The 70,932-nt window shown below is 46.6% G+C and overlaps 2 protein-coding genes and 1 long non-coding RNA gene across 6 annotated transcripts; 2 read left to right on the top strand and 1 right to left on the bottom strand.

The window, feature by feature from the left end:
• Positions 1 to 33,425: 33,425 nt before the first annotated feature.
• Positions 33,426 to 51,006, bottom strand: COPZ1 (COPI coat complex subunit zeta 1). Of its 3 annotated transcripts, none has more exons than XM_083427999.1 (9): positions 50,659 to 51,006; positions 42,565 to 42,633; positions 40,307 to 40,388; positions 38,645 to 38,736; positions 37,972 to 38,027; positions 36,128 to 36,205; positions 35,888 to 35,939; positions 34,799 to 34,837; positions 33,426 to 33,580 (listed from the first exon to the last, which is right to left on the bottom strand). In XM_083427999.1, exons 1-9 carry the CDS (start codon positions 50,989 to 50,991, stop codon positions 33,533 to 33,535), a joined length of 849 nt encoding a protein of 282 aa, XP_083284125.1. In that variant the 5' UTR covers positions 50,992 to 51,006; the 3' UTR covers positions 33,426 to 33,532. The 3 variants fall into 3 exon arrangements, with proteins under 3 accessions (XP_083284125.1, XP_083284127.1, XP_083284126.1); XM_083428001.1 differs by having other exon boundaries at positions 50,607 to 50,738; XM_083428000.1 differs by lacking the exon at positions 50,659 to 51,006 and adding an exon at positions 50,425 to 50,563.
• A 430-nt stretch (positions 51,007 to 51,436) lies between these two features.
• On the top strand, positions 51,437 to 56,641 carry LOC310671723. Its single transcript, XR_014508112.1, has 3 exons — positions 51,437 to 52,496; positions 53,637 to 53,856; positions 56,436 to 56,641. It is a non-coding gene; the product is annotated as an uncharacterized lncRNA (long non-coding RNA).
• A 660-nt stretch (positions 56,642 to 57,301) lies between these two features.
• On the top strand, positions 57,302 to 68,144 carry LOC310671514 (protein mono-ADP-ribosyltransferase TIPARP-like). 2 transcript variants are annotated; one of them, XM_083427703.1, is made up of 6 exons: positions 58,796 to 58,940; positions 59,039 to 59,453; positions 61,410 to 61,581; positions 63,569 to 63,756; positions 66,015 to 66,269; positions 67,620 to 68,144. In XM_083427703.1, exons 2-6 carry the CDS (start codon positions 59,119 to 59,121, stop codon positions 68,047 to 68,049), a joined length of 1,380 nt encoding a protein of 459 aa, XP_083283829.1. In that variant the 5' UTR covers positions 58,796 to 58,940; positions 59,039 to 59,118; the 3' UTR covers positions 68,050 to 68,144. The 2 variants fall into 2 exon arrangements, with proteins under 2 accessions (XP_083283828.1, XP_083283829.1); XM_083427702.1 differs by having other exon boundaries at positions 57,302 to 59,453.
• Positions 68,145 to 70,932: the final 2,788 nt, after the last annotated feature.

Here is a 70,932-nt window from a genome sequence, read left to right as displayed (position 1 = left end):
GTACAATGAAAGCACTTATGTTTGAAGTCTGGAATTTGCCAGCCTCTCTGCTGTTTTTGTCTGATTTGTGGGAATCAACAAATCATTTACCGGTATTCATCGTCTATATATTATAAGTGGCCAGAAGTGCTTTTTACCACCTTCAGGTGATTTGCTAACTAGTCCTATCTGAAGAGTGCATATCTCACCTCAGGGACCCTAAAGACTTTTTTCATTCTTGTCCGCTTTCAGATGATTTTATGGTTGTTATATTAAATGACTTCTTTGCTACTGCTATTTTAATGTTGTTAATCATTATCTCTCAGCATTAGGTATCATACAGTGGTGTAGCGTGGGGGGTGCAGGGGGGGGCGGCCGCACCGGGCGCAACATCTGAGGGGGCCCGCTCGCACTCGCAGCTCTCTGCCCCTACCTGGCTCACTCACTCTCTCTCACTGCAGTGCTGGCTGTGCAAATCCGATCCGAGCCGCCGGGTCGCCGCCCACTGTGGAGGGGGGGTGTGTGTGCCAGGCATGCGGTGCGGAGAGTGAGGGACTATCTGGGGGAGGGACAGTGCAGCGGGGGGCGCAAATTACTTGCCTTGCCCCGGGTTAGGGGGCGCAAATTACTTGCCTTGCCCCGGGTGCTAACAACCCACGCAACGCCACTGGTATCATAGCTTAACTAATTATTACCATGACTAGAATTGTTCTTTCTAACTTGGGGTCTTGTGGGTGACAATGCTGAATTTCTTAAGATTTCAAGAGACAATTTTAGGGGAAGGATTATAATATCTCAAGAAATGTGTATACGAATACTGATCTCTCAAGAGTGGGAGAGGGAGCTCTTAGCAAACTTGGAGTAACAGATGACTGTTGAGGAGAGAAAAACTGAAAACCAGGTGGGAGGGAGAATGAAATGAGTCGGAAAAGGAGGACAGATATAAAAAGGATAGAGAGAACCAGCTCATTGTCTGGATAGGTCGTTTCCAAGCTCACACTGAGGAGATATTTTTAAATGTCACCAGGGGTGGAAGTGAGAACTGGCCAGAGAAGTTTCCAAGGTTTTGATGCAGCTGGGATTGGACATCAGTGTGTCAGCTCTACCTCATTCAAAACAGTGTAGAAAACTGACTGAATGCTAGCAGGGAGGTGGGGAAACAGAATGGAATTCTAAACAGGATTATTCCACGCTGCAACATTTTGTTACAGCACCCTACATGTAAAAATGCATAATGCTAACTGATTGCAAAACAGTGCTGAGCTTGGGAGTTGTCTGCTACAGGTTATCTACTTAAGGTAAAAAAGGTAAAGGACCCCTGGATGGTTAAGTCCAGTCAAAGGCGACTCTGGGGTTGTGGCGCTCATCTCGCTTTCAGGCTGAGGGAGCAGGCGTTTGTCCACAGACAGCTTTCCGGGTCATGTGGCCAGCAGGACTAAACCGCTTCTGGCGCAACGGAACACCGTGATGGAAGCCAGAGCGCATGGAAACGCCGTTTACCTTTACGGGGATTCGAACCGCTGACCTTCTGATTGGTAAGCCCAAGTTGCTCAGTGGTTTAGACCACGGCGCCATCTACTTAACGACCACCTAAAACAAGCAAATGAACTGAAATGGTTCCTTGTAAAGCAACACTGATCCGTTCAGCCAGTACTGTGTTAACATTTTCCCTTCTGGGTCCCCCTCCCCTTTTCTTTTAAATCAGAGGAAAATTTACAACATCAGCGCTTAATTCCACCTACAGTGTGCCTGTGAATGATTGTGATCAGTTCCATGCATGCAAATATACCATCTCATATGATGCGGATAAATCAAGAGTGGAAACTGTGCATCCACATCTTGAAACGGGCTATGACTGCTATGGAACCGATGAAATGAATGAAGCACCATAGAACTGCAGAGCTGGAAGGGACCCCCAGAACCATCTAGTCAAACCCCTTGCAATGCAGGAATCTTTTCCCCAATGTGGGTTTTGAATCCGCAACCCTGAAATTAAGAGTCTCACGCTCTACCCACTGAGTTAAAGCTCTGTTGAACAAATGGGGGGCAGGTGCCCCCAAAGACTCTTCTAGCCCAGGGCAGAAACTGATTTAGGGCAAACGGCAGAAACATGCCCAGGAATTGCTAAGCAAAGACCGGAAATTCCAGCCAAGCAATCTAGAGCAAAACAGCAGTCAGTAGACTTAGATCCTTTATTGTTGCACAACAATTTGTCAGAATGGACCCAATAATAATAGAAAATATGCTTTTAAAATAATAATAATAATAATAATAATAATAATAATAATAATAATAATAATAATAATAAATTTTATTTATATCCCACCCTCCCCAGCCAAAGCCGGGCTCAGGGCGGCTAACAACACCAAAACAGTGCAACATTATAAAACATTATAAAATTAATTAAAATCAAAATTGATGGCAACCAGCAAGCAAGACCCTGTGCAGATTGCCAGAGGAGGGGGTCAGGCTGCGCCCTGACCAAAGGCCTGGTGGAACAGCTCTGTCTTGCAGGCCCTGCGGAAAGATGTCAAGTCCCGCAGGGCCCTGGTCTCTTGTGACAGAGTGCTCCACCAGATCGGAGCCACGGCCAAAAAAGCCCTGGCTCTAGTTGAGGCCAGCCTAACTTCTCTGTGGCCTGGGACCTTCAAGATGTTTTTATTTGAGGACCATAAGTTCCTCTGTGGGGCATACCAGGAGATTTGAATGCCAGCTCATTCATTCCACGCACATTTTTGAAAGGGGGGTTGGTGGGTGGAAAGAGTGACTTCATCACCAGGGGGCTTCCAAGTCCTGGCAATTCACTCCTTGCATTTATTTAATATTTGAAGATGCCTTCTTTCTTCAACTTTGGGTTTTTATTATTTTTTTTATACAAGATAAAAACACAAATAAATAAATAAATAAATAAATAAATAATTTAGTTAGACCCCGCCCATCTGTCTGGGTTTCCCCCTCTTTTAATTCTATTAGAGCATTAGAGTTCTGATATAAAAGAGGGAAGATAAGTTGCAGCTAAGGCTGGAAAAGAAAAAAAACATCCTAGGAAGTGGGATGGGAAGCAGATAATAGAAAAGGGGGGGGGGTACCGCTCCGGCCGGACAGTAAATGGCGTTTCTGTGTGCTGCTCTGGTTTTGCCAGAAGCGGCTTAGTCTTGCTGGCCACATGACCCGGAAAAACTGTCTGCGGACCAACGTCAGCTCCCTCGGCCAGTAAAGCCAGATGAGTGGCACAACCCCAGAGTTGTTCGCGAATGGACTTAACTGTCAGGGGTCTTTTAGCTTTTTAAAAGCACTGCACCCTGCCGTGCAATGTGAAAGTGCTTCATCTTATCAATGGTCACAACTCCTGGGATGAATGGATGGCTCCAATGCTCCATTTGCTGCCTTCCTTCAAACATTAACATTTGTATATGTTCTAAGATGTTTAAAATAGTCAAAAAGATGACAGCTTTTAATTCCTCTGAATTTGATATCTATATTTTTAAAGGCTGGCTCCCAAAGTTATTTCAGGTGAAATAGATGGATTTACGCCCATTGCTTGGCCGAATGTTAATCACACACACACACACACACACACACACACACTTCAGTGGAAACTGCATGCAGCTGAGCAGCTCCCATTCGGAGCATCAACACAGAAAGGAACGGAAAGAAAACAACTCAAATATTTTGACTGAAGTGTCTTAGGAAAGCGATTTTAAATCATGGGCACCTAGGTTCTCAAAATGGTATTGCCTGGATTGGTGTGAGTGATGGGGTCCCATGGCACAAATTTCATGTGGTCCCAGTGCAAAGGAAAAGAGCTAAGATTTTCTCCCTTACTATAATGTCCAAACAAGATGGGATGGGGAAGAAGAATGATAGGTTTGTAAGGAGTCTTCAATAATTTTGCCAAGGCAATTCTTATGCCTTATGTTATTAGCCTTTCTTGTACATGGAGATCCTTTATGAAAGGCATTCAGGCCCATCAAACAAATCTGTACTGAGATACACATACACATACCATTTTTACTGCTGGAACTGCTCTGAATCTGACTTCAGGAAGAACGTGTTTTAACTGCACAGTGTCCTGGAATAGACACTCTGCATTGGGAAAGAAGGGAACTGAGTTCCCTCCCATTTTCCACTTTCCTGATGTTCCAAATGACCAGTACCCTGGATTTGTGTTGTTGTCAGGATTCTAACTGGCCTGTAACTGACATAAGACTTCTGCAGAGCAGTTGCTGCTGTGGCTGGCCGGCTGCTCAGGCGAACATCAGCTCAGTGGCCAACAGCTCAGTCTTCTTGAGGCTCAGGAACACCTAGCAAATACCTGCTCTGTTCCTGGCACGCTAGACTCTAGCTGAGGAAGGCATTTCACGTAAGTTTATGGATTAAGCATTCCTCACTATGCCATCAGGTGTGTTTATACTCAGTGGAAAAGGATAGCTGCAGTAAAGGTAAAGGTAAAGGTTAAGGGACCCCTGACCATTAGGTCCAGTTGTGACCGACTCTGGGGTTGTGGCACTCATCTTGCTTTATTGGCCGAGGGAGCTGGCATACAGCTTCCGGGTCATGTGGCCAGCATGACTAAGCCGCTTCTGGCGAACCAAAGCAGTGCACAGAAACACCATTTACCTTCTCGCCGGAGCAGTACCTATTTCTCTACTTGCACTTTGATGTGCTTTCGAACTGCTAGATGGGCAGGAGCAGGGACCGAGCAACGGGAGCTCAGCCACGTTGCAGGGATTCGAACCGCCAACCTTCTGATCGTCAAGTCCTAGGCTCTGTGGTTTAACCCACAAAACAGCGAAATCATGAGCAGCTTCCCATCCACAACAGGTTGCTGAGGTTCTGGCCATTTTCACAGGAAGAATGCAACAGTATATTAAATCAGTACCAGTGTGCTGGAAGAAAGTATGTGTGTCCACTTCTCTGGATCAGATGTCTCTACCTAACCAGGGGGTGGGAGAGAGCAGGGGACCTTTCTTTTGCTGCTTCTTTCTGTGCATGGAAGGAAGAATGCAGGAGGGAGGATGTCCTTCAATGACTAGACATGCTTGTTATTCCCTCTCTCACTCCATCTTGTCTTCTCTTTTGTTTCCAGGATGTCTGCCAAGGTCTCCCCTGCTCCCCTCCTCTCCAAACCCCCCATGCGGGTGAAAGAAGGCTCCCTGGTGGTCAGGTGGCTAAGTTTAGTTTCCCGTCTCCAGTTGTGTGCATTCCTGGTGGATATTTTGGCCTTGCTGATGTGCATTGCATCAACGGTCAGTGTCAACTGGAGAGTGTGGTGTGTGGAAAACATCAAGGGGATTGGCTCTGGAAACATCTAGATTGGAATCTGGGATGTCTGCTTTTGGAAAGACCCTTCTAACAACGGCTGGCATTGTGAAGATCTCAATGAGCAGCATCCCACCCTCCCAAGGGAAATTTTTATTGCTCAGGACTTAATGCCATTAGCTTCCATTATGAATTCAGTGGCCCTAGTATTACTATCATTTGCCCTGTACAATGTTTTCAAGCCCAGAAAACATCATAATTTTGTTTTAACCTTTTTTAGCCTTGGAGCTCTGCTGAACTTAGTTGCAGGGATACTCGTCCTGATTTCTGTAATATGGAACATGTCTGCTGTCTTGCAAAATGGGGAAGCTTTTGAATTGCCTCAAATTCCCAGCGAGCAGCATATTGGACCTTCTATATATCTAGGCTATATCGCTGCAGGTTTCCAGCTGCTGAGTGCAGCATTGGTTGGGATTGAGAGATGTTGCATCAGGACCACCGCAAGATACATCTCTAATAGAAACTGTAGTGGTGATTACCCCAGGAAGTGCAGTGAATAGCGAGAGTCTAACTACTTGTTCAAAGTGTGGTTCTCTGCTGGACCTGGTAATTCAAGAGAAATCCTCTGCAGTGGAGATGGAGGAAAGCCATACACCCCAAAGCTTGACTTCCAGCCAAGAGAGGACAAAGGGACTATCTTCTTATGAGATAGTTTCTAGGTATATGTTACTTTTCTAAGCTAAGTCTGTCTTCTGGGATCCAATTGTGAACAGAATGTGAGTAAACTCTTTTTATACTTTTATAGAAGACTGTGTCGTGTCTTATCTTTTATGAGGGAATAAGGGGGAAATACCAGAACAGTTATTATAGAGGCTTTAGCAAGCCTGAGCAAACGCATCCGCTGAGTTTAAAAAGGGGAATGTCACTCTGCTAAAATTGTGAACTTGTTAACACAAGTTGGAAAGGCTATAATCAGACAATATATCCTCTCCCGCATCCCTGAACATTCCCACAAGATTAGCATAGAAAGATATGTCAGGGCAACACCCAAGTATAAGATTAGCATAGGCAAACAAGTACCCACCACCCAAAGTACAACAGAACTTCCTTTGCATGCCTGGATCCTGAGGCAAGTCTGGTGATGAGATTTGGCTTCCCTTGGCTAACTATGAGCCCAGCAATTGTCACCTCTGGGCATTTCCTGGGGCAGGAGGTGTGTACACATGTCTTCAAGCTTGGGGAGGTGGAAGGGGAAAGAGTCCTTTTCCCAAGGGCAAAATAGAGCAGTACCTATTGATCTACTTGCACTGTGACGTGCTTTCGAACTGCTAGGTTGGCAGAAGCAGGGACCGAGCAACAGGAGCTCACCCCGTCACAGGGATTCGAACCGCCGACCTTCTGATCAGCAAGTCCTAGGCTCTGTGGTTTAACCCACAGCACCACCCGCGTCCCCTAAAAGCACACATTATGCTCATGTAAAAACACCAGGTAGGCCCCACAAATAACCCAGAGATGCATTTTAGAGAAAAGGACACATTCTACTCATGTAAAAACACGCTGATTCCCGGACTGTCCGTGGGACAGATTTAGAAGGTGATTGGGCCAGATCCGGCCCCCGGGCCTTAGTTTGCCTACCCATGTTCTAGAGCAGGCATCTACAAACTCAGCCCTCCAGATGTTTTGGGACTACAACTCCCATCATCCCTAGCTAACAGGACCAGTGGTCAGGGATGATGGGAATTGTAGTCCCAAAACATCTGGAGGGCCAAGTTTGGGGGTGCCTGTTCTAGAGAGAGCAGGCCCCACTATTAGGCAGACGGAAGCAGGCACCTTAGGCGGCAAATGCTAAGGCGTGTTGTGTGCCATGTGAACCCTAAACTGGGCTCCTGCCCTCAGGTGTGCTGTAGGAGCCTGTTCTTCAACATGTCAAGGACCGACCCAGGTTCTGGGCAACCCAGAATCTCCTCCTATCTCACCTCCCTGTGCCTTATTTCTTGAATCATTACTACAAGAGCAAGGACGTGGCTTTATTGCACGTAGCCAAAGGCCTTAGCATCCTCTCCGTACATACGCTACATAAATAAGCTATCAAGCATTACAGTGCACGTTAACGATATTCATAAAATCGACCGTGATTAAAACCAAAGTTAAAACCTCATAATTAAACGCCCGTTATCAGGTCATAATTGCTGTGTGCATGAATCTTATTCAGCTCAATCAATAGCAGAATTTGTTTGCCCTTGTTGCTTTTAAATGAGCACACCATTTCTGGGCTGCTGTGGCAAAGAATGCTGCTGTAATGTAGGTAATATGAAGCTGGCTGCCCATTAGTAGCTCAGTCACAACATCTTGTACAGTGGTACCTCGGGTTACATACACTTCAGGTTAAATACGCTTCAGGTTACAGACTCCGCTAACCCAGAAATAGTGCTTCAGGTTAAGAACTTTGCTTCAGGATGAGAACAGAAATTGTGCTCTGGCGGTGCAGCAGCAGCGGGAGGCCCCATTAGCTAAAGTGGTGCTTCAAGTTAAGAACAGTTTCAGGTTAAGTACGGACCTCCGGAACGAATTAAGTACTTAACCTGAGGTACCACTGTATTTATATGTCGCTTTTCACTCAAAGCGGCTTACATGCAATAAAATGATACTATTGCAGAACATCACAGTTGCGACAGAAATTATATAAAACAAATAAAAAATCATCGTTAAAACAACCACCTTCTATAAAGCGCTATTAACAAAACAACTTAAAAATAGATTAAACAGCACAACCACACGAAACGTCATATTATAAAATTCAGAAAGCCTTACAGCACTCATAATCCACAAAATAGTCTTAACAACACTCACAACCCAAACCAAACAAAGCACTGCTGAATTCACACACACTCTCCCCAACCCCATGACTCATAGTCTTCTACTCAGTTCATTTAAAATAATAATACTAATTCACATAATGGTCGTGGAAGCAACTTCCTTCTGAACAGTGGCGTAGCGTGGGGGGTGCAGGGGGGGCCGGCCGCACCGGGCGCAACATCTGGGGGGGGGCGCTCGCACTCGCAACGCTCTGCCCCTACCTGGCTCACTCACTCTCTCTCACTGCAGTGCTGGCTGTGCGAATCCGATCCGAGCCGCCGGGTCGCCGCCCACTGTGGAGGGGAGGGTGCCAGGCGTGCGGTGCGATGCGGAGAGAGAGCGAGGGACTATCTGGGGGAGGGACAGTGCAGCGGGGGGGGGGGGCGCAAATTACTTGCCTTGCCCCGGGTGCTGACAACCTACGCTACGCCACTGCTTCTGAAAGCTCTGAGGGCTTCAAGGTTTGGAGGGTGGGTCAAGGCAGGTGGGAAAAGCCATTGCCTGGTCATCAGAGCTCCTCCCTCTCTTGCCCTGTTCTGTAACTGCAGATTCACATTGTTCATTGTGCCATTAAGGAAAAGGTGGTTAGTTTAAGAAGGGTACTGCTTCTGAGAATGTGCAGAGTGCCCCCTCATCACAGCCCACCCAGATTCATGGCTTCCTGGTAAGACAGTGTGAGAAATGTATATGTTGTCTTTTCAGTTTGCTCCCACAGAAGAGGAAAATGCTTTTATTAATCATAAAAATCATAAGGTTATAAGAAAATTGCAGCTGGGGTGTGTAAGGCTATAGGAATATTGCAGCCAGGAATATTCTTTAAAAGACATCTGAAGGCAGCCCTGTACAGTGGTACCTCAGGTTAAGAGCTTAATTCGTTCTGGAGGTCCGTTCTTAACCTGAGGTACCACTTTAGCTAATGGGGCCTCCCGCTGCCACCGCGCCACCACCACACGATTTCTGTTCTCATCCTGAAGCGAAGTTCTTAACCCGAGGTACTATTTCTGGGTTAGCGGAGACTGTAACCTGAAGCATCTGTAACCTGAGGTACCAATGTATAGGGAAGTTTTTAATGTTTTATTATGTTTTTATATATGTTGGCAGCTGCCCAGAGTGGCTGTGGCAACCAAGTCAGATGGGTGGGGTATTAATAGTAGTAGTAGTAGTAATAATAATAATATAATAATAACAATAACAATAACAATAACAATAACAACAACAACAACAACAATAATAATAATAATAATAGAATAATGGTAAAGGTACCCCTGACCGCTAGATTCAGTTGTGGACGACTCTGGGGTTGCGCTCTCATCTCGCTCTATAGGCCGAGGGAGCCAGCGTTTGTCCGCAGACAGCTTCCGGATCGTGGCCAGCATGACTAAGCCGCTTCTGGCGAACCAGAGCAGCGCACGGAAATGCCATTTACCTTCCCGCCAGAGCGGTACCTATTCATCTACTTGCACTTTTACGTGCTTTTGAACTGCTAGGTGGGCAGGAGCAGGCACCAAGCAACGGGAGCTCACCCCGTCGCGGGGATTCGAACCACTGACCTTCCGATTGGCAAGCCCTAGGCTCTGTGGTTTAGACCACAGCGCCACCCGCGTCCCAATAATAGAAGAGGACTTCTCTATTTTCATCAGAGAAATGTTGGAGGGTATAAAGGTAAAGGGACCCCTGACCATTAGGTCTAGTCGTGGCCGACTGGGGTTGCGGCGCTCATCTCACTTTATTGGCCGAGGGAGCCAGCGTACAGCTTCCAGGTCATGTGGCCAGCATGACTAAGCCGCTTCTGGTGAACCAGAGCAGCGCACGGAAACACCGTTTACCTTCCCGCTGGAGTGGTACCTATTTATCTACTTGCACTTTGATGTGCTTTTGAACTGCTAGGTTGGCAGGAGCAGGGACCAAGCAACGGGAGTTCACCCCGTCGCGGGGATTCGAACCGCCGACCTTCTGATCGGCAAGTCCTAGGCTCTGTGGTTTAGACCACAGCGCCACCCACATGCTATGCAAAGAAGTGCTTCCTTTTGACCCTCTTCCAACCTCCAGTCTGGCATTATCAGCACTTCTCTTTTTTGGAAGCGAGCTGCTGGCTGTGGGAGCCTGGCAGTGGGACGTGTGTTTCATGCCCACATCCCACAGCCCCTGATGCTATCTGATGGGCCCCATAACCTCCCTGGCCTCTGGCAAAACAGCTGCTGCATGGCAAAGGCAGTCATCTTTCCCCGATTCCTGTCCAGGTATTGGCACATCTTCCTGTGCTCAGCCGCAATAAAGCATCTCTGACGGCTCTGAATGGTTGCCGAGCGGCAAGGAACAAAGCACTGGGAACCCACCTGGTACCTGTCACAGCCCTGCAGGCGGGCCCAGCTGCACGGCAGTAAAGGTTGCAGACATGCCACTGGCAGCATCTCTACCCAATGAGGTGCAGGCAAGTTACCCCGGAATCCGGGTGGTGAGTGGGGGAGAAAGATAACAATGGGCAGGCTTGGTGTGGAAGAACAAAGGACCAGCCCTGCTGGGTAGATGGGCCCATATAGACTGCTTCCTGCAGCAGCTTCCAGATGCTCCTGGAAAACTAATGAACACAGTAGAGGCAGCAATCTCTCTCTGTTGCACACACCTCTCCTCCTGCTACTGGATTGAATCCCTTTTCAAAACCCTCCAGCACACTCTGTGACAGAAAAGTCCGTAGGTTAATTGCGGCTTGTCATAAACAGGCACTTTCTTTCATTTTCCTGCAGTGCTCATGCACTGCCAGGCAGGAATTCACCGATGTAGCTTTCCTAGAGTGGGGAGTGGCAACTCTTCCTGTTGAATTACTGCCTGATCCTGCTAGGTATTGCACAAGAAACTGCGAAAGGTTCTCCTTCTCTCTCTTCTACCTTCGCCCCTTTATCACTGAGCGATTAGGGTTGCCATATTTCTGACACCTGCAAAGTGGGTGGGAACAAACTCCACACCCCAATGCCATTTTTGCACCCGAAAGGGCGTTCAGAGGGTAGATGCTCTACCACTGAAATTTGCAGGCAAATATTTTCCAACCAGGATGTGGGTGGCGCTGTGGGTTAAACCACAGAGCCTAGAACTTGCCGATCAGAAGGTTGGCGGTTCGAATCCCCGCGACGGGGTGAGCTCCCGTTGCTCAGTCCCTGCTCCTGCCAACCTAGCAGTTCAAAAGCACATAAAAGTGCAAGTAGATAAATAGGTACCGCTCCGGCGGGAAGGTAAACGGCGTTTCCGTGTGCTGCTCTGGTTCGCCAGAAGTGGCTTAGTCATGCTGGCCACATCACCCGGAAGCTGTACGCCGGCTCCCTCAGCCAATAGAGCGAGATGAGCACCGCAACCCCAGAGTCGGCCACGACTGGACCTGATGGTCAGAGGTCCCTTTACCTTTACCTATTTTCCAACCAGGGGAAGCAATGATCAGGAAGCTGTCCCTGTTGAATTTCTGCCTGTTGTACAGGAGCCCTGCTGCCGGGATGAGCTAGTAATCCATGAAAACTGACCTGCCTCTTTCCTTTCTTACTCTTTTCAGGAGTAGTGAAAGCTACACTTGAAAGCCTGACATATTTTTTGCTTGCCCTCTGCTGATAGAAACGAATACTCTCCTTATCTCTGGGTAGCCTGTTGACACCTTATGGAACCCTTACAGCTCTGATCTGAGAGCCAGTGTGGTGTAGTGGTTAAGAGCGGTAGTCTCGTAATCTGGGGAACCGGGTTCGTGTCTCCGCTCCTCCACATGCAACTGCTGGGTGACCTTGGGCCAGTCACACTTCTTTGAAGTCTCTCAGCCTCACTCACCTCACAGAGTGTTTGTTGTGGGGGAGGAAGGGAAAGGAGAATGTTAGCCGCTTTGAGACTCCTTAAAGGGAGTGTAAGGCGGGATATCAAATCCAAACTCTTCTTCTTCTTCTTCTGATCTGATGTGCTTTTGGGACTAAGTCTGAAAGGAGCATAGAAACTCGACAATACAGGGAGTCCCAGGGAGCATTTATATCAAAGGGCTGGGGATTTCAGCAGGAAAAGGGGATCTATTCCATATGATAAGTTCAGGCTGCCCAGTACTGTACCTGTTTTGGGATATTAGGCTGCCATCTCCTGGTGAAAGGCAGAGTAGCAACCAGCTTGCAGAAAGAAGGGCATCTCTGTGTGTTTAGTTTGTTAACAGGATACAGCTGTGGACCACACAGTGATAGCTGGTGCTGTAACCCTATGCAATTTCCTTGGAAAATGAGTCTCCGTGAATTAAGTTGGCCTTACTGCAGGAGTTCACAAATTCAGTCCCTGGAATCTCCAGGTATGACCGGGGATGTTCCCCATTTGAAACTCTGGTCCGAGACACATTTCTCTATACCTGTAAGGACTAGATGGACCCCCCCCCATAGGTTAAAGGTAAAGGACCCCTGGACGGTTAAGTTCAGTCAAAGGTGACTATGGGGTTACGGCACTCATCTCACTTTCATGCCGAGGGAGCCGGTGTTTGTCCACAGACAGCTTTCTGGGTCATGTGGCCAGCATGACTAAACCGTTTTTGGTGCGACGGGGCAACAGGGTAACGTGAGCGCACAGAAACACCGCTTATCTTCCTGCCACAGTGGTACCTATTTATCTACTTGCACTAGTGTGCTTTCAGACTGCTAGGTTGGCAGGAGCCGGGACAGAACAACAGGAGCTCACTCCGTCACGCAGATTCAAACTGCCAACCTTCTGATTGGCAAGCCCAAGACGCTCAGTGGTTTAGACCACAGCGCTACCCGCAGCCCTTGGTCTGATCCCACAGAGCTGCTCTTATGGCACCTGTCAAGGATTATCCCCTGTGGATTGTTGTGACCCACTGTCCCTCAAAGTAACTGCTTCCCTTATTTAACAGCATATACCATGACGTTTTTGCTCCTAATGTGCAGCTGAAGTCTGCCCTCCTGTCACTTAAAGACCATTGATGGGGGCATAATCTGCATATGGGTTTTTAAAATAGCACATGGCTATTAGCAATGGTGTGTGCATGTTTTGACATTGGATTAAATCAGGGGAGGACAGGCTGGCATTTTGATGCCAGCAGCATTGTGTGGACACTGTTTCTTTTCAATAATAATAATAATAATAATAATAATTGCATAAGGAATATCTATCCCACAACTGACACCCACCTGGAAGCACCCAAGATTTAATCCTGTTCTATGGGGCAAAGAAGAGTTTCCCTTCTTTTGTGTGACCACCCTATGACTATTTTATTACAGAATTGTAGAGTTGGGATGGGACACCCAGGGGTCATCTAGTCCAACCCCCTGCAGTGCAGGAATCTCAGCTAAGGCATCCATGGACAGATGGTCATCCAACCTCTGCTTAAATACATCCAAGGAAGGAGAGTCCACAGCTTCCCGAGGGAGACTGTTCCACTGTCAAACAGCTCTTACTGTCAGGAAGTTTTTCTGTCTGTTTAGTCTGAATCTCCTTCCTTGTAACTTGAAGCCATTGGTTCATGTCCCAGCCGCCAGAGCAGAAGAAAACAAGCTTGTTCCCTTTTCTATGCAACAGTCCTTGAGATATTTGAAGATGGCTTCGTATCGCCTCTCAGTCTCCTCTTTCACAGGCTAATTTTATGGCAGTCATACTGCTGCAGCAACATGCCCATCCCTCAAGTCCAGCTGAAACTATGCACTGGGTCCTGAATCCCCCAGGCGGGTAGATAATGCTTTGCACATATTTTGTGGCCGGGGGAACCGATTTAGACCCACGACAACCAAGGCACTCTAGCCCAGTGATTCCCAAAAGAAGAAGAAGAAGAGTTTGGATTTGATATCCCGCCTTTCACTCCCCTTCAGGAGTCTCAAAGCGGCTAACATTCTCCATTCCCTTCCTCCCCCACAACAAACACCCTGTGAGGTGAGTGAGGCTGAGAGACTTCAGAGAAGTGTGACTAGCCCAAGGTCACCCAGCAGCTGCATGTGGAGGAGCGAGGAATCGAACCCGGTTCACCAGATTACGAGTCCACCGCTCTTAACCACTACACCACACTGGCAGGCCACCAGAGTCAAATTAATTGCATGATTAAATAATAATAATAATTTATTATTTATACCCCGCCCATCTGGCTGGGCTTCCCCGGCCACTCTGGGCGGCTTCCAAGAAAATATTAAAATACAGTAGTCCGCCAAACATTAAAAGCCTCCCTAGACAGGGCTGCCTTCAGATGTCTTCTAAAAGTCTGGTAGTTATTTTTCTCTTTGACATCTGGTGGGAGGGCGTTTCACAGGGAGGGTGCCACTACCAAGAAGGCCCTCTGTCTAGTTCCCTGTAACTTGGCTTTTCGCAGTGAGGGAACCGCCAGAAGGCCCTCGGCGCTGGCCCTCAGTGCCCCAAACTAGCCACCTGCAGAAGAGTCTCCCTGCTGCATCTCTGCACGAGTCTCTTATCTAAAGGGGAGTCGTTCTGCTGTATCTGAAGTGATTGAATCAGCCACACGCTCCTCAAATCAGCAGAATGACCTGCCCTTGGAGGAGACATGGGTGCAAGTGACTCAAACAGAAAATGCAGTGCTCATTTGAAGGTCGGGGGCAGTTCTGGTTTTTTGTCACTTGCTAAAAGCAAGTTTTTAGTGCTACGAGAATGAAGTGTACCTCCAATTTTAATTTATATAATATGTGGGCCTTCATAAGTCTGGAGGAGTTTGCCTAGTCACTACTCCCCATATCAGTGCTTAGCCTGGCTGACTCCCGTTCTCAAATGGGCAATGTGTGCATGTATTGATCACTCAGACACTTCCTATGCCGGTGTCATTGGTGTAAAAAGAAACCAGGGGCTTCCAGACTGTTGCTCTTTTCATGTGAGACTTAATCACACACCGGTATATTCAGGTTGTGTCATTATAGGTGATTGGGAGCTCTGGCACAGCCAACCCGTTCATCCAAAAGATCAGGCCTCTTGCAACAGGGAAACTGATGGGACCATGCACTGGAAAACATGGAATAAACACTTGCTTTGATGCAACAGTTATGTAGTCTCACAGCAAACAAATCAGAACAAAGTCTCCTTAAATGTCTGAGGGACAGTACTGACTGGCCTCCTGCTGAAAAAGTTTGCTGAGCTCACATGTCTATATGAATTTCTGAAGTTTCCCCAGTGAGCCAGTACATAGATACATTTATCAGTGAATTGTTTAAGTTACAGGTAGGTAGCCGTGTTGGTCTGCCGTAGTCGAAACAAAACAAAATAAATAAAATAAAATAAATAAATTCCTTCCTGTAGCACCTTAGAGACCAACTAAGTTAGTTATTGGTTAGTTATTGGTATGAGCTTTTGTGTGCATGCACACAAAAAGAAGTATCTGAAGAAGTGTGCATGCACACAAAAGCTCATACCAATAACCAACTTAGTTGGTCTCTAAGGTGCTACCGGAAGGATTTATTCATATTTATTTATTTATTTATTTATTTATTTATTTATTTATTTTTATTTTTATTTTATTTAGTTAGTTACTTAGTTATTTTGTTATCAGTGAATTGTTACATTTGGTATTGTAATAAACAAAAATCTGCCCTTATTCCCTTATGGGGGACACAAGAGCCCTTATAGAGTCCTTTGTAGGTTCTCCATCGGTCCGAGAAAATAACAGAGGCCAACCAGAGAATATTGAGAAGCAAAGCAGCTTGTAAACCTGATCTTTATTGAACTGTTGCAACGGGGTGCTCCCCTCACACGCAGGAAAGGAGGACCCCGAACAAAGGTGTGCCCGCCCTTATATAGACATTTTAAATTGCTTGTTCTGCAGTCCAAGACCACCCCCAGAAACATCATACATACATCACGGAAGTGGTGTAGCTCAAGATACATCATACCTACATCACAGAAAGGGCGGTCTACAACAGAAATATGAGTGTGTTGTTTACCTCCTGTCTGACAGACCTGTTAATGGTCACTTGATTGGATACCCTGGGGAGCCTGGCCAGTCTTTTGTAATAACAAATACTTAGTTCCTGAGCCAGGTCACAGGCTCACCCTATTCATACACAGACATACCCTTAAGACAGGATTTGTGAACAAAAAGACAATGGTGAGGCTTTTCCATTTTCCTTCAACCTTGCAGAGAAATATTTGAGGTCAATTTGAGAGGGACAAAATGGTTTCAGGACTTTTTCTGTGGGGTTTCAGAAATGTGGTTTATATATTCAGTTACGAACATTATATATATATATAAAATCACCTTGCCAACAAAGGTCTGTATAGTTAAAGCTATGGTTTTCCCAGTAGTGATGTATGGAAGTGAGAGCTGGACCATAAAGAAGGCTGATCGCCGAAGAATTGATGCTTTTGAATTACGGTGCTGGAGGAGACTCTTGAGAGTCCCATGGACTGCAAGAAGATCAAACCTATCCATTCTTAAGGAAATCAGCCCTGAGTGCTCACTGGAAGGACAGATCCTGAAGCTGAGACTCCAGTACTTTGGCCACCTCATGAGAAGAGAAGACTCCCTGGAAAAGACCCTGATGTTGGGAAAGATGGAGGGCACAAGGAGAAGGGGAGGACAGAGAACGAGATGGTTGGACAGTGTTCTCAAAGCTACCAGCATGAGTTTGACCAAACTGTGGGAGGCAGTGGAAGACAGGAGTGCCTGGCGTGCTCTGGTTCATGGGGTCACGAAGAGTCGGGCATGACTAAATGACTAAACAACAACAACAACAATATATATATATTGTTATTATATATTATATATATATAATATATATATATATATTGCTAAGTGGGATTCAGGAAATCACTCAAGAAATCACTCAAGATATCCCTCAAGTAATTAAGGAACAAAAGAAGAAAAGGCACACTAGCCTGGGAACCTCCTCTCTGCCCAGAACATTGGAGGCTATACACCACACCTCCTCAACAGTATTTATAGGAACTCAAACACTGAGATCCTGCTCTGTTCCAGTAACAAGAAGCCGAAAGCACCAGCCTGAAGATGACGAGTGAGACCTCGTCGAAACGTCGCCTAGACACCCCAACTTTTACACGGGAAGACACCCGAGGACACCAAAACCTGCATATATATATATATATATATATGACCTTAATTTTTTTATTTCAGTATTGTGCAGCAATACCTTTGAATAGATAGGAAGAAACTGTGATGAAGTGTTTTGTGGGGACAAATCACAAAAGTCACAAAAGTGATGGTGCTGATTTTGGTAGTTGGCTGCATGTGCATGATATCTGCTGGAGGGGCAACACACACACCCCAACCTATACATAAATTCCTGCAACAGCAAATATGGCTGGAAGAAACTCCTTCCTGAAACCTGGAGATGCCAGGAATTGAACCTTGTGCATGCTCTGTCATTGAGCCACAGCCCTTTGGTCATGAGTAAGTGTCCACATTGCACCTTACTGTTAATGTGCATGCATTCATATGGATATGCATGCCAGAAAGAGACATCTGCTATCCAATCAGGCATATGCTAACTTCTACAGACCACTGGGGAGAAAAATGCTGAGGAATGACAACTTTCGGAGTTCACTCTGTTGTAAACAAAAATTGCCCTTTTCCCTTATGGGGTATCCAAGAGCCCATATAGAGTCCTTGGTACCTATTGGCTAAGGGAGCTGGGCATGTTTAGCCTGGAGAAGAGGAGATTAAGGGGTGATATGATAGCCATGTTCAAATATATAAAAGGATGTCACATAGAGGAGGGAGAAAGGTTGTTTTCTGCTGCTCCAGAGAAGCGGACACGGAGCAATGGATCCAAACTACAAGAAAGAAGATTCCACCTAAACATTAGGAAGAACTTCCTGACAGTAAGAGCTGTTCGACAGTGGAATTTGCGGCCAAGGAGTGTGGTGGAGTCTCCTTCTTTGGAGGTCTTTAAGCAGAGGCTTGACAACCATATGTCAGGAGTGCTCTGATGGTGTTTCCTGCTTGGCAGGGGGTTGGACTCGATGGCCCTTGTGGTCTCTTCCAACTCTATGATTCTATGATTCTATTGGTAGGAGAGAATAACAGAGGCCAACCAGAGAATATTGAGAAGCAAAGCAGATAGTAAGCTTGATCTTTATTGATCTGTTGCAACAGGGTGCTCCCTTCACACACAGGAGAGGAGGAGGAACCCAGAACAATGGCGCGCATGGCCTTATAAAGACTTTTGAAATTGCCACCTTGTAGATCAAGACCACCCCCAGAAACATCATACATACATCACAGAAAAGGTGGTCTAAAACAGAAATTTGAATGTTGTTTTTCTCCTGTGGTTGTTTATATCCTGTCTGGCAGGTTACTTGATTGAGTTGCAGGGGAGCCTGGCCATTCTTTTGTAGTGATGAATACTTAGTTCCTGGGCCAGGTCACAGGCTCACACCCTATTCATATCTTAAATGTGCACTTTAGACAGGATTTGTGAGGAAAGAGACAATGGGGAGGTTTCCCACTTTGACCTTGCAGAGAAAACATTTGCTCTGTTTAGGAATCAAAATGGTGCCAGGTTGGTCTTCCTGTGCTGATCTATGTATGTGCTTGGTTGGTACGCTTATGAGCATTACCATATATCTAAGACATCAAAATTCCTATCACAACTCTAACAACATTTTAACAAGGCATAGCCAAGGGACGAAAAGAAATGGTTTGTGTGCAGTGATTTACTGGAGATTTAAGACCTACAATTAGGGAACAAACCTAGTAAATATAAGGACTGTTGGAGCATCTGTTTAAAAAAAAAAAGCGCAGGAACTTACATTGCTCCATTAGAAAAAAATGACAGTTAGTCAATACTTTTATTAGTACCAATCCAAAGGTCACAGAATAGAGAAAGAGGAGAGATGGAATCTCAAAGGTACATAAAAACAAGCATTTAGAGTGCTGTCCTATAACCAGATACTTTGGAGTAAGCTCCAGTTAATCTCAATGGGCAGGTATAGGATTGCACCGTTAATGGACCAGATAATCTCCCAAAGTTAGGCATTTACACTGCAACCCTACTAAGGCTTGTATAGTCACAGATGTTCGTCCCACTGAGTTCAATAGGACTTACTCTCTAGTAAGTGTGCTTAGGACCGCAAAGTTGGATTGTGCCCTATGTCATGCTCTGATTCATTTTGCAACAGAAGACATTGGAATAAGACATTCCCTGGCTAAGTGCCCTTAAAGAAGGGTGTCTTCAAAAAGCGTTGGTACATTAAAATATTATTTTTACACATTTCTGGGGTTTCAGCTTGCCTCCTCCCCCCTCCACTCCTTACAAAACAGTGAGCAATATTTTGAGTTCTCCAGAACTCTTCTTCAAGCTAGATATTAAACAAATGAGTTATGGGGTGGGGGGAGAGATTCTAACAATGTTGTGGCTGCAAACGTTGATTCAAGACAAGCTCTTTAAAGAACAGCCATCCTGATTCGTTTGTACAAAGTTTGCAGGAAGATTAAACAACAGGGGTGGGATGAGGGGGGGGGGGAGCTGTGACCTCCAGTTGTTATTGGACTCCAACTCCCATCAGCCCCAGCCAGCATGACCAGTGGTTAGAGATGACGGGAGGTGTAGTTCAACCACAGCAGGACAGCCAACCTGTTCTCCATCCCATTTTACAACTTTCCGCTGCATATTGATGGTTTGTTTGCAGGGAGATCCTATGAGTGGACTTCCAGTGCATTTTCGTACCACTTTCCTTATCACAAAGTTCTCTGTTAGCGGTGTTGCTGCACAAGTACCCGTATTTTTCGCTCCATAAGATGCACCAGACCACAAGACGCACCTAGTTTTTGGAGGAGGAAAACAAGAAATGTTCTGAATCTCAGAAGCCAGAACAGCAAGAGGGATCGCTGCGCAGTGAAAGCAGCAATCCCTCTTGCTGTTCTGGCTTCTAGGATAGCTGTGCAGCCTGCATTCGCTCCATAAGACGCACACACATTTCCCCTTACTTTTTAGGAGGGGAAAAGTGAGTCTTATAGAGCAAAAAATACGGTACTTGAATCCACATTAATTACGCAAGCTGAATTTGCCTGTAAGCAACTGGATAGTCCCACCAGCAAAATAGTCTGCTGATACCTTCCTCTTCTGAGTGCAGTGGTACCTTGGGTTACAGACACTTCAGGTTACAGACTCCGCCAACCCAGCGTACAGCTTCCAGGTCATGTGGCCAGCATGACTAAACCGCTTCTGGTGAACCAGAGCAGCGCACGGAAACGCCGTTTACCTTCCCGCCGGAGCGGTACCTATTTATCTACTTGCACTTTGACGTGCTTTCGAACTGCTAGGTTGGCAGGAGCAGGGACCGAATAATGGAAGCTCACCCTGTCGAAGGGATTTGAACCGCTGACCTTCTGATCGGCAAGTCCTAGGCTCTGTGGTTTAACCCATAGCGCCACCCGTGTCCCCAGAACCCCACAGAACAAAACGCAATTTACTTCTGGTTCAACATGCCGGATTTTGAGAGAGAGAGAGAGAGAGAGAGAACACTGCTTTTCAGAATGGACAAAGACTACATGTTTCAACCTCAAGGACATGAACGGTGAACATGCTACAGTATATGGCGAACATGTCAAAAGATGACCTGCAGTTATATCAGTGAACAGAAGGTGGCACTGCTGCTCCACCGATGTGGCGCAACATGCTCCGGTTGGGATGCTTCCGAGCATTCTGGGTGGGTGAGGGGGAAAGGGATGTGGGTGTCACAGAGGCCTTGAGACTGCACCTTACATGCTGACTATGATGGAGCAAGGGGAGGCACCCTGTGAAGTGCCAGGTTTGTGGTTTTGGAATACCAAGACTGAGCCCTTGAATAAGTGCAATAAAGCATGCATCTGAGAACGTGCAGAGTGCACCCCCACACAGACACCGCTTAGCCAGTTCTGTCTTACATGGAAGGAGTATAAGGCTAAGCATTTCCATCCATCCCCTCCTTCTACTCCTCTGGCAAAGCTCCTGCATCTTTTAATAAGCAGAAATTCATCAGGTGATGCTTTTCTTGTCGTGATGACTGGAAAAGCTCTACTAGCTATTCTTCCCACCTGTTAAGCGGCTTTTATAAAGGCGATGGAGGGCAGTGGCGGGGGGAGTTGGTGAAGCTTAAGCAGGCTTAAGCAGGCGGGTGGTGCTGTGGGTTAAAGCCTCAGCGCCTAGGGCTTGCCGATCAAGAGGTCAGCGGTTCGAATCCCCGTGGCGGGGTGCGCTCCCGTTGTTCGGTCCCAGCGCCTGCCAACCTAGCAGTTCGAAAGCACCCCTGGGTGCAAGTAGATAAATAGGGACCGCTTACTAGCGGGAAGATAAACGGCGTTCCGTGTGCTGCGCTGGCTCGCCAGAGCAGCGATGTCACGCTGGCCACGTGACCCGGAGGTGTCTTCGGACAGCACTGGCCCTCGGCCTCTTTGAGTGAGATGGGCGCACAACCCTAGAGTCTGTCAAGACTGGCCCGTACGGGCAGGGGTACCTTTACCTTTAAGCAGGCTTGAATCTCAGCACCTAACAAGACAATCCATCACAGTGGGAGTGGTTCAGAATAGAGAAACTGGGAACCAAACAGAGTCATAGAATCATGGAACTGTAGAGTTGGAACATGGGGTTGCCAGCTTTTCAACTGAACTCTGCCGCTCCGCTTTTAACAGTGGCTTAATGTGCAGGAGGGACGCGTGTGGCGCTGTGGGTTAAACCACAGAGCCTAGGACTTGTCGATCGGAAGGTCCGCGGTTCAAATCCCCGCGACGGGGTGAGCTCCCATTGCTCGGTCCCTGCTCCTGCCAACCTAGCAGTTCGAAAGCATGTCAAATTACAAGTAGATAAATAGCTACCGCTCCGGCGGGAAGGTAAACGGCGTTTCCGTGCACTGCTCTGGTTCGCCAGAAGCGGCTTAGTCATGCTGGCCACATGACCCGGAAGCTGTACACCGGCTCCCTTGGCCAATAAAGCGAGATGAGCGCTGCAACCCCAGAGTCGGCCACAACTGGACCTAATGGTCAGGGGTCCCTTTACCTTTTACCTTTAATGTGCAGGAATCCGCACATTAATGTGCAGGGATTGGCAGATGAAGAAGCTTTTCATGGCAAGAATTCCTTCAGATCAAGCTGCTTGTTACAAGTCCAGCTAAAGAGTAGAGCTGAATATTGAGAAAACCTCCCCCCCACCCCAGATTAGCCAACTTTTCATTTTTTAACAACACCCTGCTTCTGTGCCTCCAACTGCAGGCATAAGTAGACAACAATGCTTATTTGCATGCTGCAAAAGGCAATGCCCTATTGATTTCTGGAGATCAAGCTTAAACAACAGCCAGTCATGTGGTATCTTAAAGATTAACAGATTTTATTTATGTCATAAGCTTTTGCAGACAAGAGCCTGTGTTCGGAAGCATGAAATGTTATCTTTAGCTGGTGGCTAAATATTATATCCATGCAAAAAAGAAGTGCCAACTAGGCTTGTTTCCCCCCTGGTCATTTGGAAACTCTACTATAGTTGTGCTAACCTGGCACGCTCTGGAGCAGCTGTTCTCAACCTGTGGGTCCCCAGATGTTGTTGGACTACAACTCCCATCATCCCTGAGGTCTGGCCTTGCTAGCTAGGGGTGATGGGAGTTGTAGTTCAACAACATCTGGGAACCCACAGGTTGAGAAAGGCTGCAAGGTTTTGGACTACAGCTCTCATCATCCCTGACCGTGGGGCTGATGAGAATTGTAGTCCAGCAACATCCCAACATCTGAAGTTCAACATCAAAAAAACGAAGATCATGGCCACTGGTCCCATCACCTCCTGGCAAACAGAAGGAGCAGAAATGAAGGCAGTGAGAGATTTTACCTTTTTGGGCTCCATGATCACTGCAGATGGTGACAGCAGCCACGAAATTAAGAGACGCCTGCTTCTTGGGAGAAAAGCAATGGCAAATCTTAAAAAGCAGAGACATCACCTTGCCAACAAAGGTCCATATAGGTCAAGCTATGGTTTTCCCAGTACTGATGTAAGGAAGTGAGAGCTGGACCATAAAGAAGGCTGATCGCCAAAGAATTGATGCTTTTGAATTATGGTGCTGGAGGAGACTCTTGAGAGTTCCATGGACTGCAAGAAGATCAAACCTATCCATTCTGAAGGAAATCAGCCCTGAGTGCTCACTGGAAGGACAGATCCTGAAGCTGAGGCTCCAATACTTTGGCCACCTCATGAGAAGACTCCCTGGAAAAGACCCTGATGTTGGGAAAGATGGAGGGCCCAAGGAGAAGGGGACGACAGAGGATGAGGTGGTTGATCAGTGTTCTCGAAGCTACCAGCATGAGTTTGACCAAACTGTGGGAGGCAGTGGAAAACAGGAGTGCCTGGCATGCTCTGGACTAAACAACAACATCCCAAGAGACCAAGTTGGGGAAGAGTAACTAAAGAGCTACAGTACTTGAAAGAGCAAACTTCCCCACCTCCCATCATCAAGTGTAGAGATGGTCAATGATTCTAAGTGGCAACTATACTAGAATGCTATTTTTATGCAAATGAGTGAATGCTTTTATGTGTATAAAAGCATAGGAGCAGAAAACATCCTTATATTTGGAATTAATTAAGCCAGAACAATTTTCACTTTAGCCTTCCGGCCACAAAAACAAATTAAAAGCTGTTTTCAGCCATAAGGGACAGGAGAAATTCCAAGCAGCTTGGATTGTGTGGTGTATTGGCCCTCCTGGCTTGCCGTATCAGAATGTTAGGTCTTGGGTACTGTGCTTTCGGTTTTGCCTTGCAAGCTGCAGTATGAAGTGGTCTTTTACTCCATAACCCTCTTATGTATTAAAGTTATTTGTGATTGTCCACCCTATTCTGTGGGCTTTGCTGCAGGATGCAGTTTATTGAGTACAAATACATGACGTGGACAGCTGTGTGACAGGCAGATATTCAGCAGATAACGCTCACCCCCCCCCACACACACATTACCTCTCCATGCTGCAAAAAGCTTCACTAATTTGTACAGGCAGCACAATCAATAGGCACCATGCCTTAATGTGTTCAGTGCAAAAAGAAGAATCTCTGCCCTCAAGGAGCTTACAGTACCAATGTTGGCAGTGGGTGAGACTCAAAGATAGGGCTAGCACTGAATGAAAGTGAGCAGATGCCATTATAGGATGCACTGAAACTTGGCTGCATCTGGAGATGAGGATTAGGGCTAAAATCAAAGGATCCGTGGAAAAGATGAAATGTGAGGAGGGATCTGAGGGCAATGCAGCTGCTTAACAAAGCATGCAGACTTCCTCAGATTTCTTGGTCTTTTTTCAGCCATTAGAATCTAATGGTCTTTTCTTTGTAACCATTAGAATCCAATCTATTCACTTAACTAGTTGCTGAAATGCTGAGTAATAATAGAGCTTTAAAAGCGCTAGATGGGCACAAGGGTGTGGAGAAATGGGAGGATTAGAAAAGAGCTAATGAAGAAAGGATCTTGGCGATTTTTCAACGAAACTTGCCTCCTCCTCGGAACCCTAACACAGGATAAGCAATTCAGGGTTGGGGTTATCTTGATTGATGGCAGCCATTCTAATTAGTTGAGTTTCATTTTTTAAAATTCCTTGCCAGCCCCAAAGGGAATGATAGAATTTTCTGGAAACCTATTGCAAGGTTTTTTGGTGTGGGTCAGGGTCAAAGGTTTAAAGGTGTGGTCCCTCTTTCCTTCCTTTAGCTGCAAAAAGGGTGTGTGTGTGTGTGTGTGGTGGGGATGTTCTGTCTGAACTGGAAGCAAGGGGTTTCTACATTAAAAGCTTGTGTTCCAGCACACTTTGTATTACAAACCACACACACACACACACACACACACACACACACAATGGGCTTGTTGGTTTTACATTAGGACTGCAATATTAAAGTCAATTTCTAAACCACAGAGCCTGGGGCTTGCCGATCAGAAGGTCGGCGGTTCGAATCCGCGCGACGGGGTGAGCTCCTGTTGCTCGGTCCCTGCTCCTGCCAACCTAGCAGTTCGAAAGCACGTCAAAGTGCAAGTAGATAAATAGGTACCGCTCCGGCGGGAAGGTAAACGGCATTTCCGTGTGCTGCTCTGGTTCGCCAGAAGCGGCTTAGTCATGCTGGCCACATGACCCGGAAGCTGTCTGCGGACAAACGCCGGCTCCCTCGGCCAATAAAGCGAGATGAGCGCCGCAACCCCAGAGTCAGTCACGACTGGACCTAACGGTCAGGGGTCCCTTTACCTTTTTCCTAGTGAGTGAGCCCTACTGACCACATGGATAGAATGGGGCTTCAGGTAATTGCCCCATTTTCCCTGGGGGGGGGCAGCATTTCCCTTATGGAGGGGTAGGGAACCTTCCCCCCACCCCCATCCCAGTCACATTCCATATGGATAATCTTCTGGAAGCTGCTTTCTAGTGGTGGGTGAGCTCAGAGCTGAAAGTAGGAAGGTGATTTGTTTTGGGGCGGACAGAAATAAGTTCCCTCCATCTAGTCCACTGATATCCAAACTCCAGTTAGACACACACACAGTGTGTTTTAAGTGTGCTTTAGACAATTAAGCCACCCCATTAGATGCACAACCATCCCATGATCTTTTTATCCTTCCATCGCCCCAGCCTCCTGCAACCCTGCCAAAGACATCATTATGACAATGACATCACGGTTGGAGGCGGTTGGAGGATGGATTGTGGCTAACAGATTGAGGTTGAATCCTGACAAGACAGAAGTACTATTCTTGGGGGACAGGGGGCAGGCGGGTGTGGAGGACTCCCTGGTCCTGAATGGGGTAACTGTGCCCCTGAAGGACCAGGTGCGCAGAATGACTGGGAGTCGTTCTGGACTCACAGCTGTCCATGGAGGCGCAGGTCAATTCTGTGTCCAGGGCGGCTGTCTACCAGCTCCACCTGGTACACAGGCTGAGACCCTACCTGCCCGCAGACTGTCTCGCCAGAGTGGTGCATGCTCTAGTTATCTCCCGCTTGGACTACTGCAATGCGCTCTACGTGGGGCTACCTTTGAAGGTGACCCAGAAACTACAACTAATCCAGAATGCAGCAGCTAGACTGGTGACTGGGAGCGGCCGCCAAGACCATATAACACCAGTCCTGAAAGACCTACACTGACTCCCAGTACGTTTCCGAGCACAATTCAAAGTGTTGGTGCTGGCCTTTAAAGCCCTAAACGGCCTCGTTCCAGTATACCTGAAGGAGCGTCTCCACCTCCATCGTTCTGCCCGGACACTTGAGGTCCAGCACTGAGGGCCTTCTGGCGGTTCCCTCACTACGAGAAGCCAAGTTACAGGGACCAGGCAGAGAGCCTTCTCGGTAGTGGCACCCACCCTGTGGAATGCCCTCCCACCAGATGTCAAAGAGAAAAATAACTACCAAACTTTTAGAAGGTATCTGAAGGCAGCCCTGTTTAGGGAAGCTTTTAATGTTTAATAGGTTATTCTATTTTAGTGTTTTGTTGGAAACCGCCCAGAGTGGCTGGGGAAACCCAGCCAGATGGGCAGGGTATAAATAAAAAAATTTATTATTATTATTACTACTACTACTACTACCACTACTGTGAGTGAAGTAGCTAAGGATCCATTGGGTTGCCTTGACAGCCCCAGCACCGCATTGCAAGGATGCAAAGGAATCCCCATTGGTTGCCCTGTTTATTTCAGTTCAGTCAAAAGGGTGCACTGGGGGGGCAGGTTAGTGCGCAGATGGCATCATTGATCAATCACCTCTTTGCCCCCATCCCACCAACTTATCGTGTTATGAACTGCCCAGAGAACTTCGCACGAAGGACAGTGCATACATTTAATAAACAGTAATAAATAATAATAATAATAATAGCATCACAACTACAAGAGCTCCAGGAAACGGAGCTAACTGAATTCATATGTTCGGCAGTGAGAACATCCCAGGGTGAAAATTTGCGCCTTGGCCTCCCAGAGGCTTTCGCAAATGGTTCCTTGTCTTTTTGTCCTTCTCCGGCAACTGGCCGCAGACAGCCTTGACGGCTCGGCGAAACAAACCCTGTCTAGACTGGAGGGAGTCACTCGTCAACTGAAATAATATGCTCTGCCTTAACAACGTGTGACAAATAAACAGCCCCTGCCAAAGGGAGAGAATGCCAGATACACTTCAGTCAGGAAAAAAAAATGAATTAAAGACCCATAGGGAAGGCTTGGCTGCGCTTGCAGCCGAGAGCTTGTTTGCAAGCAGTGCGGTGGGGTGTGCGATATACGTATTTAAAATATTGTTAAGATTGCCAGCCGTGGGCAGGGATTGCCGTTTTGCTTGAGAACGCCAAGCATAACGTGCAGCATTTTAATAAACTAAAAATAATAATTTTAATTTGGGGGCTGTTTTTAATCAGCGTCTGGATGATTTCTAGTAATGCATTTCATTCTTTTAATATAGAAGCTGCCATGGAGGGGTGGGGTGTTTTTTAAAAAACCCTTAAAGGTGGCTAATAAATATTTTGGATAAATAACTGAACAAGCTAAGTAGAGATTGCAAACAGTGGGGGTGGGAAATGATAAGGCCTAGTGTTCGCTGAGGTGGTCAACCCTTGACTGGGCTATATTAATTCAGAAGGCGGGTGTGGTTTCACATAACTTAATGTTTCTCCTTAAAGCCCTTAGCACAGAACATTGGAGTTCCATCGTACCTGACATATTCATTTCCTACATGTGTTTAAAACACCTAAATTATGTCTAAAACACATAATTCAGTCAGGTCAGCCACTTCTTGCAGTCTGAAGGGGTGCAGTCTTGGCCCAGGCAGTCTGAGAACTAGGCCTCAGACTTCACATGCTTCTTTGGTTTTGCCTTAAGTACCAGTTTTAAAAAAGAAATTAAAGAAAATCAGTTATCCTGGAAATCAGGATATCTGATAGAGAAGTCTTGCCTCAGCCCAGACAAAGGTTTTAGGTGTTAAGCTCTGGTTGCTCAAGGATGAGAAACCTTACATATGATGAGAAATTATCTTTGAATGCTCCAGGACTGAGCAGAATGGTGAGCAATGTGAACTTGTTTAGGGCAGTGGGGACAGAGCCTCGCTCCTTTCTTGACCAAGAAAAAGAAGAAAAGCAAAAGTCCCGTTTACCTACCTGGATTCAAATCCCAGCTTCAGCCATAAAGCGCTGTTATAAGAATTTTAAGGTCCCAAATATAAAATAAGCGTTCATAAATGTACAAGGCAAACACATACATAAGTATATAAACCACCTGTTTGAAATAATACAGGAGAGCAATCATAGAGTTGGAAGAGACCACAGGGGCCATCGAGTCCAACCCCCTGCCAAGTAGGAAACACCATCAGAGCACTCCTGACATATGGTTGTCAAGCCTCTGCTTAAAGACCTCCAAAGAAGGAGACTCCACCACACTCCTTGGCAGCAAATTCCACTGTCGAACAGCTCTTCTTTCTACAAGAAAGAAGGTGGAATCTTCTTTCTTGTAGTTTGGATCCATTGCTCCCTGTCCGCTTCTCTGGAGCAGCAGAAAACAACCTTTCTCCCTCCTCTGTGACATCCTTTTATATATTTGAACATGGCTATCATATCACCGCTTAACCTACTCTTCTCCAGGCTAAACATGCCCAGCTCCCTTAGCCGTTCCTCATAAGGCATCGTTTCCAGGCCTTTGACCATTTTGGTTGCCCTCCTCTGGACACGTTCCAGTTTGTCAGTGTCCTTCTTGAACTGTGGTGCCCAGAACTGGACACAGTAATCCTGAAACCATTTTGACTATCCCAGTGACCTCAAATATTTCTCTGCAAGGAGGAAGGAAATGGGAAAGCCTCTCTGTTGTATTTCGCTTACCTGTCTTAAGGACGTATTTGTGTATGAATAGGGCAAGTCTGTGACCCGGATTCAGGAATTAAAGTATTTACTATCACAAAAGAATGGCCAGGCTGCCCAGGTAAAGCAATCAGTGACCATTGTCAGGTATCCTAGCAAACAGGATTTCTGCTGTAGACAGTCTGCTGTGATGTATTTCTGCTGTAGACCCACCTCCTTCTGTGATGTATGTATGATGCTTTAGGGAGTGGTCTTGAGCTACAGGGTGGGCAATTTCAAGAGTCTATATAAGGGCTTGCGCACCATTATTCTGGGTTCCTCCTCGCTCCTGCATGTGGTGAGTGGAGTCGCTGTTGCAACAGTTTAATAAAGACCAGGCTTACTAGCTGCTTTGCTTCTCACTATTCTCTGGTTGGCCTCTGTTGTTTTCCCTACCAATAGGGAACCCACTTTAGGACTCTTGGATATCCTATAAGGGAAAAGGATCTGTTTTTTCCTATAACAGCGCAATTGGCGAATTTGAGTCAATCACGCCCTCTCAGCCTAACCAATCTCATAGGGTTGTTGCAGGAATAAAGGAGGGAAGTACCGTCCATGGACACCCCAGCCTTGCTCCTTTGTGGAATGGTGGGATATAAATGTAATTAGTTGCTGGCCTCTGTCTCGGGAGACCGTGGAGGAGTGAATCATAGAATCATAGAGTTGGAAGAGACCACAAGGGCCATCGAGTCCAACCCCCTGCCAAGCAGGAAACACCATCAGAGCACTCCTGACATATGGTTGTCAAGCCTCTGCTTAAAGACCTCCAAAGGAGACTCCACCACACTCCTTGGCAGCAAATTCCACTGTCGAACAGCTCTTACTGTCAGGAAGTTCTTCCTAATGTTTAGGTGGAATCTTCTTTCTTGTAGTTTAGATCCATTGCTCCGTGTCCGCTTCTCCGTGTCCGCTTCTATAGGGGGAAAACAACCTTTCTCCCTCTTCTATGTGACATCCTTTTATATATTTGAACATGGCTATCATATCACCGCTTAACCTACTCTTCTCCAGGCTAAACATGCCCAGCTCCCTTAGCCGTTCCTCATAAGGCATCGTTTCCAGGCCTTTGACCATTTTGGTTGCCCTCCTCTGGACACGTTCCAGTTTGTCAGTGTCCTTCTTGAACTGTGGTGCCCAGAACTGGACACAGTACTCCAGGTGAGGTCTGACCAGAGCAGAATACAGTGGCACTATTACTTCCCTTGATCTAGATGCTATACTCCTACTGATGCAGCCCAGAATTGCATTGGCTTTTTTAGCTGCCGCGTCACACTGTTGGCTCATGTCAAGTTTGTGGTCAACCAAGACTCCTAGATCCTTTTCACATGTACTGCTCTCAAGCCAGGTGCGCCTTTGGGGGTGAAGTCAAACCATTGGAGAGTTACGGTGCCTGCTGTGGCTGCAGAGAGAGACTGACATGGGAGAGACATGTTTTGTTGCAGCTGGGGCAGGATGAAGATGTCTGGTTGTGCTGCTGTACAGGCAACCCACGATTTGCGCAGGGATTGCGCTTGTCCCCTGTGTGCGAATAAGCCCACCCCACCCTGCCCCCCATTAATCTCTCTTTAAGGTCTAAAACGACCTGCACATCAGCGGCCCGTGTCAATCAAACATGCATGAAAGGGTTGCCCCCTGTAGTAATAGTATAGGCATGCAGCAGTTTGATCAGATATTATCCAGAGTTTGCAACAACTGCAGTGTGGAGGTGCCCGGTGACTGTGGCAGATAACCAGCCACAGATCCAACTGAACAGGATTGTGCAAGCTCTAACCCTAAAGCATGACGCACATGGGATATAGTGTTCTTTATTCCTACGGCGAGAAGAGTTCTGTGAAGCCCAAGTTCCAGCGGAAGAGTCAGAATGTATTGACTAATTAAACAACTTTCTAAAGTATTCCCACGCCATAATAGAAATCTGGAAGAATTTCAGCAGCTCCTCCAAGACCGTGTGGACTTACGAGAGACAAGAAAAAATGAAGTGAGGCTTCCAGCACCAGGAAGGAAATCAAAGTATGTGCCAGTCAGATGGGAGGAGTGATCCCTGACCAGGCAGATGCCATTAACGGAATGGCAGATGTCTTAAACAGGTAAATTGATCTATTTGATTGTGTCATCTCTGAACCAAATTGAAAGTCACAGAATAGATTGTCAAAGGTTCCAGAGAATTCCTACTTCCGAGTTTCTTATTTTACTCACCCATTAAAAACACTTTTTGCAGCCCTACCTAGGAATGTGGTTTGTTTAAATGACTTGGACAAAATGTGACAGCAACAGTTTCGCATCTCCTGGTAATCCTGCTTTTGTGCTGTCAGTTCTGGGTCTACAAAATTCAAATTCTGCTGCACCAAGCAAAGTGGAATGGATTACTTGGCGTAATCATAAGAGAAACCCTACGTCTGCGTACTCAGAAGTGAGTTCCACAAAGTTCATCAGACTTTACTCCCAGGTAAGTAGGTGAGGAAGCCTATTTCTGGTTTTGGTACTTGCGCAAAAGGCATAGAACCCAAATGCCCCAAGCCCTGGAACTGTCATTCCACCTCTTCTCTGATTTGTGCAGTCTTTCATACACAGCTCCCAGCTCCAAGGGATATACAGCTGTTGTGGGTCCCCCACCACCACCACCACTAAGAATCTAAATTCTGCACAAAATTATGTACTTTTCCTCTAGAACCGGGGTAGGGAACTTCTGCCCAAGAAGTGAAATGAGGTTTTCTGCACAGCCCTTGGAGTTCTTCATCAGCCTACTCTCCTCAATGCCTCTTGCTTGCTGGATGGTGTGTTTGTGTAAATCTCTAACTTTTGTATGGGTGGAATGTAGCCTATGAAAGATTAAGAGTGTCACACCCATTTTCCTGTCCCCTGTTGCCTCTGGCTTTCCCACCACTGGTGGGCACACCCCCCCCAGCCAATTATGCAGGGGGGGTGTGACCTTAGGCTAAAAAAGACACCTCAATCACAACCAACACCAAGTCCTGCCTAAGACGTCATTATCAAGGCTAACTCCCACCCAAAGTGAAATATTGCTTTTGTGCTTGTCTTTGGTTATTTCAGCAGCTGATCTGTTGGTACTATGCTTGGGAAGTAGTTAATAAATCCTTAAAAGGGGGCGGGGGGTAGAAACTGTTTTGGGTCCTGAACACTCCTGCTCAAGTTGCAGAAAACAGTGCAGTAAAAGGAGACAGAGATAATGGCTGCAATTAAAGGTAAAGGCAAAGGACCCCTGACAGTTAGGTCCGGTCACAAACGACTCTGGGGTTGTGGCGCTCATCTTGCTTTACTGGCCGAGGGAGCCGACGTTTGTCCGCAGACAGTTTTTTCCGGGTCATGTGGCCAGCATGACTAAGCCGCTTCTGGCAGAACCAGAGCAGCGCACAGAAACACTGTTTACCTTCCCGCTGGAGTGGTAACTATTTATCTACTTGCACTTTGACGTGCTTTCGAACTGCTAGGTTGGCAGGAGCTGGGACCAAACAATGGGAGCTCACCCCATCGCGGGATTTGAACCGCCGACCTTCCAATCGGCAAGCCCAAGGCTCAGTGGTTTACAGCATAGCGCCACCCACGTCCTGTATGGCCGCAATTAGCCATGCAAAATAAGACAATAAAAATGCACCGGCACTAACTAGCGGTTCTCAACCTGTCGGTGCCCAGCTGTTGTTGGACTACAACTCCCATCATCCCTGAGCTCTAGCCTTGTTGCTAGGGGTGATGGGAGTTGTAGGCTGTGTACTTTGGTAGGAAATACCACCCATAACATGGGTTTAGACAGATGGGTGTCAGGAAGGAGAATTCCCATTCACCATGTCCATTAAAGGGACTATTATTAAGACAACTCTTTGGAAGAAGCCACCAACCATGATTTAACCTAGCGACAAAACAAAAGAATCTGAAGAGGACCAGAAAGCTCTTAGAACAGGGTGACGTACGTGCATCTCCGGCCAACAAGGGGTGTCTAAGGTGGAGGGAGGATGCCAGGAAAAAGAGACTTTTTTCTTCCAAAGATGTCATAGAATCATAGAATCCTAGAGTTGGAAGAGACCACAAGGGCCATCGAGTCCAACCCCCTGCCAAGCAGGAAACACCATCAGAGCACTCCTGACATATGGTTGTCAAGCCTCTGCTTAAAGACCTCCAAAGAAGGAGACTCCACCACACTCCTTGGCAGCAAATTCCACTGTCGAACAGCTCTTACTGTCAGGAAGTTCTTCCTCATGTTTAGGTGGAATCTTCTTTCTTGTAGTTTGGATCCATTGCTCCGTGTCCGCTTCTCTGGAGCAGCAGAAAACAACCTTTCTCCCTCCTCTATGTGACATCCTTTTATATATTTGAACATGGCTATCATATCACCCCTTAACCTCCTCTTCTCCAGGCTAAACATGCCCAGCTCCCTTAGCCGTTCCTCATAAGGCATCGTTTCCAGGCCTTTGACCATTTTGGTTGCCCTCCTCTGGACACGTTCCAGTGTCCTTCTTGAACTGTGGTGCCCAAAACTGGACACAGTACTCCAGGTGAGGTCTGTCCCTGCTCCCTGGTTTCCCACTCACTAGCCCCCACCACCACTGAAACAGTGATAAGACTCAGTAAGAGCCAGAAACCGGATACATCAAAAACTGTGGTCATGTTGTATTTTGGTCAGTGCGAAACAGACAGGAAGAGGGGACAGCTGGGGACACAGTAGGTTAATGGGGGAGATCCCACGTGGCTCCTCATCGCAGTAGTGACCACTTGATCTGTTCCTTTGCTGACTGCAGCACCTGCAGAAGGAAGTTGAAGGATTCAGATTTTTTTCAGCCTGCAGGATTTGGTTGAAACACACTCTCCAAGAACCCAACCCTTTTGTGGTTAACAGGAAACACCCTGGTGGCAAACTCCTTAAATATTATCTGGAAAAAAGGATTTGTACTGCATGCACACATACAAACATTGCCACAGCTGTACATCCCTAAAAATGCATACAGTGGTGCCCCGCAAGACGAATGCCTCGCAAGACGGAAAACCCGCAAGACGAAAGGGTTTTCCGTTTTCAGAGGTGCTTCGCAGGACGAATTTCTCTATGGGCTTGCTTCGCAAGACGAAAATGTCTTGCGATTTTTGAGGGGTTTTTTCGCTCCCCAACCCCTTTATCTAAAGCGCTAAGCTGCTAATAGCCTTTTAGCAGCTAATCCGCTAATCCCTTAAGCCTTTAATAGCCGTTTATAGCCCTTAAACCGCTAATAGCGCTAATCCGCTAATGGGCTTGCTTCGCAAGACGAAAAAACCGCAAGACGAAAAGACTCGCGGAACGGATTCTTTTCGTCTTGCGAGGCACCACTGTATTCCCCTGACACAGAATCTTGGCTGGTGAAAGGGCTGAGCTTAAGTACAGTGCATAGGAAATGCCCCTAGTGCTTTTAGATATCAGGCATTGCATTTTGGAAAAAGCAAGTCGCTCAGCCCTTTCACCAGCCAAGATTCTGCTTAGGCTCCCTTTGGCTTGTGAGATTTAATCAACAGGTTTCCATACTTAGTTCTATAGCCATAAGGACTAAGAAGATTGGGTTGCCGTTCTTTCTTTTTTTTGGCAGTCAAGAATATCAGCATATTAAATTCTACATCAGACGTCAAAAACCCATTTGTGGGATGCGATAGGCAGATGTATACTCCTAGCATGCCTCCTCAATTATTATTTATTTTACTTCATAAAATTTATATACCGTTTGATTGTAAAAACCTCAAGGTGATTATTAGTGTTCATCTGGCAACAAGGATAAAAAGATGAACACCAAAATAGGCCAGAATCATACCACATTGTGATCAAATCAAGATCCAAATGCATGGGTAAACAGAAATGTTTTTGGCTGGCACATCAAGTTAAACAAAGTTGGTGCAATATCCCAGAAGATTCAGGAGAAAGGGGGAGGAGACATGTAGAAAAAGTCGTACCAGCAGCATTTAATGAAAGGTACCCAGCGAGATCTAGGCAGAAGACATACCTGTGACACTGTCTGCTCTGTAAGAGGGACATCCTCTCCCTGAAATACAAAGAGGGGAAACCACAAATTCAATGGTGTGCAGAAATAATAAAGCAATTGAAAGCAGGCCTGACTGCAGGATGCTGTATATTTCAGCCTAATACAGCAAGGCTCTTCTAGATCTACTGACTCCTGAAAGGAGACCCCATTCCTCCCTACTACATATCTGCTTTTGAGTTCCCAGCTCCTACCCAGGAGTTATGCATTGCTCAGAAATCTACCGCCCAATGTCACTTAGTCTAACCACTAACCAGATTACCAGCAGCAGCCTCCTCTACCTTCCCCCCATCAACCTATCGTATTTTTCGCTCCATAAGACGCACCTGACCATAAGACGCACCTAGTTTTTAGAGGGGGAAAGCAAGGGAAAAAAATTATGCGTAGAGCATGTAAGCGGCTTTTGCTGTTCTTGCTTTAAAGCAAGCAAAGCAAGAGCCGCTTACATGGCTTCTGTCCCACTTTGCACAGCTCTCACTTTGCTTGCCCATCCCTCCTCCCGCCTCGCTGTAAAGCAAGCAAAGCACCTGTCCCGTCCGTCCCTCCTCCTGCTTTGCTGAGAAGCCAGCAGAGCAAGAGTCACTCAGTGCTCCCTTTAAAGAGCCGCGCTGAGCCTGTGTGCGGAGGGCAGCCCGTCTGTCCCTTCTCCCACCTCAGGGAAAAGCCAGCAAGAGCCGCACACAGGCTCAGCGCGGCTCTTTAAAGGGAGCGCTGAGCAGAACCTCCCGTCTGCATTTGCTTCGTAAGACACACACACATTTTCCCTTACTTTTTAGGAGGGAAAAGTGCGTCTTATGGTGCGAAAAATACGGTATGCAATTTGGCCTTAAAAAAAATGTTTTATTAGATTTCAAATATGTTAAGGGGGGGAAAGGTAAACAACATATACAAAAAACAAACAAACCCACACCCCTCTCCCCAACACTGCAATTGGTTGATTTCTTCTGTCGTAAAATGGGTTCTGTGCCCTTCAGCGGGGACAGAGGTCAGCAGAGAGGTCATGCCTACTGAAGAGGCATTCAAGGAAGAAGGAAAGAGATGGTTTTCACTTACCCGCACAGCAACTCTATGTAGTACCTGCTGGGGGTCACTCTCAAGAATCACCCTGTAAGAGATGAAGAAGCAATCAGCTGGGCTACGCTCCAAGGGCAGGGCAGGAGCGATAGAAGAGTCATGCAAATGCAAGGGCCACCATCAAGAATGCACATTCTTTCAATGCACGCACACACATACACACACGCACCAGATCCTGAAAAGAGCTGTGAGAAGTCTAGAAGTTGTGGCTGGACTTACCCTCCATCCACAATTTCATCCACTGCCAGGAAAAGGCCCTCCATGTTTTCCATAAGTGCTCGCTTCTCCACATTCTTCCTACAGAAGGACAAACCAGATTCTGCTCAGTTGAGAAGCTGAGGGTCTAGGTCTCATCTTACCACCCGGGGCATCTCACAACCTAGCTCATTGTCAGAGCCTTAAGCACAGACCTTACTCAGACGTGCCTCACGTTTAAAAGCTTTGCTGTGCAATCGCAAGGACGATGAAGGGGCTGGGTGAGATGCAGTGAGGCTTTAAAGGGGATTTGGGCAAATTCCTGGAGGATAATGAACCACAAATAGGGAGTCTGCCATTACACTCGTGTGTTGCTTGAGGGTTCCCCCAGGCATCTGGTTGCACATCTGGCTGTGAGAACAAGATGCTGAACTAGATGGGATTTTGGACTGATTCAGCAGGGCTCTAATGACTAGCAACTTGATGATAATCTCAGTATTCTTTAATTCTGCCCTGGATTCCAGGGCTTGTACCCTGAACCATGGGACACACAAAACCATACACAAAGGCCTTCCTTTAAATGGGGCATGAGAATACACATGTATTATGCACCACCACCAACCCACACAAAGAAATTGCAATTCTACATTAATAAAAGTCATTTTCCAGAACCTAAATAAATATGGACAAATATGTATTTAATACAGAAGCAGGGGAGTTGGAGCCCCCTCCCAGCTCAGATTAGAAAGGCCCTCTCCCCTCTTGAGCTTCAGGCGCCTGACCAAGACCTTTCCTTTTCAGCAGACATTTAAAGGAATTTTTCTGTTTTTAAGACTAATAGTAATAGATTTTATCCATTGTATGCTTTTAGTAATTTTTATGTACACCACTTACGAGATGTCGGCAATTAAATATCTTCAACAAATAAATATATAATATAGTTAAGGCAAGCAGCGCAATCATCTATTCATTGCCATGAATATATTCCACTTCTGCTTAGACGTGGGTTAGGAAGCCAGAATATGTGATGTGTATGTAAGGCTTTAGTTCGCCTCTAGCAGCTTCTAACCACCCCAATAGTTCCCTTCTAAAGTACAAAAGCCACAATTTTTAGAGGCTTGATTCTGTGCTTTTGCTGTGCCACAACAGACACGCCTAGCATATCATCTTTATTATTGCTGAAAAAGGAAAAAGGCACGACAGGATCCATATCCTGCACATCTGCCTCTGCCAAGGAAACCTTCTCTTTCTACTCACATGTGGCTGCCAGCTGGACCCTTTTATATGCTCTTATCCCGGCTTACACACCTTCCTGAATAACCCATAACTGAGGTTGGCAATCCTAAACTCACTTATATGTGGGAGTAAATCCCACCGAACTTCAATGGGCCTTTTTAATCTGTTGAAGACATGTCTTCATTATTCTGAGTCCAATTATAAATAACTATTTACATTATAAAACATGATGAGATGATACCATGAGGCAGCAGCTAAACGTGTTGCCCAAATTAAATTGCCCAGGGAAAATGTCTTGGTCTGTAAGTGCCAGTGCCAGTTTTTATTTCTGGGTAAACATGCACAGTATAGCACTAGGGGTCACTTAAACCATTTTGGAGACAGGAGGCTGAAAATAGACTTTCAATTGATTTTATTGTGACTTAAAACATCCGAGGGGTTGGGGGTGGAATCCAAACAATTAAGTACCCTTTTTTTTTTTTTTGCACTTCCAACACATTAAAAAATTAGGAAGTGCTTTTGTTCTCCGTGGTGTACCCAACCCCAAAATGAATGCATTTGAGGCACAAAAACAATTCCCACATTTCACCCTGTGCAACCAGCTCAGCCACAACCAGAAAGCAGATTCTTACCGCAGCATCTGACTGAGTGAGTCGAAGAGACAGTTCAGCACAGCCATTAGCATTAGCTGCAAAGGAGAAAACAAAAGTTTCAGAGCAAAGGAGCCACACACACATGCACACAATCCATGCGATCGCATACAAAAGTGGCTCAAGGCAAAGCTGGCTTTGGAGCAATTTTGGGGGGTAATTCCTAGAGGGCAATAGCATGGCATTGATTGCCAGCACCCCCACCCACCCCAAGGACATAGAAATCCAGGCTCTTCTTGCTCTGTTGAAGTCATCCCTCTTAAAGCAGGGCTATGAAAGCCATGCCCCCAATATTCTCTTAGACTACAACTCCCATCAACCTCTCACTATTGGCTATGCTGGCTGTGGCTGATGTTAGGTGGAGTCACACAACAACTGAAGAGCCACAGGTTCCCCACCTCTGCCTTAAAGAATCCTGTGGGACTGTCAACTATTTTCAGGGAGGGTGGAGAAGTTCAACAAATCTCCCTCGCCTCAGCACCGCAGGGGCAATCAGCGTTGCAAGCATGCTTTGTGGCAGAGGAAGAAGCCAAGGATCTCACACAGCCCAAAGATCATGACCAACATAACCTTCAGCAGGGAAGCCAGGATAGTCAAAACCTTGCATGCATCATTTCTGCAGAAAAGCCTCTTTGCCACCTAAGGATATACACACCTCATTTTCATAGGAGCTGCCGATGACGTAGAAATACAGGTCAATGCTGCTCTTGTAAACAACTGTCAGTCCCTCTAGGAGAGCAATCTCACCTAGGTGGAGGGAGAGAGAAAAGGAATAAAATAACCAAAATAATAAGAGCTAGAAGAGAACATGAAGACTACAAGAAAAGCAGCACTCTTCCTGTTTTTCTCAATAGCTGCTAAGCAAGAAAGCAACATCCAGAGTCATCACAAAATCTTTGGGCGAGTTTGCACCGCTGTAGGAAGATCTATCTGATTTGGGGGGGGGGGGGGGCTGCTGTTTAAATTGGACTACAATCTTGAATTGGCACCACTTGCTGCATAGTGCAGACACCGCCAGCAATTATGCCCACATGCAGCACACATTTACACAAATGAGGTGCACACTGCCAAACATCCAAGCGCAGAATCCGCCGACTGAATTGCGCCAGCTCAGCTGCACAAGCACAAATAGAACAGCTTCTTTATGAGAAGGGAAACTGAATGAAATGTCTTCTTTCAAGTGTTATCGCTGCTGCTTATGTCCTCCATGCACTCTGGAAGAGGCTGGAGGAGACTGAATTCGACTGGAATGCCGTTTCTTAATTTAGAATAGAGTCACGTTTTCCCCTGATGAAGAACATTTATATTCAAAATACATGGGGGTATGTCAAAGATCTGCTTCTTTATCAATCTTTCTTGCACTGTCATTTTGATTTCTCATCACATACTAGTGTAGATACTGCCCTCCAATCAAAGCAAAGCCACTATACTCATGGTTATACAGTGGTACCCCGCAAGACGAATGCCTCGGAAGACGAAAAACTCGCTAGACGAAAGGGTTTTTCATTTTCTGAGGTGCTTCGCAAGACAGATTTTCCAAAGGGCTTGCTTCGCTAGACGAAACAGCCCTGCCTCTCCTGTCATGGCGGCGGTCACTGCACGCACGCACGCTCGCTTCCCCGCTCCTCCGGCTCCCTCCCACCTTCCGGCTGACGGCTCCTCTGGCTCCCTCCCACCTTCCAGCTGACGGTTAGTGCCTCGCGCCGCTGCCCACCCCCCTCGCACGCTCCCCTCAGAGAGCCGTTGCGGCCAGCGCCTCTCTCTCCCTGGAGTCGCGCTCCTGACCCCCGCCGCCCTCCAGCAGCCGCGTCGCGCGGTGGCCACAACGCGCGGGAGAGTCTGAGGTACCGCCTGCGGCAGCTGTCCTGCTTCTCTCTCCCCCCCCCCCGCCGTTGTTAGTGTTTAAATGCAGTGGTGCTTCGCAAGACGAAAAAACTCGCACAACGAAAAAACTCGCGGAAAGAATTAGTTTCGTCTTGCGAGGCACCACTGTACCCCCAAGGAGCAGCCAAACATCTGCGGAGAGGGAAAACTTTTGCAACCTCCCTGCTCTACATTTTCTGCTGCTGTCTTTGCAAGAGAGGAGAACCGCTGGACTACCCCTGGAGGAGGACTTGCATCAATATTCACTGACTCCAACCTCTGGGTGGAGTGGGGAGTATTTTAAAAACCAGACAGACAAACAAAGAAAGTCATGTGTCTGACTCTTCTGGCTGAAGGATTCCAGGGGGAGCCCTGTTTAAAATATGCATATATATGCATGTATATATTACAATCCCAGGTGCCTTCTCCCATCACGCTTCCCAGCAGAACCTACTATCTGTCCGGTGAGTTTTGTTGAAAATGTTCTTCTCAAAGGCCTTCTGCTCCTTGACGGTGGGGTAGGTGTCATCATAGTACTGCAGGGGAAAACAAAGGATGCTTGTTACATGAGAGGAATGTGAGACAAACCACTTGTTATGGTCAAATGCTGCTCATGTGAGCTGCACAAACATGACACTCAAACATTTATTTATTAAGCTTTATATTTTGTCAAGTTGTCTGTGCCTTTGAAAACTCCTAAGAGATCTCCTGCAATACAAGAACGGCCAAGGAAAATTTGGGAAATCTTTTTAGTGACAAAACTAACCTATGAAAAAAGAGCAATAAGCAACAAAAAGGCAATATTTATATAAATTTTATCTCCCTTTAGAGGGAATAAAATAATGACCGATAAGACTATACAATTCTTTTCCACTAATATGATGCTCTTTCGCTCTTACCACCTCATTTTTGCGAAAGCATTCAAAAATCTAATTCTTTATCCTTCCACTTCACTTAAGCTCTTAAAGCACAGGAAAATGCTATCATGAGGCAATCCAGTGTGACTATGTAAGTGAGAAACCAGAGGCTCTCTCTGAGCTATATAAAATATAAAATATACATATAGTAACCAAATTTTGCATGATGGTTCCTGAGATCAAGGAGCAGGTTTTTGTCTACATTTGGATACAAACTGGACACTGTTTCGAATAAAAATGGCAGAATGAACCTTTCAAAATTGCACTGGGTTCTGGGCGCTTCTTAGAATTCCTGAGCAGCACTGAACACAAGGCTGCTAGACACACAACTTTTAGAACAGGTAATAGTGTTTGTTTTCCATCATAACAGCTCTCACAGAAAAGGCTAAAGTGCAGGACACTTTCCTATTTTATACAGCGGCAGAGGCAGAAGCAGAGGCCCCTGGTGAGTGTGTGGCTCAGCGGGGATTTTAACTCAGGTTCCACGGCCTCCCCCCTCCCCCAAAAAGTGAATTATGTCACCTGAAGGAGCGTCTCCACCCCCATCGTTCTGCTCGGACACTGAGGTCCAGCGCCGAGGGCCTTCTGGCGGTTCCCTCACTGCAAGAAGCCAAGTTACAAGGAACCAGGCCATCTCGGTTGTGGCGCCCGCCCTGTGGAACGCCCTCCCATCAGATGTCAAGGAAATAAACAACTCACTGACTTCTAGAAGACATCTGAAGGCAGCCCTGTTTAGGGAAGCTTTTAATGTTTGATGGACTACTGTATTTTAATATTTTGTTGGAAGCCACCCAGAGTCACTGGGGAAACACAGCCAGATGGGCAGGGTATAAATAACAACAACAACAACAACAACTTTAGTTGTGGTCTGTGGGTTAGAACAGCCTTCGCCAACCTAGATCCATCCAGTTGTTTTAGACTGCAGCCTCTGTCAGCCCAACGTAACACAGCTGTGTTGCCTGGCGCTGATGAGAGTTGTAGTCCAAAGCCCTGGGGGGGAGGGGCACCAGGCTGCAAAGGAAACACAAATCCATCCTCTGCCAAGACAGCAGGTGCAGAATTGGGGGTGGCACCATAGTGAAGAAAAAAAGGGAAACTGCATTTTTTGTAAGCTGACTTTTAGAAACAATTAGGTGGCATCTAAACGGTATTAAATAAATAAATAAAAACACTGGGACTTTTCCCAGGAGACACTCATTTTGCGAGCAGGGCAACATCGCAAGCAAATGATCCTGCACTTACAAAGCTACCTCAAGGATGGCATGGAGAATGAATGAATGAATATAATAATTTATTATTTATACCCCGCCCATCTGGCTGGGTTTCCCCAGCCACTCTGGGCGGCTTCCAACAAAATATTAAAATACAATAGTCTGTTAAACATTAAAAGCTTCCCTAAACAGGGCTGCCTTCCAGCAAGGAAGATTTTGCCCAAATAAATGGAGCCTCCAGATGTTGTTGGACTACTCCCATCAGCCAGCAGGGCCAATGGACAAGTCAAGATGGAAGCTAGACATCTGAGGGGTCACAGGTTCTCTACACTCTCGCGTATAGGAGTGCCAGGTATCAGAACACACCGGATAGGAATCTACTAGCAAGAGTTAAGATAGATCACATGCTGCCTCAATGAGCACGGGTGACTGGACTAATGTCCTTCTTGCTCGGAAAGCAGGGGCTCAGTTAACGGTCTATAAGAGCTCCCCAGCTTTCAATGACAACTCTGCCAGGCTGCTTTGCTCAGGCCCCTTGGAGCCTTGTACCTTCCCGCTCCTTCCAGATCCCCCTGAAAACTTACCTTGGCAAACAGACGGTCTCCATCGTTGTCCAAGATCAGGATGGCTTTCACAGTGTAGAGAGATGGCTCCTGCAAAGAAAAGCACAATGTCACAGGTCCATTCAAACAATACCATGTGCTGCTTCCTCTGACTGCTGACCTACCCAGGGGTAGGGCCACAGCTTCCGATGGGTGGCCCTAAGAGCTGTTACAAGAAGGAGGGCTGTGCATATACTATGCTCCTCCATACCAATTACTCCAGGCTGGAAGCAGTGTTCGAAATTAGGCAGGCGCCCGGCTTGTTTTGCTACTGGTGCAGGTCCAATTGTGACTACGTGGAGATTTCTGTGTGCCAAGCTGGCGGCTGCAGTTTAAAAACCTCTGCTTTGCTCCATAGTTAATACCATTTTCATTTCCACTGTGTGTTTTCTTCCTTCTTGCATACTGAAACAAGTGAATGGTTGCAAGAGCAAGCTACAGTCAAGCAATTTAATTGAGATCATAGAATTGTAGTGTTGGAAGAGATCCCAAGGGTCATTAAGTCCAACCCCTTGGTGAATAGACATTCCATTGTGGCGTCTGCAACCTAGACTGAAGGTGCCATTTGGCACGTAGCTTATATACCTGAATTTTTAAACACTGCAGAGCTTGTAACACACTCAGTGGTTCCCATGTCTGACAATATTGAAGGCAACCACACTACACCAAACAGCAGCTCACAATGAGCTCCAGATCAGGTATCAGCTTGTCAGGACTAGGACCATAGTCTAGGACCTAGACAGCCCAAAATGCAGAGCAAATGTCACTTCCCTAAAGGAGAGATTAAGAATGTGTTGTATGTAAAAGGAGAAAATGGGGGCCACCTCCCTGCCATGTCTGCGGCTGAAGGAGATTCTGCGGCTTAGTGCTTACAAGGAGGGCATGCTTGGGGCGAGAGAAAGGACCAGAAAGAGATGCAGCTCCTCCGTGCCGGACGCTTGAAAGCTCTCGAGACAAAGTTCTGTGATGCACTGACTTCCACATAGCCACAGTCGGAGTGTATAACAGAACTTCACCTCAAGTGCTGCAACAGGAGCTGCAGGCTCATCTATGGAGTAGACTCTGGCAGGCGGATCCACCACTCCACAGAAACTCTACATCTGGCCACCCCATTCCAAACAACTGACCCACTGGGTCAGACTGAGGCAGCACTACGCATGACTTTTCTCAAATTTTGAGACAGCCATAGGAACAGAAGGTTCTCTTATCTCTGAATCACCTATCATCATAAGAGCAGCCAGCCATGATTCTACTGGAGAACAGCCTGGGTCTAATGCAGAGCTTTTCATACAACAGTTTGAAGGATCCAGGGATTCCTCAGAGATCAATAATGGCAACCAAGCACCCCTGAATGACAGCTCACCCACCACTACCTAAATTATCTCCTAATATTCAGACCTGCTCTAGGATGCACTCTCAGTTCATGCAATGGTGAAGCCCAACAGGACTGGCCAGCACTCTGCACAGAATTGAGTGAACACCTTAAAACTCTTCCCAGAATCATTTGCAAGAAGCTCTTTGGTGACCAATACTGAAACACGTTACACAGGAGGTAAGTCCATTTGAAGAGGGATCTGTGAAGCCAGACAGCATGAAAACCACTGCTCTCAAGGTCTCCATTTTACAAAGGGGGTCTCACTGTTCCAACAGAAATTGCATGCCTCACACCATACAAAGGAAGAGAAGAAAACAGACCAGGTCTTCCTCTCTCTCTCTCTCTGACATGCACGCACACACACACACACAGAATGGCTCATCCATTATCATGTGGACAAGCAATAATGTAGACAAATTTAGAATCTCCTTCTGTTGCCTTCGTCCTTATTCGCGCACACACATACATAAATTTGCCTGGCAAACTTTGCAGGCAGGCAGATGTGCAGAGGGAAATTTCCTGCTCTCCTATCATATTTCACCAGTCCCCTGGGCAATACCTGTTTTACAGCACAAATCCTTGCTTTGCAGTAAGAAGAGGGGGTCTAAACCCCCCCCCCCCATGAAGGCCTGTGAAAATTGTAAGTGCAACATGTCAATGCCCCAAAGCTAAGCAGACAATTTGCTATACAAATACTGTCAGAGGAATACCCCCATCCCTGACCTAGATTGAATGAAGCCACAGATGAGATGGGCAAAGGCCACACATCTCCTTCCTGCCTTGCTTCCGAAGAGAGTAAGAATAGATGCTTACCATACAAGCATCGGAGGAGAATTTATACATCTCTTTGCCAGAGAGACAAGCTTCTACTGGAGAGGCAGCTAATAAACACACATTTTAAATCTATAATGAGCGCTGACTGGAAGGCCAGAAGCGGCATAAATTCCTCTCTGGAGGCTTCCAGTTCAAGCCAAGGGCTGCCTCGAGCAATCAACCATTAAAACAAGACGTTAAGAGTTACTGCACAGTTTATTCTGATCATTTAATTCTGAAGTTTCAATAAATTAAACTTCAATCAATTAAACTAGGTGTGCAACGGCCCAGATGGTCAGCCCGATAGCAGCAGCATTGCCATAAAGATTTTACAGCTGCCAGGACCTCGCGGAAGGGGAGCATTTGGCGAGGCAGAGGAGACGGCAAGAAATATGTCCGTGCTGGGTTTTATCTGCAAGAGGCAATTGGGAGAGCCACGCGGAGAAGGCAGGGCTATTCCCATCTAGGGAATGCACAGCTCGCAAGGCAAGCCAAGGCATTTCCTCCAAAGAGAGAAAGCATATTGTGAGGGTCCTGCTACCCCAAATCACACCACACCAAACCTAGCAATAGTCACTTGCCGCACAGCAAAATGGCACCCGGTGTCTTTGCCAATGTGCTGCTGAACTTAAAAAGAAATTCAAATCCCAAATCCTCTCCTCAGCAGGTGATGGCACTGGCAGTTTTTTTAAAAAACTGGATATCCCAGTTGCAGTTCATTGGCATCAGAAAAGGTTTTGCCTTTTCCCCTCCAGATGCTGTGGAACAAGCAACTCCCATCACCCCTGACCACGCTGATGGGAACTGGAGGGCCACAGGTTCCTCAACCCAGAGTCAGAATATCTCCCACTCCTCCAAGAGCATCGCAACACACACCCCCAAAAAAGACTGGGGATGGTGCTTGCTTCACATTCAGGATCTAAGCAATCACCAAAATCAGGGATGAGGAGTTTTCTCCCAATTGACTCTGGTCTTCTGTGTAGTTTTTATTTGAAGGGAGGAGTGGGCTGGGGAGGTAAGAAAACTATTTTAGCTACCTGGTTAAGGCAACGTTCAAAAGGCAATTTGATATACTGTGCCTTGCAACTGAGTCCCGAAGTCAGCCCCATTGAGTTCAAAAGGCTTTCTTCAAAATAAGTGTGCTACAAAATGCAGTGCTTCCTATAAGTGGATGGTTCTCACCACATAGATCAGGGGGCCGGTCCACTGTCCGTCAGACCTTGAGGGGGGGCAGACTATATTTGGGCAGGGGAATCTTCCCCACTGACTATCCCCTCACTTCTCCACAGCACCGGATGAGCTTGAGAGCGGAAGGGGCTGCGGAGGGACAATGAGTGGCGTGAAAGGGCTGACTCCAGAGAGGGGCTGCTTAAAATGGCGCTCAGCCAACAAAGCCCAGCCCCTTTCCTCCTCTAGGCAGGGTGGGGAGAAGCCAGGGGGAGGGAGGGAGGAGGCGCCGCCACCACAGTGTGTGTGTGGGGGGGAGAGAAATGGCGCAGCCCAAATGATCAGAATCCCCACACCGATCCACATGGCGATTCCCGGATCATCCGTGGGCCAGATCTAGAAGGCAATTGTGCCGGATCTGGCCCCCGGGCCGTAGTTTGCTGACCCATGCCATAGATTCACAATGGCCCCAACTAGTAACACAGAGACACCGTATGAGCCTGCTATTTAAGTCCCCTCTACTGCACTTAAAAAAAAAAAGCCCATGTAAAGTTAGTCAGGTTTCCTCATGTGCAACACAAAACTGTATGGGCAGTCCTTTTAAAATGGGCCAAGTTCTTCAGATTCTGGCCTATTTTCACTAAAGTGTCAAACCTGTGTCTGTGCTGTACAGTTTCAGACCAAAGGTGCAGACCCCACCTGACTAAATATTCCTACAGCCACACAAAAATTCCTTCCTCATAATAAAGCCGAGATGACCAGGTGAATAGTTGTACAGCAAAGCCTTTCCCCCAACATCTATTATTATTATTATAATTATTATTTATATTTTGATTTTATTTATTTAACAAAATGTATATATCACTTGATTGTAATAAAACTTTGAAGCAATTTACAAAAAAAAACCACACATTAAAATGATCAGTAAAAACAATTAAAAACATTTTATAGGAGCAAAAGTTTAAAGGATGTCAACAGCTACATATCTGGATAGGCGCACCTAAAGAAATGTGTTCTAGGTGCTGAAAAGAGTGGAGGTGAGGTCAATAGGCAGGGAATTCCAAAGTGTAGGTGCTGCCTATATTGCTCAGTTTCTCACCACTGCAGAACAAGTACTATGTGGCACCGGAACAACGCTAGTTCTGGTTTTCCACCATACTAATTTCCTATCGGCAAGGACCTTTTTTCATGAGGAAGCTTTTGTGTGCAGTCTGAAGTGGAATACAGTGGTAACTCGGGTTACACACGCTTCAGGTTACAGACTCCGCTAACCCAGAAATCGTGCTTCAGGTTAAGAACTTTGCTTCAGGATGAGAACAGAAATCGTGCTCCAGTGGCGCGGCAGCAGCAGGAGGCCCCATTAGCTAAAGTGGTGCTTCAGAACAATTTCAGGTTAAGTACGGACCTCCAGAACGAATAAGTACTTAACCCGAGGTACCACTGTACTCTACTCACTAAGTACCTCAGTGGGAACTAGGACAAGGCTTTTTGCAGGTCCAATCTAAACTTCAGTATAGATACAACCAGCTCTCTGACCACTCTAGGACAATGTCTCAGCATAATGTGTTTTCCGGAGTCTAGAAAAGCAGGGGATTTGAATTTGTGATGCTGTGGGTTTCCTGTGTAACTTGGGGAAGTTACTGCTTCAATCATGGCCAATCATGTGGCCTACCAGATGTTGTTGGACTCCAGTTCCCATCAGGCAATGTGGCCAACAGTTGAGGGTGATGGGAATTGTAGTCCAACATCATCCAGAAGGCTGCAGATTCCTCAGCCCTGTTAAACTGGAATCAGCTATAGCAATCCTCGATCCTCTTCGCAGTTTTTTGTAAGGATGAACCAAATTAGGGGGTCTTAAGGATTGTGGCAAAGGGACACAGGTGGCGCTGTGGGTTAAACCACAGAGCCTAGGACTTTCAGATGAGAAGGTCGGTGGTTTGAATCCCCGCGACGGGGTGAGCTGCCGTTGCTCTGTCCCTGCTCCTGCCAACCTAGCAGTTTGAAAGCACCTCAAAGTGCAAGTAGATAAATAGGTACCGCTCCGGCGGGAAGGCAAACAGTGTTTCAATGTGCTGCTCTGGTTCGCCAGAAGCAGCTTAGTCCTGCTGGCCACATAACCCGGAAGCTGTATGCCGGCTCCCTCGGCCAGTAAAGCGAGATGAATGCCACAACCCCAGAGTCGTCCGTTACTGGACCTAATGGTCAGGGGTCCCTTTACCTTTAAGGACTGTGGCACGCAAGGGTGAGCAGAAACAAAAATTAATAAAAATGTTAAATTTGAATGGCGGCCCTTAGCTAAACAGCAGTAGGAAACAAATTTTCATGGGGGCAAATGTTGTTTATTTGTGCTTCATTTCTGTTTGTTGCATTAGTTCAGCTCAGTTATCCAGCATTCAGGACTACAACTCCCATCATCCCCTGACCATCGGCCACACTGCAGGGCACACTAGCCTATCTACAACCTTGTCCCCCAGGGATTCTCAAAATTTCTACCACCTTCTCCACAACTGACTTCCCTGCCAAGCAGCCCATGCTGCAGCTCTGTGGAAGAGCATCTGCATTCCTGCAGAAATCCTAGATTCAATCTCGGGCATCTCCCCTGCCTTAAACCTTGAAGACCTGCTGCCAGTCAGTATAGACAGTGCTCAGTTATAATTATCATCATCATCAGTTAGATGGATCAACGCTCTGACATTAGACGGCCCCTTCCTCTGTTCCCTGAGGCATTTGGAAAAGGGTTAATGGACTCGGTTCACAGAAGGCACCAACCAATCCTGATGGGCCTCACAGCAGCCCTGCAGAAACTGAAAGTGCATCGGAAAACACAGAACTCTTCAGCTGCACATTGCATGTCAAGTTCAGGAATGGTCAGCAACCTGTCTTATAGGGAAATGCACCCACCATTACAGATCAATGAGGAACCCCTGCAGGAATAGGAAAGCAGCCCAGTGTGTGCGCGCACACACACATATTTATAAATAATTTTTATTGGTTTTACATATAATCACATTACATAACATCATATCCTCTTATTTTATTTTAAACGGCCTTGGTCCTGTATACCTGAAGGAGCGTCTCCACCCCCATCGTTCAGCCCGGACACTGAGATCCAGCGCCGGGGGCCTTTTGGAGGTTCCCTCATTGCGAGGAGTGAAGTTACAGGGAACCAGGCAGAGGGCCTTTTCGGTAGTGGCACCCACCCTGTGGAACACACTCCCTTCAGATGTGAAGGGAATAAGCAGCTACCCTATTTTTAAAAAACATCTGAAGGCAGCCCTGTTTAGGTTTTTAATATTTAATGCTGTACTGTTTTTAATATTTGATTGGAAGCCGCCCAGAGTGGCTTCCATAATTAATTATTATTACTATTATTATTATCACATTACGTAACATCATAGCCTCTTATTTTATCTCTTTGGCTCAACTGAGCCTAGTGACTTCCCTCCTTCCCATCTACAGTGATAACTCGAGTTAAGTACTTAATTTGTTCTGGAGGTCTGTTCTTAACCTGAAACTGTTCTTAACCTGAAGCACCACTTTAGCTAATGGGGCCTCCTGCTGCTGCCACGCTCCCGGAGCACAATTTCTGTTCTCATCCTGAAACAAAATTCTTAACCTGAAGCACAATTTCTGGGTTAGCGGAGTCAGTAACCTGAAGCGTATGTAACCCGAGGTACCACTGTAATGGTTTACAAAATTAAACTTTGCATCATTACATTTTATTTCGTTTCTTACACACACACACACACACACAAATATATATATATATATATATATATATATATATATATAAAATTTACATACATACATATATATATACATATACTGTATAGATACTTATATACATATACGTATATGTGTGTGTGTGTGTGTGTGTGTGTGTATATATATATATATATACACATATATGGAAAGAGATACATATATGTATATATATATATATATACACATATATAGATACATACATACATACACACAGACACACACAAAGAAAGGAAGTAAGTTCTTTTTTTCTTTTACTAGGGCACAGAATGGGAACAAGCGTTTCACCCCTGCCTTTCCTATCAATGCCCACAGTAGGATTTCACAATAAAATGGACTAAATGTTCCTTTGCCTGCAGTTCAATCCGTTTGCTTCACACCCCTCCTAGACGCTTCGGGAGACGGAGAGCCGCCGCTTGGGCAGGCTAGAGGGCGGGGGTGGGCTGGGGGCTCCCCTGGATTTCCCAACGAGAGCAGCTGGCCCGGGCACCTCTCGAGCGGCCGCCAGAGCCCCTCTTCCCGCAGCTCTGCTGTCTGCCATACGGGCCGCCCCAGCTTCTTGGAGGCCCCCGCCAGGTAGCTGGGGCTGGGCCCCGCCCGAAGGACCGAGCCCGAGCCTCAGGAGGCCCCAGCCGAAGCCTGCCAGCCGCGTCCCGTCCACCTGCCCGTCTCCATGGCAACGGGCGCGCCCCCCAGCAATTCCCCCTCGCCCCTCCGGCTCCTACCAGGATCAGCGCCTCCATCTTGGTCGCCCCGGTGCCGACGTGGAGCATCAGCCGCGTCTGCCAACGGCATTGGCTGGCCCCGCGCCAATCTTATCCCCAGAGCCCGCCCCCTCCCTCCAACGCGGCCGCTCATTGGCTTGTGCTCGCTTTCCTCGGCTAACCTGCCCGTCCCGCCTCCCTACCTTTTTCATGTCCAGCGAGTCGGCGAGTTTCCAGGGAGAGGGCGTGGCTCACCTTGAAACCCCGCCTCTTGCCCGCGATTCGACAAAAGGGCTGTCGGTCAATTTGCCGAAGCCTGCTTTCGAGGAAGGTGAGGACCGGAAGAATGGAAGAGTTCCCATGGTGAACACGGAAGCGGCTGGAGTGCCCCGTTGCTGAGCAACGATTGGACCAGCCATCGTCACGTGACCGGATAAAGTGCCATTGTTTCCTGAAAATTAGATTCGATGACGGTTCTTTCCGGTTATTGGCTAACGCGGAGCGTCTGTGATTGATGGGAGAATTGTTGCCATGGTGACTGCAGGCTGTGGGAGTCCCTGAGATCCTAACTGTGGCATAGTGATCCATGATATTTATCTGGGGGTGGTGTGAGGAGGTCAAAAAAGTGATCAAGCAATCAGGCTTCTTCAGGGCTTACCCTCCAACATTTCTCCAATGAAAATAGGGATGGCTTATTATTATTATTATTATTATACCCCACCCATCTGACTGGGTTGTCCCAGCCACCCTGAATGGCTTCCAACATATATAAAAACATAATAGAAAATTAAACATTAAATAATTTCCCTATACAGAGCTGCCTTCGGATAATAATAATAATAATAATAATAATAATTTATTTATACCCTGCCCACTCTGGGCTGCTCCCAACAGAATATTAAAAACACAATAAAGCATCAAACATTAAAATATTCCCTAAAAAGGGCTCCCTTCAGGTGTCTTCTAAAAGCAATATAGTTGTTTATTGCCTTGATATCTGATGGGACAGCATCTTGAAAAGCAGAGACATCACCTTGCCAACAAAGGTATAGTTAAAGCTATGGTTTTCCCAGTAGTGATGTATGGAAGTGAGAGCTGGACCATAAAGAAGGCTGATCGCCAAAAAAATTGATGCTTTTGAATTATGGTGCTGGAGGAGACTCTTGAGAGTCCCATGGACTGCAAGAAGATCAAACCTATCAATTCTTAAGGAAGTCAGCCCTGAGTGCTCACTGGAAGGACAGATCCTGAAGCTGAGGCTCCAATACTTTGGCCACCTCATGCGAAGAGAAGAGTCCCTGGAAAAGACCCTGATGGTGGGAAAGAAGGAGGGCATAAGGAGAAGGGGACGACAGAGGATGGGATGGTTGGACAGTGTTCTCGAAGTTACCAGCATGAGTTTGACCAAACCGCAGGAGGCAGAGGAAGACAGGAGTGCCTGGCGTGCTCTGGTCCATGGGGTCACGAAGAGATTATTTGTGTCCGACTCTTCGTGATTCCAGCTTCGTAATTCAAAAGCATCAATTCTTTGGCGATCAGCCTTCTTTATGGTCCAGCTCTCACTTCCATACATCACTACTGGGAAAACCATAGCTTTAACTATACAGACCTTTGTTGGCAAGGTGATGTCTCTGCTTTTTAAGATGCTGTCTAGGTTTGTCATTGCTTTTCTCCCAAGAAGCAGGCGTCTTTTAAACGTGTGGGGTAAAGACTGCAATTCTTTGTGCGCTTGCATAGGCATAAGCCCCATTTAACACAGTGTGACTTACTTCTACGCAAACACCCACCATGTTACATGGCTGTTCTCTTGCTAGGAAACACTGCTCAAGTTGAAGGGAACAGCAGCTTACCCTTGAGCAACGTACAGTTATTGTGCAATGAACCCACACTAGAAATGGCGACAGCAGGAATCCCTCCTGAACCAAGGTAACTGACTTGGGTGTTAAGCAGTAATAAAACTGCAAAGTGTTGATAAAGCTACTGTTTCTTTTCAGAGGAGGAGGATAAGGAGAGAATCAGAACAGGTGGAATCCACACAACTTTTCTCCCGGCAGAGAAGCAACTATGACAGCAGGGACCCCTTCTAAACCAAAGTAAGACATATTTCAGTTTAGTTGGGTCCTTCACAAGGGAAGAGGATGGAGAAAATAAAATCAGAACTTGGCATACCCCTGGGACCTCACTAGCCCTGCCAGGTCCAGTGGGCACCAACTACCAGTGATTACACAAGATACCAAAGCATGTCACATTTCTGCTTTCTGTAAACTGTTCACTGGCTAAAATGTGCATTATATATCCATTTTGTCTTCTGAACAGCACTGACAGCATTCATTCACAGGCCCAGTATACCTGAAGGAGCGTCTCCACCCCCATCGTTCTGCCCGGACACTGAGATCCAGCGCCAAGGGCCTTCTGGCGGTTCCCTCATTGCGAGAAGCAAAGCTACAGGGAACCAGGCAGAGGGCCTTGTCGGTAGTGGCACCCACCCTGTGGAGCGCCCTCCCATCAGATGTCAAAGAGATAAACAACTACCTGACAATTTTTTTTTTCAGAAGACATCTTAAGGCTTAAGGTTCAGGGAAGATTTTAATGTGTGACATCTTAGTGTATTTTTGGTCTTTGTGGAACCCCAGCCAGATGGGCGGGGTACAAATAATAAATTATTATTATTATTATTATTATTATTATTATTATTACACATGCAAATAGTGAGAGATGGGCTTGGAGGCATTTCTCCTGCCATGTGTGAAAATGCCCTAAAACCTGAGCTAGGCATTCTGCTCCCTGCCGCCACCGCCACCTCCTGCCACTTTTTAAAGGACATTAGTTCAAATACCAAATAGGCCAAACCCTTCTTGCCCTGCAAATCCAAAGCTTAGCAGCTGTCTCCACAGGAGCCACTGCAAGAGTTCACCTGGAAATCAACCACCAGAGGGCAGATGGCTTTAACTTCAGAGAGAAAGCCCCATGAGCTATCCCTGGATTCCTGGAAATGCCATTGCAACAAAAAGCAGCAGTAAAAAGGGATTTTTAACGCTAGCCGGATTCAGAGCTTAATTTTAGTCTTCATGCACTCACTAGAATTCTTCAGAAGAGAGAAATAAGCAGGAGAAACTCAACCCCTCCTCTCACCCCTGCTGCCATTTACGGGCACTTCAATCGGGCAACCCTTTCCCTGTAAAAACAAAACACCAGTGTTGAGGCAATTCTGACTGACCTCTCCCTTTTCCTAGAAGACCTCCTGCATCCCATTGTTGTCGCTGCTCACAGAAAGAGAATGGAAGAAAAACTTGTGAAAGGCTCAGCAATTTTACCCCAGTTTTGCACAAAAACTGTAAAGCTATTACAGGGATGTGAGAAGGAAATACTGACCAATTTCTTGTTTTGGTGACATTGATGGCCTTTCTTCCCCTCAGCTCTGAAGTCCTGCTACAGTTTGAAGGCAAACAAAAGGTCAGGTGCAATGAGAAATTGCTTGTCAATTTTAGTCAATTCTGATTTAATTTCTGCCTTTGCATTGCAACAGCATAATTCTAACCAGGTCTGCTCAGAAGTGTTTTGAATTAAATGAAACTTAGTCCCAGGTAACTGGGGTTAGGATACAATTGGAGCCTTAAGAGCTCAATACCATTTCTGTGCTAGGATAGCAGAATCCATAGCAGAATGACTCCATTTTTAAAGAGCTAATGGTGAGAGTAGCAGCCAGGTAATGGAGGGAGGTGAGATTATATACCAGCCCTAAGAGCATCATAAGCTTTAATTCAAGTTGCAGATGGGCCATAACTCAGCATAAGAGCATCTGCTTTGCAAAGGTCCCAAAGTCAATCTGCAGGTAGTGTTTGGAATGTCTCCTGCCTGAAACCCTGGGAACTTGTTGCCAGCTGTAATGGTTCTAGGGGTTGCTCGTGCGTAAGCTTGTCCCAACGTCTGGCTGGGTTGCCGGAGTGAACCTTTCCTGTCCGGGCAGCCACTCGCCCGTGACCGTCTCAATCGCTGGCAGAATCCGTCAGTGGGCGTTTCTTAAACTTCTTCCAGCAAAGAAGTTCTTTGACGCCAAGTCACCGCCTACTCTCCCTGCACAGAAGCCTTCTGCGCAAGGAGAGCGTGGGCAGCGGAGGACCCCTTCCCTCCCCACTGGTCCCCGGCAAGGAGTCATGGGATCGCCTCGCCGATCCCCCCATCTCCCCCCCTTCTCCACTGGAGCTACGCTGATTCTCTCCCCCAGAAGATGGGCTGCCCCTCCCACTCCCGGGACACTCTCTGGGATCCCTTCGGGGCTTGCTCTTTCCCTCGGACACTGATGGCAGTTCCCTGACACCAGCCCTTGTGGACAGTCCCAGGCTGGAAGGAGCAATAGTCTGACTCAATTTGAAGCAGCTTTCCAATGAGTTCCTTTGGGATAGTTGTGACACGGGAAGCACACACACTCTACATTTAAAGAACATGACTTCTCCCAAAGCATATTGGGAACTGCAGTTTGTTGAGAGTGCTAGGAATTGTGGCTCTGTGAGGAGTAAACTATAATTTTCAAGATTCTTTGAGATGTGGGAAATGTACTTTAAATTAATGGCGCTGTGGTCTAAAACACTGAGCCTCTTGGGCTTGCCGATCAGAAGGTTGGCAGTTTGAATCCCCATGACAGAGTGAGCTCCCGTTGCTCAGTCCCAGCACCTGCCAACCTAGCAGTTCGAAAGCACGCCAAAAAGTGCAAGTAGATAAAAAGGTACCGCTCTGGTAGGAAGGTAAACAGTGTTTCTGTGTGCTGCTCTGGTTTCGGTGTTCTGTTGTGCCAGAAGCGGCTTAGTCATGCTGGCCACATGACCCAGAAAAACTGTCTGTGGGCAAACACCGGCTCCCTTGGCCTATAAAGCGAGATGAGCACCACAACCCCAGAGTCGCCCACAACTGGACTTAACTGTCAGGGGTCCTTTACCTTTACCTTTTACACAGCCAGGCAGTTGCAGGAAAAGCAAAAGCAAGGTAACTTGTGTGTTACCTTAAAAGTCAGCAGAGTTACTATGGCATAAGCTTCCATGGATGAAAGCCCATGTCATTCATTGAGCTCTGCTCCTCAAAAGATTTCCCCCAATCTGTCAATCTTTAAGATATTGTTAGGTGAGACAGTAGCACTACGTTAGCTTGCATATGTACAATGGAAACTCTGAAGATTGCCAAAAACCAGCATTTAGAAACCTCACACAGTGAAGCCATCTGAGAAAGAGCAGGACTGCTATGGTTTGGGAGAAACCTAGTTTAGCTTTTTAGAAATACCGTATTTTTTGCTCTATAGGACGCACCCAACCATAGGACGCACCTTGTTTTAGAGGGGGAGAACAAGAAGAAAAAAAATCTCCCCCTCTCTGCTCAGCGCCCCTTCAGCGAAGCGACAGGAGAAACGGAACCCCTTCCATTTCTCCTCCCGCTTCGCTGAAGCCAAGGATGGTGTGGAGCTCTCCCTCTCTGCTGAAGCCAGGAGAGCAACACTCTCCTGGCTTCAGCGAAAGGAACCCGAAGCCTCCGGAACACAGTAGGAACTTGCACACCAACCCCTCTCGCTCTCCAGGCTTCAGCAAAAGCAACGTATAGCCTCCAGAGTGCAGAGGGATTGCTCCCTCTGCACTTTGGAGGCTTCGCGTTGCTATCGCTGAAGCCAAGGAGCCTGCATTCGCTCCATAGGACGCACACACATTTCCCCTTAATTTTTGGAGGGGGAAAAGTGTGTCCTATAGAGCAAAAAATACGGTAATTGAGTTAGCAAATAAGGACAGTACTTGACAAAAATGTACTGCGTATGGTTGAGGCACCTGCAGAACTGGCTTCTTCTTCACTGAAAGAGGATGTTGTGGGGAGGGGAGGAGCCACTGGGCCAAGTGCAAGCCAGGACAAGCAGCTTTGCCAATAGTGCCACTAGATTGCAAAATGGAAGAAGTTCGGTGGGGTTGATTGCACAATGAGTTAGAAAAACAAGACTGTTGCTCCCACTTAACAACCAAGAATGGTGTGGCTGCTGGTGTTTCTCATGCTTTTTACAGAGAGGAAATACCCAAGCTTCTGGAAAGTGTTGCTCTAGCATCTGGCCGTGCTTAGATTTTAGCACACACTCAAAAAACATAACCCCAGCTGGAAGATCCCAGGGTAATTCCAAGTATACAAGAAACAACATTAACAAAGGGAGCATGGATGTCTGGAAGAACTTTTCCAGGGGAAGTTGCAAAGTAAAACAACAGAGGTGGGGAGCAGGCTAGTTTATGGCACAGACAATTTTGCCACATATCTTTTTTCTTTAAATCCTAGAAACTTGGGGCTCATCCGTACTTGTTAATTGTGGGTAGTAAGTTTCCTGTGACGCGGGTGGTGCTGTGGGTTAAACCACAGAGCCTAGGACTTGCCGATCAGAAGGTCGGCGGTTCAAATCCCCGTGACGGGGTGAGCTCCCGTTGCTCGGTCCCTGTTCCTGCCCACCTAGCAGTTTGAAAGAACGTCAAAGTGCAAGTAGATAAATAGGTACCGCTCTGGTGGGAAGGTAAACAACATTTCTGTGTGCTGCTCTTGCTTGCCAGAAGCGGCTTAGTCATGCTGGCCACATGACCCGGAAGCTGTACGCCGGCTCCCTCGACCAATAAAGGGAGATGAGCGCCGCAACCCCAGAGTCGGCCACGACTGGACCTAATGGTCAGAGGTCCATTTACCTTTTAAGTTTCCTGTACATTAATTCTCACTAATTCTGGCCTGTAGACATTCTTCTCTATGGTTCACCTCTCTTCTCTAGCCATAATTCCTAACTCTTCCCTTTCCAAATAGCATAGCCTTTATATCAGTTTCTCCCGCCCTAGTTAAATTGCAGTGGTGGGAGGAATCATGTGAATAGTACCTCGGGTTAAGAACTTTGCTTCAGGATGAGAACAGAAATCGTGCTCCAGCGGCACGGCAGCAGCAGGAGGCCCCATTAGCTAAAGTGGTGCTTCAGGTTAAGAACAGTTTCAGGTTAAGAACGGACCTCCCGAACGAATTAAGTACTTAACCCGAGGTACCGCTGTACTGAGAATTTACAATTGCTTTCATCCCCCCCGCCCAACATGCTACTCAGGAGCTTAGCCTTTTATAAAATGTTTTCTTTTGATCCCTCTGGTTTGTACTCACCCCAAAAAACCATACAGTCATACCTTGAATCTCAAATGTCTTGGTACTCGGACGTTTTCGCTCCCAAATGCTGCAAACCTGGAAGTGAGTGTTCTGGTTTGTGAACATTCTTTGGAATCCGAACGTCCGACAGGGCTTCTGCAGCTTCCGATTGGTTGCAGGAGCTTCCTGCAGCCGTGCTTTGGTTTCCAAATGCTTTGGAAATCGAAACAGACTTCTGGAATGGATTCCGTTCGACCTCCAAGGTACGACTGTACAAGCATATTTACAATTGCCTGACTGTGTGCTTTGGCACACTTCTTGGGCAGGGGAAAAAATATCAACATACCCACACAGCTATCTGCATACAGGACTTTATTGATATAATAAAATGAACAAATGAGGAGGCAGGGACAAAAAAAAGTGGAGACACCTACTGATAGGAACAGGAAAGACCTGGCTTGCTCCTCATATCCAAATTCAAATTTGTGTCGGAGTAGACTGTTGTTGTTGTTTAGTCGTTTAGTCGTGCCCGACTCTTCGTGACCCCCTGGACCAGAGCACGCCAGGCGCAGTTTGGTCAGACTCATGCTGGTAGCTTCGAGAACCCTGTCCAACCATCTCGTCTTCTGTCGTCCCCTTCTCCTTGTGCCCTCCATCTTTCCCAACATCAGGGTCTTTTCCAGTGAGTCTTCTCATGAGGTGGCCAAAGTATTGGAGCCTCAGCTTCAGGATCTGTCCTTCCAGTGAGCACTCAGGGCTGATTTCCTTAAGAGAGCTTTGATCTTCTTGCAGTCCATGGGACTCTCAAGAGTCTCCTCCAGCACCATAATTCAAAAGCATCAATTCTTCGGCAATCAGCCTTCTTTATGGTCCAGCTTTCACATTCCAGAATAGTCGGAGTGGACTACTCTGGTCTAATTTGAATATGGGGTTGAGGAGTGGATTAACAGCTAAATAATGCTCAAATATGGACAAGCCCATAAAATCCGAATCCTCCATTGGATTCCCACCCCATACAATTTGCAGTGACATGAAGAAGAAGAGTTTGGATTTGATATCCCACTTTATCACTACCCGAAGGAGTCTCAAAGCGGCTAACATTCTTCTTTCGCTTCCTCCCCCACAACAAACACTCTGTGAGGTGAGTGGGACTGAGCATGAATGAGGGAACTGATGATAATGGTGATTATATTATTATTATTATCATCTCTCTCTCTCTCTCTCTCTCTCTCTCTCTCTCTCTCTCTCTCTATCTCTCTCTATTTTTAAGCCTCACCTGCTAAGTTTCTGTGTGCCGTGCACAGAAACAGCACAGAGAGTAAACCAGTAGCGTCTCTAAGCGCCTTGCTTGGAGGCTGCTTTCAAGCGACTGAATGAGAAAGTGAAAGTAAAACTTACTTCCAGAGTGCAGGCATGTTTCGTTAGGTCACTGGATTTGCCTGGTTTTAAGAAAACGGGATTGGTACGTACAACGAGCGGCGACGAGATATTTTATCTTTTATGTTAGAGATAGAAGCAGGACCCTTCTCCTGGGGGGGCCTGCCTGGTTTTAGTCTGTGTGCACTTTGGATCCTGCAGTTCGATTGCACCCAGATGGCAGAAAGTGCAGAGTCCTCTGTGTCTGAGGGGGGCCACACCTTCTTGAAGGATGAGCTGCTGGGCATTACAATCCTGAAGCTATCTGGCGCAGACGACGCCCCGCTATATCACGTCCATCAGAAGAACGGCGTGCCGATCTGCGACAACTTTCTGCTGGGATGCTGCTATTTGCAGGAGAAGTGCCCTTACCATCACACCCCGTTCCCCTACCACTGGCAGTGGCGCCGCCAGAAAGACAAAGTGTGGCTTAGTTTCAGTTTCTCAGCTCAGCATCATCTGGAGAAGCTCTACTGTAATCAGGAATTCCCCACGGCGCAACTGAGGGACAGGTAAGGACCATAACATTTTTCTCCTTTCAGCTTTCGGTCGGAAAGAGCCCAAGAGCCAGGTTCAACTCCAGAACATACTTGCGATCTGGGTTCTGGGTTCTGCCCCAGAACTTGTGAAGCAGCTGATAAAAGGGAATGCCCGTCTTTCAGGGCTCACTAAGAAATCAGCCTTGTTTCCTTCACATCCGTCATTATGGGGCAGGGATTATGGTAAGGGCTGGTTGAAATCCTGACATCCATACAGTGGTACCTCGGGTTAAGTACTTAATTCGTTCTGGAGGTCTGTTCTTAAACTGAAACTGTTCTTAACCTGAAGCACCACTTTAGCTAATGGGGCCTCCCGCTGCTGCTGCACGATTTCTGTTCTCATCCTGAAGCAAAGTTCTTAACCTGAAGCACTATTTCTGGGTTAGCGGAGTCTGTAAACTGAAACGTATGTAACCTGCAGTGTATGTAACCTGAGGTACCACTGTACTTGTAAAATTTAGGTGTCTCGGGGGTTTTCAAAGTGTGTTCCAGGGAAACAGCACTTCAAACACTTTTCAGTGGTTTCTTGAAAAAGGAAAGTTGCCTGTCACTACCATTTGCGTGCCTTCTGGACACAATTTAGGCTTGTATAGATGTTTAGCTGGACACAATTTAGACTTGTATGGATGTTTAGCCGTCCAGAATCCCTGAAGGATCACTTATCTCCATATCCGCCTGCCATTACATCAGAGTCTGTTTTTCGGGTGCACCTAGATATGGTAGGTAGAGAGGGTGCCACTACACTTTTGAAGCACATCTCCCCTCTCAGAGAACTCTGGGTGCTGTAGTTTTTTAAAGGCTGTTGGGAATTGTAACTCTCTGACTGGTAAACTACAGTGCCCAGAATTCTTTGCAGAAAAGATTGAGCTTTGAATGTGCTTCAGAGATATAATTTGCACGCTTCCCTAGTGGCACTAATAGTGACATCCTGTCTCTAGGGAGGTTCACCTGATGCTGAAGTTTCTAGATTTTTTTCTGTAAGCTAAAGACCATTTACAGTATTTCTCCAGGCCCTTTACAGAACATTTAGCTCTCAGTTGTGTGTTTTGATTCTGCCTTTAACTGCCGTTTTTTATTTGTATTTTGTTGTAATAACCTTGTTTAATCTCATCTGGTGTATTAGTAGTGCCAGTGTGAATCAGTCATAAAGGCAGCACATGGCATTAAGTGTGGGACAGCTTCCAAACAGACTGGCATGAGAAATGCATCTCCTATGGAAATATAGACAACTGGACCAGATAGGAGGAGCTTTTTTTCTTTTATTTTCTTTTTTTGGTAGGGTCAGAGCCAGATAACTATGTATAGCCCCCAAAGCTGTTGACTTTATAATATGCGTCGAAAAGGTAGGGACATCTGCAGTGTATGGGTCTTGCATGGACAGATCACAGAAGAAATAGGAAAGATCCCAGTAGACAACTTTGCTGTCATTGAGTGTGTGGTGCAGAATAGGTTTCAGCAAGGAGGTGAAGCTACACCAAGGCAAGGCACATGTTGCACATGTACTATAGTGAAGACTTGTTGGCATCCGTCAGCGTGACTGAAGACAGTGCGTAGGGCACAGTACCGTGGCATTATCTCATACCGCAGAATTCACACTTGCTAAGAAACATCGACGGGAATGTATATTTAGGTGAGTATTTTCTAAGTTAGAAGTGGAGCTCTGATTGAGCTTGTGAATAAGGGTTAATAACTTTTTAGCAACTCTTCTACTAGCTTTTACAGCAGTTTGATATGAAGGTGTTGTTTTTTTAAACTAGATGAAGATACTTATATTAAACAAATACCATTACCCATGCGGTGAAAAGCTTCGCCAGCTGTTTTCAGTAAATCAAGTTAAAGGCGAAAGAGCAAAGCCAGGCATTGCCTTCCGGTCAGTTGGCAACCGTAGATCCTCGCCCTCCGGTGATGGCTACCTTCATTCCCTTGCAGGAGGGGCAACGTGTATTTCTTAAACTTTAACACCATGGCTCTCTCACCGATACTGCAGTATGACCAAGTAAGGCGACTATCCAACAGCAGCAGCCCTGATTGCAGTCCCTACCTCTTTACAGAGTGGAAGGTTTACTACAATGAAAGTGACCATTGGCTGGAATACGATGAGGTAAGAGGATCCAGAGATTTTTTTTTAAAAAAAAATTGATTATGGAGCCATCTCATTGTTTGGTTTCCTTCTATCACCCTCTAAAATTAACTGGGAGGGAAACAGGCACACTTAACTCCTGTTGAAATCAGCCAGATTTGGGGTACTTCAATTACTGTGCAATTTCATGACGAAAAATCGTTTTCAAAACGATGGCTTCAAATAGGGCTATGCAAGCTCCACTGTATTGTGCCTAGCTGGGAGGATAGTCAACAAGTTGGGCAGGTGTGTTTCATAAAGGGCTTTCCTATGATTTTCCTTACAGTAATTGTGTGCATGGTGGCGCCTAGGGCTTGCCGATCAGAAGGTCAGCGGTTTGAATCCCCGCGATGGGGTGAGCTGCTGTTGCTCGGTCCCTGCCAACCTAGCAGTTCGAAAGCACGTCAAAGTGCAAGTAGATAAATAGGTACCACTCTGGAGGGAAGGTAAACGGCGTTTCCGTGCGCTGCTCTGGTTCGCCAGAAGCGGCTTAGTCATGCTGGCCACATGACCTGGAAGCTGTATGCTGGCTCCCTCGGCCAATAAAGCGAGATGAGCGCCGCAACCCTAGAGTCGGTCACGACTGGACCTAATGCTCAGGGGTCCCTTTACCTTTAATTGTGTGCATTGCATTAATGTGATGTGAGAAAACCCCAAGAGTTGGCCTCAGGGTCTAGCATAGTCATGCTAATAAGAACCTTTGGATGTGCTCTGGTGTGCCTGGATAGTGTTTCTCAAATGGTGGGTCAGGGCAGGAGGACCTCGGACCGCTTTCAGGTGGGCCTCAGTGCCACAACCCGCCTTGTCCCCTAGCATTTGGTTGGGCCAACATAACATTTTGGTTGGGCCAACGTCAGCACCAGCAACTGAGTAAAAGTGGCCCAGAGACAGCATTTCTGAAGAGTTCCCTCTCCCAAGGGGAAAAGAGCCAGAGGAGGTATCGAAAGAAATTGCAGAGTGAGATAAAAGGTTAATATTTATTATTATTACAGTAATTGGAAAGAGAAAGGAATAAGAGAGGAAAGCTGTCTAGGAGGAAGAAGTGACTGAAAGGAGCAGGGAGGAGGGATGAAAGAAACCAACAGAAAGGTCTGTGGATAAGGTACAAGTTGTTTGTTAGAGGAGAATGGGAGAAGACATTACAGGAGATGGGCGAAAATACCGTATTTTTTGCTCTATAAGACTCACTTTTCCCCTCCTAAACAGTAAGGGGAAATGTGTGTGCGTCTTATGGAGCGAATGCAGGCTGTGCAGCTATCCCAGAAGCCAGAACAGCAAGAGGGATTGTTGCTTTCGCTACGCAGCGATCCCTCTTGTTGTTCTGGCTTCTGAGATTCAGATTTTTTTTTTCTTGTTTTCCTCCTCCAAAAACTAGGTGCGTCTTAAGGTCAGATGCATCTTTTACAGCGAAAAATACGGTACATTGAGAGGCATGTAGGGATGAGAAGGGGGGAAATATAAAAGAAAAAAAGTCTTCTCCAATTAGAGCTTCTCTGGATCAGCAAATTCCACCTGTAAAAGGGAGGCTGATTCACATTTGCCTCCAGAGCAAATGTCTGAATTTGGTTTGAGGAAAGCCAAGCGAGGGAACTCCTTGCTGCAAGGAAAATGCTGTGGCATAAGAACTTCGCAATTTCCAAAAAAATTGTTGTTGTTCTGTTGTGAAAGCAGAACAAGACGTTTGGCACCAGCTTGACTGCGGGAGTTGCTGGAAAGAAGGTCTTAGGAACTGCGCTCTGGATTTGTGTAGGGCTTCCATAGAAAGTGAAGTTAGTAATTGCCAGCTGATTATTCAAAACTCTGCATCTACCTGTCGCCATTCTGTGACGGGCTTTTCCTCTGTGCCATGATTTTGTGTCTGGTGGACCTCGGTTATTTTCAGCCACCTCAGGTGGGCCCCGAGCGTAGAAAGTTTGAAAAAACACCTGTTCTAGAGGATGGGAGGAATTCTGGTGTTTTCTCTCCATAGCCTATCGCACAGGAACTCATCGCTGCTTTTGAGCGGGGCATGTGGAACCATGCCTTCTGCGTGCAAGATCAAATCTACAATGTAGACCTCAAACAGTTTATCCAGCGCAACGTAAAGATGGGCTTCACCCGTGACATCACGTTCCGACCCGTCTGGCGCTCAGCTGACATTACCGTGCGCTGCTTGCGGTGAGTTTGGACCCAGATCTTCCTCCTCAGAGTTTCTGGACCCGAGAGCACATGTCTAATCCTTATGCCCATGAATTGCAGAACACTGTACTGTATATTTTTGTGTAACGATGTTGCCAATGTGCAAGTTAATTAGTGAAGAACTTAGAGTTCTGATTGTATCTTTTTTTAAAAAAAAAAAACTTAACCCCTGAAGAAATTTAAGAAAATGGTATAGTAGTAGTAGGAACTTAGTACAGACAGGGCATTTTTTTCAGCCCAAACTCACCGGAACTCAGTTCCAGTACCTTTCAGGTGGGCGCCATTGCCATTATAAGAGAACAAGGGAGGCAGTCGTGGTGAGTTCCGACACTGAGTTACATGTACTGAGTTACAGGTACCTTTTTAAAGGGGACGCGGGTGGCGCTGTGGTCTAAACCACTGAGCCTCTTGGGCTTGCCGATGAGAAGGTCGGCGGTTCGAATCCCTGCGGCAGGGTGAGCTCCCGTTGCTTTGTCCCAGCTCCTGCCAACCTAGTGGTTCGAAAACATGCCAGTGCAAGTAGATAAATAGGTACCTCTCCGGCAGGAAGGTAAATGGTGTTTCCATGCTCTCTGGCTTCCGTCATGGTGTTTCGTTGTGCCAGAAGAGGTTTAGTCATCCTGACCCCATGACCTGGAAAGCTATCTGTGGACAAACGCCGGTTCCCTCAAGATGAGCGCCGCAACCCCATAGTTGCCTTTGACCAAGGGTCCTTTACATTTTACTTTTTAAAAACAGGAGTGGAGAACCTTGGGCCCAGCAGCTGAATGCAGCCTTCTAAGCTTCTCTGACTAGGCTTTGAAACTCTTCCTAAGCTGTGCTCCTCAGCAGGCCTCCTCTGTGTTTTGCTTGGCTGGAATGTGTCCTTGAAGTGTGATCATGTGATGATGCTTCTTGCTTGCCTGGCTGGAGGGGTATCTGTGTTTGTGTGTGTAAACCTGACTTCTGCATAGCTGGAATGTAGCTCCCAGTACAATAGTAAGAGCCACAACTGTTGCTCTGCTCAATTTTGCCTCTGACTCTGTCCACCACTCTGTGGCCCCCAGAAGGTCTTTTAAGAGGGAATATGGGCCTTCGGCTTGAAAAAGGCTCCTCGCCAATGTTTTAAAGTGTGTATTGTTTGGAGGAGGGTTGTCCTGATTTCCGTGTGTGTTTAGACTGCACAGTCTCACTAGTATGTAAGACCCACACTCATGAATTGCCATGGTCTGGACAAACGGAAGATTGGTGTGGGATGCATGTCTAGATTTTGGAGTGCAGCCATGCATTGGATAAGTCACACGACATTAAAAGGAGATAATACATACATCTGACCTATAATATGCTAAGGAGCTTTGTGATGCTGGTGAAGCCACCAGCCGTGATTGGTTGAGTGGCCCTAATGTTGCAGGAGGAGTGGGGCGGCCAGAGGGTAGAGAGGGGCTGAGGGAGATAGAAGGCTTGGTGGAGCTAGATAAGCGGTCGGAAGAGAGCGTTGGTGTAGGAAAACTGTTATGTACTGAAGTTCTCACCCTGGGCCAGCAGGGGGATACTGTAGATAGTTTTCACTCAGGTCCACGTCAGTTATTTTAGGCGGGAAACCCTGGGTTGTTGCTGCTACAATGTTGACAGCCGGCTGCCTATAAAAGCAGGCCGGCTGAGCTGTTTGCAGTTCAGTTCTGTTCCAGCTTACAAAATAAAGAGCTGCTTTGGAGAAATCGCTGTGTCGTCTGCCATGTCTACCCACTATTCAACAAAAACGCTAAGCGAGTGGCAAAACAGGGAGAATGGGCAGAGGTGAGAGAGATGCACACGGCCAAGTTTTCTTGACCCCTGGGGAAGTTCCCCAGTTCATTGCTTAAAAACCAATCAAATGTTTGGGGTGACTTAATCAGTGCAGAGGTTCCCAGTTAGCGAAAGGCTATGGACCCGTTGTTTTCCAAAAACCAAGCCATAGACTCCCTCCTTATGAAAATTCTAGTATCTCCATGGTAGTTTTTGTTGTGAATGCTGCCACAGGCCCTCTGTGTGGGTGACAAGGACCCTTGATTGGGAACCACTGAGTTAGTGCAATTCATGACGCTGAATGAGAGAGTGTTTGTGTGAGTGAGATCAGCTGGTCAATAATAAGTTTGCACAGTTGCCTCTCTCTCTCTCCCTCTCTCTCTCTCTCCCACCCCTCTATTAAAATTTAGGGGTCTGCCTGCAAACAAGGCTGAACCAGCTGATCCTGTTCCCTTGTCCTTTTTCCCTTCCAGGTCGCTTGCTCCACCCCTGACCACTTTGGCTCTCGCAGGAGAAGATCCTCTGGATTTGTTCTGTGGACCTTATCCTGCGGCCTGCGTCCCGCCACCTCAAGGGGGCTCTTCTTTCACAATGGCAGAAGTGACTCTGTCAGAAGTAGCCCATCAGATGGTGAGGAAGCTGTTCCATGCCAAGTTGCCCGAGGATCAGGCGTTGGTGCTGGCCATCTACCGCATACGCAATGACCAACTCTGGGATATGTACATGAGGTGAGGAGCCTAGTATACACACGACATACAGTAATGCTTTCCTAGTGCTAGCCAGTGGGTTTGGTTTGCCTCATATAGCAGGAGTTGCTAATATGGTACAATGGTCCCCTTAAAATCTTCCCTTGGGACCCACAAAGTCTCTGAGCCCCCTCCCTCAACACTTGGTCATGAATAATAAAAATAATAATACAGTGGTGCCTCACAAGACGAAATTAATCCGTTCCGCGAGTCTCTTCGTCTTGCGGTTTTTTCGTCTTGCGAAGCACGGCTATTAGCAGCTTAGCGGCTATTAGCGGCTTAGCGGCTTAGCGGCTATTAACGGCTTAGCGGCTTAGCAGCTATTAACGGCTTAGTGGCTTTAAGAAAAAAGAAACAAACTCGCAAGACGTTTCGTCTTGCGAAGCAAGCCCATAGGGAAATTGGTCTTGCAGAACGACTCAAAAAACGGAAAACTCTTTCGTCTTGCGAGTTTTTCGTCTTGCGAGGCATTCGTCTTGCGGGGCACCACTGTAATAATAATAATAATAATAATAATAATAATAATAATAATAATAAACTTTTATTTGTACCCCGCCCTCCCCAGCTGGAGACAGGTTCAGAGCGGTTAACATCATATAAATAATACAATATGCCTAAAAACAAGCAATCCATCGATTAAAATGCATCCCAAAATTAATTAAAATAAATTAAAATTAAAGTTAAAACTGGGCAAATGACAGTCCTCAGGTTAAAATTGAAAGCAGTTAATACTCGCCAGGGAAAGGGGCCTAGAAAAATTTCTAATCATAATTTGGTCGGCTTCCCTTTGCGCCGCCTCTTGGTCCCATTATAATATACTTATTCATGTATGTCCATTAAACCTCATATACTTAACAATCCAATTTTAAAACCTTCCTCATCTTATTACAAGTGACTTTTAAAAGTTATACTAATGTAAAAAACTATACACAGAGCTTTAAAAATATGCATTAAACAGTTGCCCTTTTTTGTAAGGTTACCAAAAAAATTTCAGTAAATTCGGGGACACTTTTCAACTTCAATGGATTTTGTATGGGGACTGATTTGTAAATCCAGGGACTGTCCCCAGGAAACAGGGACGTCTGGTAACCTTACTTTTTTGTAACAATTTGCACTGCGTAGTTCAATAATTTATTTTGCCAATCTTCCTCTTTATCTTCTTTGGCCGACGCTTCTTCCTTCTATTGGGACTGACTGGTCTTAGCCTAGCATCCATTCCACTGTGATATATTTTTATGACACCGCGGTGTATAGACCATTTTTATTAATAAATAATTAAAATAAAATAAAATAAAACGATCCACTTTTCTTTTTCTCTCTCTTTCCCATCAGCCAGAAGAGGCTCATGTTCCAGGTACGCTCAGAAAAGGAGCATCCCACAGTGGAGAGACACCTCTTTCACGGCACAGCGGCATCTCGGATCAAGTCTATTTGCATAGGCAACTTTAACCCCGAGCTGGCAGGATCAGTCCATGGCGCAGTTTTTGGCCGGGGTGTTTACTTTGCTAGGGATGCCTCCTACTCAAACACCTACGCCTTAGCAGCCAGCAACAATGTGCGTCATATGTTCCTGGCCAAAGTGCTGACTGGTCGCTGGTGGAGAGGCCACTCATGTTTAAGGCAAACTCCCCCCCATTTTGACTCCTGCACAGATTGCATCCGTGACCCACACATTTTTGTCATCTTCAGAAGCTGCCAGTGCTACCCCTATTTCCTGATTCGCTACAAGGAAGTGAAGACACCTGTAGCTGTGGATATGTGAGAAGAGCCTCTCCTCTTCTAAATCTCTTCTGCTCCGACGGTCTGTACTTTGGGTCAAAGGTACATGACTCAGTAAAGCTAGCTTTTCCTTTACTGCATTTACAACGTGCAGCTGAAGCCCTCGTTGGGTGGGTGAGAGAGTATTTTAAACCCTTGACCTCTGGTGTATCTTTAATCAAACATGCCTCCCCAGCAGAAGAAGAGGAGTTTGGATTTGATATCCCGCTTTATCACTACCCGAAGGAGTCTCAAAGTGGCTAACATTCTCCTTTCCCTTCCTCCCCCACAACAAACACTCTGTGAGGTGAGTGGGGCTGAGAGACTTCAAAGAAGTGTGACTAGCCCAAGGTCACCCAGCAGCTGCATGTGGAGGAGCGGAGACGCGAACCCGGTTCACCAGATTACAAGACTACCGCTCTTAACCACTACACCACACTGGGACATTGTAGGATCAAATCAGAAACTGGGACATCTTCTGCAAATCTGGGACTGGCCCTGGAAAATAGGGACACGATGAGGGTCTGCAGTAGCAGCCACCACAGCCACATAATGAGAACCTAGCTACCTTAGCAGCAGTGGTATCGCTGCTAGTTTAATCATCTGCCTTGGAGCGTCAGGTTCAACGAGATCTTCCTGTTGGCTGTTCCAGCTCTGCAGTTTAGCCAGCACTGTTCCTCAAGCTTGGCAGGTAACAAGGAGTCTCAAAGCGGCTAACATTCTCCTTTCCCTTCCTCCCCCACAACAAACACTCTGTGAGGTGAGTGAGGCTGAGAGACTTCAGAGAAGTATGACTGGCCCAAGGTCACCCAGCAGCTGCCTGTGGAGGAGCGGGGAAGCGAACCCGGTTCACCAGATTACAAATCCACTGCTCTTAACCACTACACCAGCAGGTGGTAACACATGATTTGACTGACCATTACGTGTGCCTTAGCTCTTGGAGAGGAAACAAAAAAACTGGGTAGGGGAACAAGTGGCCTCACAGGTGTTGCTGGACTTCAAGTCCCATCAGCCTCAGGCAGCATGGCCAATGGTCAGGGTTGATGGGAGCTGGAGCCCCAACAACATCAGGAGGGTCACAGTAAGACCTTGCTTGGGTTTGCACAGCCAACTCCATGCCAGGTTTTCTTCTTCTTTCCTTCACCATTAGGAAAATTGTGTGTCAAGGTCTGGTCATATCTAAACAGTTGATGACTCTGCTAGGCATTGCCTGTTCAGACCCCATGTGCCTTAATGTGAAATTGTTGTTATTATCAGTGCATTTTTTTCTGGGGGTACTCAAGAGGACGCACTACCGACACCTGTGGTACTTACTGTAACAACTTCATGGTGAGTGCCAGCACATTTTTTTCTTAAAGCACTTATTATTATTATTATTATTATTATTATTATTATTATTATTAGTCCCAGCAATCTGATGCACTTTACCCTTCTTTAAACTGAATTGCATTTGCCATTTTATGGCCCATACACTCCGTTTGGACTTGAGGCGAGTCCAGGATGCCAGTGTGTAAAATGTGGAATTTGAACACTAATATATTGGCCCATACACTCCGTTTGGAGATGAGGCGAGCCCAAGATGCCATTGTGTAAAATGTGGAATTTGAACACTAATATATTTGAATCTTCTCTTGTGCCTTTTCCCCAATGTCATTCAAGTTTTTTGTCCCAAAGATAATTTGAGATGAGCCAAAGATGCCAATGTTTTAAATGTGTAATTTGTTCATTGTTTATATATTTGTATCTTGAAAATACAGACACAAATCATGTATTGATCAGTATTATCTTTTTATTGCACTACCACCAGCCCACTTCCCTAAATCTCCCTGCTGCTATTGATGCCCTCTCAGGCTTCTCCATACAACCTGTTTATTCAGCATCCATCTTGATTTTCATGAACAGGAGGTTAGATTATATCTCCTCTTTGTTAAGCAGCTGGACTGATTTTTTAAATTTTGTTTATTTTTGCGGAGAGATTATACGTCAGATATAAAGAGAGATTATAAAACGTAAGATATAAAGCAATTAAACCATCCAAAAATACCCGCACACCATAGATATCAGGAGCAGCAATTACAGACCACCAACTCTATCCAGTTAAAGCAAATTGAAGTGGCAAAGTCTTTAAGACCCGTTGGAACAGGACCAGCAAGGGAGCTAGATGCATGTCTTGTTGGAGAGAGTTGCACAGTGATGGGGCTACCACTGAAAAGGCCCTGTTTCTTAGACTAGCCTGTCTGGTGGAGCTTATCGATAGGCGTGCAAGCAAGGCTTCTGTGGCCAATGTCGGAGCCTGGGCACTTTGTATAGCTTTAAACTAGGTGTGGGGAACCTTTGACTCTCAGAGGCAGATTTAGGGGAGCACAACCAGTTTGCCCACACTGGGCGCTGAGCCAAGAGGGTGCCACAACAATGATGAATTATAGAGGGGGGGGGGGAAATCTCCACACCTGATGTAGGTTGTTCTTCAGCTAACCTGCTAATGTTTAGGCTTTAAAGATGATCACCAACTCTTTAAGGCAACATTTTTCCACTTTCGCCGCATCAAGCAGTTGGTCCCTTACCTTTACCTCCCCGACCTGGCCACAGTAATCCATGTGACGGTCACCTCCAGGATTGACTACTGTAATTCGCTCTATGTGGGGCTGCCCTTGAAGCTGTCCCCAGCGGGTGCAGAATGCAGCAGCGAGGCTCCTCACGGGGTCTCTGCCATGGGAGCATATTCACCCAGTGCTTTTCAAGCTGCACTGGCTCCCGGTGGAGTACAGGGTCAGATTTAAGGTACTGGTTTTGACCTTTAAAGCCCTTCACGGCCTAGGACCCTTGTACCAACAGGACCGTCTCTCCCGGTAGGCCCCACGGAGGACCTTAAATAGCAACACCCTAG

The sequence above is a fragment of the Podarcis tiliguerta genome, assembly GCF_965153285.1.
Source record: "Podarcis tiliguerta genome assembly, chromosome: 2".
NCBI classification, from domain to species: Eukaryota; Metazoa; Chordata; class Lepidosauria; order Squamata; family Lacertidae; genus Podarcis; species Podarcis tiliguerta.
Note: the sequence above shows the minus strand (reverse complement) of the source record. Positions and strands in the feature narration are given on the sequence as shown.

What these genes read in the sequence shown, in the direction of transcription:
- LOC310671514 (XM_083427702.1), top strand. Translation starts at nt 59,026, where the DNA reads ATGTTAGAGATAGAAGCAGGACCCTTCTCCTGGGGGGGCCTGCCTGGT. An exon ending in ATTGGCTGGAATACGATGAG is followed by an intron (nt 61,582 to 63,568) that starts GTAAGAGGATCC and finishes TTCTCTCCATAG; the next exon opens with CCTATCGCACAGGAACTCAT. An exon ending in ATTACCGTGCGCTGCTTGCG is followed by an intron (nt 63,757 to 66,014) that starts GTGAGTTTGGAC and finishes TTTCCCTTCCAG; the next exon opens with GTCGCTTGCTCCACCCCTGA.
- COPZ1 (XM_083427999.1), bottom strand. Translation starts at nt 50,991, where the DNA reads ATGGATCACTATGCCACAGTTAGGATCTCAGGGACTCCCACAGCCTGC. An exon ending in GATGAAATTGTGGATGGAGG is followed by an intron (nt 35,940 to 36,127) that starts GTAAGTCCAGCC and finishes CATCTCTTACAG; the next exon opens with GGTGATTCTTGAGAGTGACC. An exon ending in CAGAGCAGACAGTGTCACAG is followed by an intron (nt 33,581 to 34,798) that starts GTATGTCTTCTG and finishes TTCCTTCTGCAG; the next exon opens with GTGCTGCAGTCAGCAAAGGA.